At 42.3% G+C, this 72,089-nt stretch overlaps 3 protein-coding genes across 3 annotated transcripts in view; all 3 read left to right on the top strand.

Annotated features, from left to right (window-relative positions):
• Positions 1-18,743: 18,743 nt before the first annotated feature.
• On the top strand, positions 18,744-22,158 carry LOC306739101 (claudin-18-like; the record flags this gene model as incomplete). Its single annotated transcript, XM_079221053.1, has 5 exons — positions 18,744-18,963; positions 21,039-21,203; positions 21,286-21,436; positions 21,512-21,625; positions 22,017-22,158. 5 exons carry the CDS (start codon positions 18,744-18,746, stop codon positions 22,156-22,158), a joined length of 792 nt encoding a protein of 263 aa, XP_079077179.1.
• Positions 22,159-27,156: 4,998 nt separating this feature from the next.
• LOC306738793 (heparan sulfate 2-O-sulfotransferase 1-like) lies at positions 27,157-38,393 on the top strand (the record flags this gene model as incomplete). The annotated part of the gene is made up of 7 exons (XM_079220711.1): positions 27,157-27,280; positions 28,990-29,228; positions 33,596-33,681; positions 34,086-34,224; positions 34,314-34,411; positions 35,205-35,362; positions 35,840-38,393. The coding sequence occupies 7 exons, from the start codon at positions 27,157-27,159 to the stop codon at positions 36,064-36,066; spliced, it is 1,071 nt and encodes a 356-aa protein (XP_079076837.1). The 3' UTR covers positions 36,067-38,393.
• A 32,146-nt stretch (positions 38,394-70,539) lies between these two features.
• lmo4b (LIM domain only 4b) overlaps positions 70,540-72,089 on the top strand; it is a 10,643-nt gene continuing 9,093 nt past the window's right edge. Inside the window, exon 1 of the mRNA XM_079221407.1 lies at positions 70,540-70,631. The gene's annotated coding sequence lies outside the window, so the exon portion shown is untranslated. The remainder of the gene's footprint in view (positions 70,632-72,089) is intronic.

Here is a 72,089-nt window from a genome sequence, read left to right as displayed (position 1 = left end):
CCACTCGGGAATCGTCGGGAGCCGCCGACCGTGTAGAGAAAAAAAGACCTTAGCCTCGTGTTCCACATTGTATCTCACAGACCATCGGCCTGGCGCACAATGCGACTCGAGACCCCTACGAGTGACATCTTAGTACGAGCAGAGCGGGAGAATTGCGGGCGAAATACCTCCTTTTTGCAAAAGCCAACCTGAGCTACAAGCAAATCCTTTTAATCCAGTACAGTATACTTAAGGACTGACCATTGGTAAACCCCAGAGAAGAGAGAAGTATTAATAAGCTGTCACAAGGCTTACTCATTCTATGATTTCCACAGACACTTAACTGCCATGGTGAGAGGCAGGGGAGGGCTCGGGGATGAGTGCTCACCCCTGATCTTTACCCCTCTTAAAGCAGTAGGGAGAAAATGGAGGCAGGCAGGGGATTATGGAGTGCAGTAATTGTGGAGAGGTGTTGGAGTCAGGATGCAGCGTTTCTGCTGGATTAAGACAAGAAGACAGGCTAATCTTGGATTGGGAGAGGAGACACAAGGGTCGGAGTTGTTCTGGAGCCCCGAGGCCGTTTGGAAAGCTTAAGTGGCAAAAAAAGAAAAGAAAAAAAGAAAAGGAAAAAGGGGACTGTTTATCCACACCTCTCTTGTGCTGCAAGACAGCCCTCTTCAAAGAAATTAAAAAATAAATGAAATCATCTTTTCGCATATTAAACGCTCCCCATGTGTTGTCGTTTTTAGAGCGATAGAAGCAGGACGTGCGACGGGAAGTCTAATTTCTTTCACCCTCGTCGCTCGTGATGCTAACGCGGAGGAAGAGGAGGAGATCTCGGAGAACGGTCACTTTCTTCTACTTGCGCTTTTTTTTTTTACTCCACCGCTGACATTCAGCAGCCCTTGATGCTTATTAGCAATAATAACAAATGATGGAAAACGCTGGCAAATTGCATTTTTTCCCCGACTTTATTCTTTATTCCCCCCACCACCACCCAACCCATTTGCCTTCCTCTCGGTTGCCTTTGTGCCGGCACAGTCCCCGGTGCTTCCTCACTCCAGTTTTGTTGTTGTGCCTCCATTGTCTCCCTGAGGGGAGGTGACCCCGTGTCTGTTGGTTGTATCAGCAGCCCTGCATTGTACTCAGGGGGGGATTTAGACTCTCAAAGCATCTTCCCGCTGCAGCTTTCCCAGCAAACACCCAAAGTGGTATCTCGCCTTTTCTCTCGCTCAGACATTAATCTTGCTCTACCCTTCTACATCAAAAATGCTTGTATTGTCGGGGAGCGCTAATGTTTGCCTCCTATTCACTATATATACACATATATGTATTTTTGTGTCTGAGGGAATCAGTCGAATGCATTGTTCCCAAATCATTGTAATATCTATTTAGAGTGGCAACAGCACTGGCTGCCGATGCTCAGTATTCATGGAGCATAAACCAGACTTAAGACTTAGAAAAGCTGAAAGGGCTTATCCCTATATTCTTAAACTCCCCTCTTTTATGTTGGTCTTAGGCATTAAGGATAGGATTGTGAATAGCAATTGTTCAACTGCTGCACTGAGAGTGAGTGTGTATACGTGGGTGGGGGTGTTTTATTCCGTGGCAAAATCCTTTTTCCCTTTCTCCCTTCTTCTTTTTTTTTCTCTCCCAACTGTAAATATTAACTGTGTTCTTAACTCTTAACGGTGTATGGGACAGAGTAATGTGCTTTTAAGGATATATTATGTGAAAGATTTTCCACTGCATACACTGCTGCTTGAAATAAGAAAAGGCTATTTTATGGAGCCTGAAAACAAATTTGCCACGGCAGAAGAAAAAGAAGGGGGAATAAATAGATAGAACTTTGCAGTATCAAGTCGTCAGCAAACAATGACGAAGAGATCTCAAGGGGGCTGGGCAAATCTTTAAAAGAAAAAATATTGCATCCTGCTCTTATTTATTTATTTTCCTTCTCTTTTCTTTTTTATGTGTGTGTCCCTTCGCTATGTATAAAGCCGTGCTTGGTCTTTCTTCAGAAAGTGTGTAGTGCTAATGCATTTCAAAAGCCCCTTTTTCAAAGCACAATAGAATATCGCCATAGAAGTTTAGTGGTTCCGCTAAAGAAAGTAGCTCAGTCATTGAGAGCTGTACTCCATTGTGCCCGAGCCTAAAACATTCTCGCTGCGAAGTCGCCATCATTCCTCAGTTTTCAAAGCTGTGGCTGGAGTTTAAAAGGTTGTCGGGAGGGGGGGGGAGGCTAATGTGCGGCAGAATAAGGTCTGTTGTGGGAAGAAGAATAGCAGATCTTCCGGTTAAGTTCCGCACAAGGCTGAATCAGTGTCCCGGAGGTCGAGTTCTTTTTTTGGGGCCTTAATCTCTGTGTGGCCTCTATAATAAACATCTGTTTCATTTATGTGTTAGAGAAGGATTGAGGATACCATTACTTGTACTGTAAAGTGCAGTCAGCTGTGTATAATCAAAATGGAGAGTGGCTCTTAGGGGATTGTGACAGCTGCAGCCGCTCCTGTTGATATCAAACAAGACCTTCTGAAACCTTAAGGATGAGTTAGCACGAAACAAATTGCTCCTAATTGTCGGGAGGATAAATTGTGACTGCGAGCGTTTGTAATTCTGTCAGCCACCATTCACCCCCTCATCTCCATTCATCTGGGCCCGGGCGCTTTAATTGAGAGGGCCTGGACTGGCTGAGTGAATTGGTAATAGAAATAAGGACCCAGTGTGGATATTTTAATCAGCAGTGACTTGTGTAACCGGGGCAGAAATGAGCCAGCGTGCCATGGAGTGGCAGGCCATCCATCTCCGGAGCCTCAGGTGGAGATGGAGGAGTGGCTTCTCCATTGGATGTGACAGACACTCAGGGGGGCTAATGGCTCAGCGCTCGCCGCTGATGGTTATTGGGATTTATGCTCCCCATCAAAAACAATAAAGTTATACCTCTCTAATTCGGCACGGTCAGCCCTCGGAGAGGTTCTCACGGTGAGAAGCAAGAGGTTACTGTTGGGCTAATGCTACCCAGTGGTGCAATGTCAAGTACTGTATTTAAAAAAAAAAAAACGATTTGAGATACTTGCGTTTTATGAAATGTTTCCTTTTTCTGCCGTTTGATGGAAATACTTTTTACCTCTCTCAATGTATGTAACAACTGTAGTTCCTTTAGATTGTGGTTTTACAGACAAACCATCATGAAATATGATGCATGTTTACAGATTAAACTCGACAGTATTTGAAGTCAGCTAGATTAATGAATGCATCATTAATACAATTCCAATGATATGATATATGATAATAATATTCTTAAAAAGGACCATTCTGGCCCTGCAATAAACTAGCGACTGGCCATTGTGAACCCTGCCTTCGCCCATCGTCAGCTGGGATCGGCTCCAGCGCCCCCGCGACCCATGAATAGGATAAGCGGTTCGGATTAATGGAATGGGACCATTCTGCTGCATGATAAAGTAATTTTACTTTTGATACTTTGTGACATTTTACTGATACAACTGATGTATGTTTTCATGAAGTATAGCGATTTTTGGGAAATAGAGTTAGATGAGAAGATTAGGACCACTCTCATGTCTGATGGACGTCTGTATTCAAAATATGAAGCTACAGCCAGAATGTTAGCTAAGCTTAGCTGAGCGTAGCATGAAGCCTGAAAAAAGGGAAACTGCTAGCCTAGCTCTATCCAAAAGTAAATAAACAAGCAAACAAAAAAAACCTTCTGGCACCTCTAAAGCTCACAAAGTAAAACATGAAATCTTACAAAAAGTGTAAAAACAAAGTGGTTGATTTCGACAAGACTCCAGGAAGTCATTGCACCGAGCCAAAAACAATATTAATATAAGCCCCATGAAGATACGACGTGTCATTCTTTCTACGGATTAAAGAAATGCCACACAACGTGTTAAAATAGTTTTAGAGGTGCTGGTAGCTCTCTGGACAGTTTCCTGCTTCCTGCCTGAGGCTACGCTAAGCTAATATATCCTGGCTGTAGTTTCATAACCCTTTACAAGTAAATGTATATTTCCTAAATTACAACTTTTGCTATAAAGCAGCACTTATTAGAGTGTGGTGTGACTACTTGCCCTCAAAGCGTAGGATCCGAGTACCTCTTCCACCACTGTCGCTAGCTCAGTTTAGCGGCGACCAACGACTGGATGAGAGGAGGCTAATCATTCACTTCACGTCTGCATCATTATTACACACGACAGCTGAAGCCCCTTGTCCATTTAAAAAAAAAAACATTCCAGAAGTTCATAAACAGGCCGACAAGACTATTTATAAAATTAGACAACAGGGGAACAGATCAGAATGCGTGTCTATTTATTTAGCTCCAGGATATTTGGTGTGGCCCCCCAGCGCACGCTAACTTCTACATATTCTAATTTGTCCTTGTCATGTTTATCATTAATCTTTGGCCCTGGTTTGCTTGAGACATGGTGATTTGTTGAGATGGTCCCCCGGGAGAACTAAAAACATTCTCCAATATGATAATGGCATTATGCTCGCCTCAGTGAAAATGTGTCATATAAATTATACATTATCAGTGACTACATGCATCATATGTTGATGTGACAGACTACGGCGAAACACTCGGACGTGTCGCTTATAATGCATTTCTGCAACGCCGGGGCCCCAGTTAGGCCACCAATCGACACTCAAGTGTGGCCTCTGGTGATAAAACGTACACGGAGATCATATTTATTCATTTAAGTGTTTTGGACCCTTTTACGGTAACAATGCCGAAGACGTGAAATAATACATGTCGAGAACGCCATTGACACGGTCGGATCTTATCACCAGGGCTAAGTATCCAGGATTTATCTTGTGTCGCACAATCAGAATTGTTCCCGTTTTGTTACGCGGACACATCCCAGGCATGAAGTTTTGGAGGTTGTTGGAGAAATATGAACATAATCCTGTTCCAGGTGATATTAGCTTCCCTTTCATTAATCATTCATTTGACAGATGCATAAACTGTTTGAGGCTGTCGCTTGACAAAACTCATCAATCAAGCGATACAGTGCAAGCGCACTTGATATTATTGGGCCTTATTCACCATTGTCCCTCAGTGGGTATACACTTTTTGAACATCATATATCAATCACATGCATTGTTAACTATTGATTATTTCAACCAGGCGGAATCACAAGATTAAGACGGAATGATTAATCATTTTCCAGTTGTTGTTTCTACAGTCGGATGCAGATTTTTTTTTCTTCTTGTTGTGGTTAATGTTACCTTTAGGCTAAGACGCTGATGACTGGAGGAATCAGTGGGCTTATGGGCCTCATTTCAGTGTGGGTCGGGAAGAAAGGGAAAGTGGAGACATGCTGCTGGCAGAGATGAATTAGAGCCGTGGAAAAAGCACTCTGATACTAGCAGGTGACATTTCTTCGCCCTGCCTCTCTGTTCGCCTTCTCTCTTCTATTTTCTCTCCAGCAGGAGAAAAAAAAGAAAAAGGGAACAGAGGGTAAAAAGGGTTGCATTGTGCAAAATGGGACAAAGTATAAAACATGTTCAAAGAAAGTATGAAATTCCCCAACTTCAGAAAAGCCATTTAGATCATCCGTCCGACTGACGTAAGGGAAAATAATATACTTGACCCTTTTTGTCTGTGCACTTTGAGAAGTTTGTTATAATGGCAAGCCCTGTAATAATTCACTGTACCTCATGTATATTAAGTAGAAATTTGCTGGCTTTTATGATAAATTGCCAGGGTAACGCCAGGACACCTCTTTTGCATTTCAATGCGAGAGAGTGTCAGATTCTTATTTCATTACCAGGCGACACATTAGCTGATGGATTTTAATTTTCTTTTTTTTTCCTTCTTCTTCTTTTCCTCACGCAGGAATCCTCAGAGACCGGGTCGAAACAGAAAGGGCTTGAATAAGTGGATATACAAAAAAATGAAATAAATAAATACAAACCAGTGTCAGGAACCTTTATTGTAATTTTGAGGCCATCACCAAAAAAAAAAAAAGTCAGTTTATATTCCTTTGCATACCTTTGCGAATTGCCTGTCCACAGTGTGAAATGATGTATCCCCAGCATCACTGGCGGAGCTCTCTTGCTGAGTGGACAGAAAATCAAGGTTTAATTCGTGGTTGTGATAAAAATCTGGACGTGGTTGAATCTGAGACATGCTGAGCAGGGGCAATGTGGAGCAGACGTGGGAGCGTAGCCCCCTTTTTCCCGGCGTCACACAGCAGGGCGCTGAGCTGCTCCTCAGCCCTTCTCTGCCTTTTGCCCGTAAAGCTAAAAAAAAAAAAAAAACTCCTGCTCAGGGATCCTTTCTGCTCGGCTACAGGGAGAGGAGCACAAAACGCAGGTGCCAAAAGCAATTATCAAATTACCTAAGCCTTTCTTGCTCCTGTTTAATCTGTTTGTAGCAAATCCTGCTATTAGGGCATTAAACATGGCCCTCTATAGAGGTAATTATTACAGTGGCTTCAGTTGCCATGTGAAAGGAAAAGAAAGACACAAAACTAGGTCAGTGTGAGAACACAACTTCTCTTTCAGGTCTTTGGCCTCTCTGGTGTTTGGTGGAACTTTGCTGGCGGAGGAAAGTAAATGAGAAGTTTTTTCACAACTTTGTCGGCGTAAATGGGCCTTTAAGCAAGGCTCATGACCTTCAATAAGTTTGTTTTGCACGACAGAAAATAGAAATACTCCAGACCTCGTGGAGTAACTACCCCTGCTGTTATCTGTCCACACAAGACGAGCTACGATATGTACACATATAGTATGACTATTTATATTTATCATGCATCATAACAAGGTGTCCTTCCTTTTCTAAATTATGGCGTTAAGTCTCACCCGCACATGAGACATGGTAGAAAAATGTTTCACCTCCACTTTGCTGACCAGGAGCTTTTGATCATGCAACCATGGTCTTTATGAGTAGACCCACAGTTGTCATGGAATTTTAGATGTTTAACTTTCCCTTTGTGTGTTTCCGAGCACTATAAGGACTTCTCGCCGGAAGTCGAGAAGAAAAACGATTCGTTTATAGTCAGATACATCGATAGAAAGGAAGGGAAATTGAAAGAAGAAATAATGCAAGCGCAAGTCAGCTAAACAAATGTCTTCGCTTTACCCAGCTTCATGAGATTTTTTAGCAAACCAATCCTGCTCATATGACCCTGATCCGGATTGGGTTGCACCAACTGCTCGTGAATCTATCACAAAGCTTGTGAGTTAACGCTCTTTGGCCATTTGAACTAACGCCACTGCCGTGATATCAATTAAATGTTTTAACCGAGTCTCAGACATTGAACATGTATGTTAATTAAAACTAATCTGGGCAGCTAGCAGCTGGCTACACGGCCACAGCCACGATATGCAACTGGATGTGTTCAGTTAAATATATCCAGGGCCGCGGACCATCATCAACTCTGTGTATTTAGCTGTTGGTGTCCGGCCCAAACCAGTTATGTTTGTTGAATATGCCCATATTCGCTGAGAGGACTGCAGACCCTCCGCCTCCCACATCTGACTTTATTCCCGCTCAACGGCGGCGAGAACATCCCTTCGCCTCACACTCAGTCCTCCATCTGCGGAGCGCGCTCCCACCATCCATTGTCACCGCATTAACCGTAGGCTAGCATAAAAGTAATTGGAAACTGATGCAAGCCAAAGCTTCAATTAATGCACCACCAAAGTCCCCGTTCTGTGTAATCGGCAATAATGGTTTCATGTTTGGGAGGGCGTTTGGTCACTCGCATTCAGCACTCACCTCCTGACAGAGACTGTTAAACCCTGCTCAAAATCCCCACTCCACAGTAATCTTCATTTCAGTCATTTTCCTCCTTTTTCCATCTCTGATGACAGCTCCAGTGTCTTCGCATTGCTCGCAGTCAGATCGTGCGCCCGAGCGAACGGGAGGTGTAATTGACTACTGACAACTCGGCGACGGGATTCTTAATTATTACTCTAGGGTATGGTGGCTGGCTGGCCTGGGTTCAGCACTCTTACCGCGTATGCTAACAGAGTCATTTTCCTCCTCTCTGTGAACATTGAAATGCAGTTTTGTTCGGCGCGTCTCCGTGCCAGACCCGGAGACTTTGAATTCGTGGGGGGGGATGATTGCAAATGAAATACATGTGCCGTTGGTTTTTAACGCTGCACAGATTTGCACTGCGGGCTACAGAAGTGGGTCTTCGGCACTACAGCCGCATCGGTTACGGCCCCTATCAGTGCTGCTGCAACCCAGTGTATTAACAAGATATTACACTTGGCCTTTGTGAGAACCCATCATCTGATATACATTGTTTGATTCCTGATTATTACTTTAAAATAAATCATATTCGGCGCCAAACTTGAGACTGTACATGGGGCCTTTTGTTTCCTTCGCCTTTGTGTGTCAATTCTTCATCTGCCCTCACAGTGATAAGACGTTGCACTGAGGCTTCCGCTGCTACTAGCACTACACAAGAGCATAATTCCTCTGGTCCTTGCCTGTTTGTGCGGCGCTGGGGCCTGCTCAGTGTGATAGAGCAGAGTAAAGAGGGTGAGCATCGCTTTGTGCTGCAGTCTGTATCTTTTGTGCGGGTGGATATGGAAGAGGGCGTGAAACAATTGGACAAAATGGCCCTAATGTGCTTAAAGAATCTTCTGTCTTTAATCAAAGCTCACACACATGCACCACAAAAGGCAGACAGAGCAAACCCAATTCTCCGCTGCCTCTGCCGAGTGACTCTTCCTCTCCCGGCTTCAGTGCCTCTTTCTCTCCATGCTGGAAATCAGGATCAGGTTGGCTTTGTGGGGTTTCTTCTTTTTTTTAAATTTTTTTTTACGGCTGTCATTCGCACATAGAGTCATTGCCTCATCTCTCAAGGAAGGGACAACGAGGATTTGGCTTTAAGACCAGACTGCAAAGTGCAACTTTGCATGCGTGTTGTCATCATTATATCCCATCTATAGATCATTTGATACACTCATAATTAACCCATTTAACTTATTCAAAGTAGCTGGGTTGAAAAGGAAGTACAATCGTTATCATAACTACGCTGGTTTAGCAATTGTAACTTAGCGCAAAAGGTCTGTCAAGCTTAAGATTTCTCCTGAAGTAAGAGCTCCTAAGCAATTTAGGAGTTTGAAGGGTAGTGTATTTTATTTCAGCATTTCCCAAACAACACAAAAAAACAGCAAGAGCAAAGGTGTAAGAAAGGTATTAAACACTGTCTGCTCTAATCATTAGCATGTACGGCTAACTAGTTTACGATCTACAGTAGCCTCGCAATCAAGCGCTGCCACCCAAGCCAAGGACCACCTCGTCAACGAAGTTACATTAGTTTGTAATATTAAAGGTAACCATTCAAAAAAGGTTCGAAGCTAAGCACCTCAGGGATTATCGCTTTCATTATACGGCATAAAGTCAAAGTGTATGAAGCGGTTTATCGTGCCATTTGACGCCGAATCATCAACCAGTCATTGTGTGTTTTACCGATGCGCTCTGATAAGCACTGATGAAAAACAATGTTCATCACACAAATTAAGTGGCAACGAGCTGTGTGTTTAGGGGTATTTGTACAAGAGGACTCTGCCATGTGTTGTACATGTTGATTTGTTTATGCTCTGTGAATCCATGACATGCAAATTAATTTTTTCGCGGTAGCCCGTCTACCGTATGCCATCGTCATCCATTTATTGGCCCGGAGCGGTGGGAAATAAATCAATGACACACCTGATGCTAATCAGCAGCTCGTTCTGTTCCAGGGCTTGAGAGCAACAGCTGGTTCAGGTGAGTCAGAGCAGAGAGAAGTGGAGAATTGGGCAGGTATTGGAGGCTATCATAGTTATCAAACCAAGCAAGCTCCTTTTATAAAAATATTATATCTTACCTGTTTGTTGTAACTTGTTTGTTTTTTACTTCATGAATATTGAAACTTTCGGATGATTCTTTAGATCTACAGGACGTGGTCAAGCATTGCCAGAAGAATTAAATATTCAGATGATTGCCGTGATATGTGTGAATATCAAAATAATTCACTATATCCAGTTTTGTGGGCTTTATCTATTGCAATAATAATGGTCCAAAATAACGTCTTGCAAACCTATAGAGGTACTATTCATATTTACTACCAGTATTGCTGACACAGAGTAAATTAAGTATAGATGCATTTTCGTGCTTATTTAATGACAAACTGCTGGATGTGTCACAGCAGTTTGCACTCCATGGAGTCTGTCCATGTTTTGCTAATCCCCACCCCTTCAAGTTTGTATGCTATACGAAACGCTTGTCATCCAAGCCGTATGACGTGACAGGCTTGACCAATGTTCCCTCTAATTTTTTTCAGCACTGAGCAACATTTTTTTTTTTCTGAGCGCACATTTCAGCACTGTGAGCAATTCGCAACCACGCGACCTGCCGAAAATGACCACAAGCCTGCGTTAGCCATAGAGGATTCAAAGAGATGACAGCAAATGCATCAATATGTATACAAGTTTGATATTTATTCAATATCCTTTATAATGGCTGGACTTTCCCTAAATGGCCTTCCCTCTGCGTCAATCTTTCTCTTCTTGGACATTTTGGGATTATTTGTCGATCATTTTCATGTTAGTTAAACGCTGATATGGAAACACTGCTTTCTCGCGGTGGGATGCCGTTCATTAGCGGGTCACGAAATCAATATGCATTGTGGGAGATGTAGTCTATGATGACTGTACACTGTAAAGCAGCATAGCCTTTAATTTTAAGACGATCATATGCTTTTCAAGCTGTCATGGCCACATAAAATGACGTGGCGGGCCAGATTCGGCCCATCGGGCCTTGAGTTTGACACCTATGTTTTAAAGTGACTCAGCGGGGAACATCAAATGCTGGCTAGTAATAGCAGGATCGAGAAGCCTGCCTTTGCCTCCCTCTTTCTGAAATCTAGGGTCCATTGTTTCGAAAAGGGATCAAGAAAAGTAATGTACCATCACTGCCGACTGCGTGAATGCTGTGCAAGACCAGAACGAAGAAGAAGAAGACAGGTTTAGCCAAAGGGTTAGAGACTTAGCGAACGGTCAATTGTAACTTGTAAAGTGCATTCAGGCTTTGTTTGTGATCAGTGGGCACAGTTCATGTGGGTTGTAGCGATTACCAGATGGCCCAATGACATCAAACTTCTTTATTCCTGGCACTGCCTATCTGGCACAGTTAAGAGATCAAGAGTGTGATCAGAGATGGCAGCTCATCTCATCTGTAATTTGATGATGGAATGGATGAGAGTGAAAAGGGAGAAAAAAGGGGAGCGTATACCTGGGAGCGCAAAAAGCACGATGGCTGCTTCATGACCGCTCCTCTTGCCCTCAGTGTAACATTCAGGGGGAAGAGGGTCCCATTGTTATCGCCCCCCCTCCCCACTACCCACCACCCCCCTCTCCCTGGCAATTATCACAAACTCCACTTCCCCTGCCCTCCGGAGCCCAGAGAACTGAGCGGTCCGGAGTGGGAGAATAGCTACATTTATAATTTTTTTTCTTCTCTTTCCATAGATTAATTTTCTAGGAAGCCCTGTCACTGCCTGTACAGGGAAGCGGAGAGAGAGGAATAGAGTGTAAAAAGGGGGGGGGGGGTGGGGGACGGAGAGATTGCGGCTACAGTGCACGAGCCTTCTCGCTTTTACGTTTCCCTTTTTTTTTCCTTGACAGATCATTTTCCATGCAGGGGTATCAGGGGGTCTGGCCGATAATTGGCATGCAGATTGCAGCTGATGGCGTCCCGCAACAGAAGAAAAGAGCTGGCTAGTTAGAATAATGAGCCAGCCTGCCTGATGGATGGGCGAGGGAGGAGGTCATGCAAAATGTTTTAGACACAATTCCTAAACCCCCACCCCCCACTCCCTCCCCGCCCACCACCACCCTGTCCTCCTCCCGACCGCACTCCTACTCTCCTATACCTGCACCCCTCTACCCCCACTTTTATTTTTCTATTTTTCACAAAGCCCTGATATTCCATTATTTCCTCCTCTCTCTACTCTTCTAGGGCAATGAAAGCGTCCCATCTTCCTCTTTCTTCCACTCTCCTCTTATTTATTTATAATTTTTTCCCCTTCTTTCTCGGCCCCAGCTGTGCATGAGTGCTGGCTTGCAGGGGCCGCCTGTGTAAAAGGTATAGCGCACAGTGACAGCACAGTTGTGGGTACATGGAGAAAAAGAAATGTCACAACTCATTAGGATCCTGACACCCTTAAGAGACTCTTGTGTTTTAATCACAGCAAAGGAGTTAATTACTGGCCTCTTAATGGAGTTCTGTTTCTCACCCTCTGCTACGCTATGACAGCCCAAATCAAACACAGGAAGTAGGCCTGAACGTGACGGGGAAAAAAATACGAACAGATGTCGGCAAACTTTTAATAGGATGTTGGGTTCATATCCTTTTTGTATTTGATATTCTCATAGATGAATATCAGTTTAATGTGTTAGTCATAATAGATGCTTAGACCTGTAAAGTCACATTGAACTGAATATGATATATTATATGTAGAGAAAACAACACAAACACAGATTCCAGGTTGACTTTTTAACATTCTCTCCTTTTGTCTCTTGTCAGGGGGCAGGTCCTGGGCCTTCCCCCTGAGAGAGCGCGTTTCACCTCTCCGACACCCTCGCGGTTGCATTTTATTGTGGATTCTTATAATCCTCCGCTGCTTTATAGATAATTAACCCGGACTGTCATTTTACCCCGCACATCACAGTGCTTTTGATCTACCTTCCAGGTCAGGTAGACTGGGTAAACAGAGGAATTATAATAGGCTGTAAGTGCTATTAAGTACCTCGTTGTGCATGAGAGGATCAGGCACTTTGTTTTTTTGGGGGCTTGTTTTGTTTGTTTCACTGGTGCGCTTTGCTTTGTTTTTGCTGATTGGGCGCATCACCCAAGAGTATGGACAAAAGAAACCTGTTTCAGTGGTGGAAAGTGAATGAGTACTTTTACTCCATTTGAAGGCGGATGGAAGGGGCGGTGCCATCCCCCTTGTTAGCTAAATGACCAAAATGCATGTCCCTTGTTAACCTGCCATCCATTTTCTAGTGGCAGAGAGGATGCAGGGGGGCAGAAGGGGTTGTTGAGATGAAAGTCTGCCTGACTCATTGGTCCCTTTCTCTGAATAAGGTTTGTGCAAGTTAGAATCTGTGGCGCCGACCGCGGCTCTGAAATATCAGTAGTAGTAACTGTGTTTTGATGAATCCACGGTGCTGTCCAGGGTGCTGAAGTAGCCGACAGGATGTGTAATTCCTTTACTTTTGTCTTTGACGTCTTGATGAACCAAAAGAGTCGTTCATGGGATGCGGTTCACTCGTTGCGGGTGAACGAAACGAACCCCCTCCTGTTAAAATTACAACAAATTGGTTTTATTCAATTACTGGACTTTTTTTATGTTTTTAATACTTCTACTCCACTACATTTGAAAATGTTGTACCTTTAAATATGTTGTATACAAAAACCTCAACAGAAGAGTTGATGCAATTCGTACACCGATGGATGTCAATTCAAATCAATTCAGTACAATTTTATTCATCCCTGCCGGGGCAATTTTATGCAGCAGCATGCCACCCAGGTCAACACACACACACACACACACACACACACACACACACACACACACACACACACACACACACACACACACACACACACACACACACACACACACACACACACACAGCAGGCAATCACAAGCTTACGTTTTTGTTTTGAATTGGCAATACATACATTTATAAATAAGCATATACATCTCACATTACATGCATATATTTGAAAATGAATTTAAAATAAAGAAAAGAATCAAGCTTCAAGTTACAAAAGGGAAAAGTTATATTTTGATTCTTTGAAATTGAAAATTGTGACAAAATGAGTTGATCATCTTAGAAATGCACCAAAAAATTATCAGATATTAGAATAATGAACATACTATCTTATGGCAAGGCAGGTCGCATCAACATTGCTGATGCATTGAACATGTAGTAGTCCAAAAAAAAAGTTTGATGCCGGTATTTGCACACATAAAATGAAGGAAAAAAAAGAAAGAATCTTGTCAATGTTTAACCAACTCCGCTGCGGCAGCTCTACCAGCAGCTCTGCGAGCTTAATCTCACTTGCACCCCCATCAACACAACACAGAAGGGGACAAATTTACTGTTTCATCCTCATTCTTCCAGGCACGCCGAGGAGCTGTATACAGTACACACCAGATCAAAGCCTTAATTGAAAAATAATTATAGGTACTTAATCATAGAAAGCACTAGGCTAATTGAAGTGAAAACAAGGAGGCAAACGCAGACCCCTCAGAATCGTGGCAGAAAGAGGATATTGTAAAAGCTTCTTCTTCAATCCCCATTGTCTCCCAGATTAAGTAGGAGAGGGCTATTAGCAGAGTTAATTGGCTCTCTAATTTAGATCTCGCCCCACTGAAAGCATAACGGATGCGAGCCTGTCGACCAATGATGTGTGCACTCTGTCACGCTGTCCTGCTGGACTGTGATTGGTTAATTGCTCAGGGATTTTTGAAGTTTTCTCCCATTCTTCAAATGTAACGGATGCATGTGTGTGTGTGTGTGTGTGTGTGTGTGTGTGTGTGTGTGTGTGTGTGTGTGTGTGTGTGTGTGTGTGTGTGTTTCGTCTCCCTGGCTGCCCAGGTAGTGTTCATTGTTGGAAGTGGGTGAGAGCTGGAACTCATTTGATGCATTTAGAAAGCAACCGGACCACCAGGTCTGCCTTCTCGCTCACATTCAAACCTCGTTTTGTCTTTTAGAAGCAAATACAAGTAACTGTGTTGATTCCTTTACTGATTTCTGTCTCATACACCCGTATGCACGGAGGGAACTATGTACTGGAATATCTTGATTGTCCTCCTCCTGACCCGCTCATATTCTTTTGCAGCACTTCCCGATGCCCCAACGGAGAAACAGCACATTCACTCCGGGCCATGTTACGTGAAAGGACTTCTTATCACACTCCCAGCAAGTTTGCTCCCTGCTGCGCCATGCAGGCCCAGCCTGCGCTTCTCTGCGCTCACTCTGCCCTCTAGTGTCCACCGGGCGGCAGTGCTATGATTGCGGAATAAAACTCCATTTAGGCACCCAAAAGGTGGAAGAAAGTAAATGGGCCATTTTTCTACAATTTTTTTTTCTTCCTCGAGGCAGCCTTTCATCATTTTTCGAACATCTCTTTCTAGTGTTTTCTTATTGTAGCCCGAGTGGTGATGGAGCTCTTGACTCTGAGTTCAAAATAAAAGAAAGTTGGTGTGTGGACGCTTTCTTCCAAGGTCTGTCACCAGAACTTTTTCTTTGACAAAGTCGGAGAAAATGACAGCAGATTATGCTGCACGCCTCACTATATGACGCTGTTTGTGGGGGCTGCATCCGGGAGGACTCACTATCAAGTTTGAACCCCTTAATACACTGTTTCCACTCAATCAGCTGATAGCTCCCCCGATTATTTTGCCATACTGACCACATGGCTCCAGGTTGGTCAGTTGGTCCGTCCACCAACTTGGTCCTGACCAAAATATGTCACTGAATATGTAACAACTGAATGGATTGCCATGACCTGTTGTTTTGACATTCATGTTCCCACTAACTTAGCCATCCCCTGACTTTTACTCTAGCGCCACCATGAGGTTAGCATTCATCTTTTTTTTTTGTAAAAATGTCGAAACAAATGTTTTAAATTAGCAACACATATTTAGGTCATGGCAATCCATTCAGTTGCTACTGTAATGAGTTGTAATCACTTTGCTGACGTTTCACCAGCCTCACAGAGCCAGTAAGTACGGAAATCACTTCACTAACATCCCATTAAGTAACTTTGGGACACGGAACATCAGTCTCCTGATTGAAAGTCCTGTGCTTGTTTGACCGCATCTACAGCGCTAAAAGATGCATTGTGGCCGTAGTCCGTATCGTCTGACAGTATTGTACATGTGTTCTGTATCAGCATGTTCCAACTTTTCATTGGAGCTTCACTGTGTGATGTACGATGTTTGCACAGAGTGAAATATTCAAATCGAACACTCTTTGATGTTTTTATGGCTGCACCGCTCCATCAAAGGAAATATTCCAGATGTCTCGAGCATCATATTTCTGTAGGTTCTGAGAGTCCGGTAGGTTTAATCAAAGTTTGGGTGAAGAACACGAGTTTGGGGCCTTCTTGTTTTTAGTTGTTTATTTTACAACACTCAGCATTGATTTACTGCTTCTTAGCACTCAAGAAAGCATATTTATTGTATTATTCAACCAACACCTGCACAACGGACACATCTTACGATTGTAGACACATGTGTGAAGTAGCGTCTCTTTTCACGAGCATTTCACAAGGGCAGCCGGCGAAAAGCAAACAGTGGCTCCTGCAGATGCTGGAAAAGTTGTTTGTTTAAGGTTCAGCCTGCTGGGGGGATAAATGGCTTTGCCCAGCAGACAGCAAAGATCATTAGCATGCTACTGTGACTTCTATTGACAGTGAGCAAATCAGGTCGCCTATGTGAGTGTGTGTGTGTGTGTGTGTGTGTGTGTGTGTGTGTGTGTGTGTGTGTGTGTGTGTGTGTGTCTGGTGGGGGGAGAGAGACTGGGTGGGTCATTTGAACAAGACTGCAACAATCCTTTCATTAGTGATTTACTGTGCTTAGGGTTACCTGAGAGGTCAAGTCTGCCTTTAAACATATTTATTTAACCTTACTTGCCACTTGTCTTTGGCTTATGTGGATTTTACTCACAGCACTGAGATTGATTGTTTATTGAATACTTGCACTGACTAAATGCTGAGATTCTGGTAACATTTTACAATGTAAATATGAATTAATGAATTAGCTGTGGTTACTTTTAAGATATATATATAAAAAGTAACCACACACACATATATATATATATATACATATGTATATATATATATATATATATATATATATATATATATATATATATATATACATACATATGTATGTATATATATATATATATATATATATATATATATATATATATATATATATATATATATATATATATATATATATACATACATATGTATATATATATATTCCCCATGTTGTATTATTCTCAAAATATTTATGATAATTTGATAATAAAATATACAAAATAAGGTGGGAATAATATCCAATAACAACATGTTTATACACGTCCTCCATCCGACTGACTCAAGTTAAACAAAGGTACATTTCTGTATGTTTATTAAATATGTAAATACTGTGTCAATACAGGCTGTGTTTCTCTGAACGAGGCCCCAACCCAGTTTCAATAAAGTCCTTGTGACTCAAGTTCTCCTCGACATATCCGCCACATGCAAATTGGTTTCAGTTCACTATTATCAGTATAATCATATCAGTATTTACTTTTGCCTGTGCCACCCCAACAACACAGTCATAGTATCGCTGAAACAGCCTTGCTGAGACGCAGTGGAGGGCAATGTTCAACTTGTAAATGGGCTTCAAAAACAAAACTGGTATAGTTTAAGCTTCACATTTGTAACAGTGAAGATATAATATATCAAGAGGCTTGAATAAACCTAAATACAAGCATTAATTTAGTGTCAGGCTTGTCAATGCCTTATTACAAGGTGTTTCCATACATATTATTATGTAATGAATACACCTAAATATGAGCATTCAATTAGTGTCAGGCTCATGTCAATGCCTTATTACAAGGTGTTTCCATACATATTATTATCTAATGCTCAACCTTGCAATTCTTTGCAATGTAATGGGAGAACATATTTGCATGTTCGAGCATCCTGCCTGTATTGCCACATCCCAGCCCATCCCAACTTTCAGGTTTAACCACAATCAGGAAAAAACATTTAGATATCAAAAGCTATAGTTTTACATTTTGGGAAATATGCTTATTCACTTCCTGGCAGGGAGTTGGATGAGTCACATCTGTAAGAGGTCTTACATTTGTCAGGTAAAAATAAGGCTACAGCTACCAGGTGGTTAGCTTAGCTTAGCACGGTGGCTGAAAACGGAGGGAAACCGCTAGCCAGGTTCTGTACGACATTAACGAATCCTCCTAACGACACGCCTATAGTCCACATGCTTTATAGTTTTATGAGCTTTATAGATGCTGTTTTGAGTAGATACAACTATTCCTTTAAAAGCCTCAAAACACAGCTCTTATTGCTTCATCGGGACTGTGTGGGTGCGGGTACTGCTGAATCCGGATTGGTGCACAAAAGTACATGACGCCTATTTTTTTTCCCAGCTTATCGAAACAATGAACCCAGACGATAAAACAAACACACAACTCTTTCATGTGGAATCACCCAAAATTGTGTGTTCCTGTTCGAACCCCAGCGCTCGTGGGGAGAAGCCAATTGAGAGAATAGGTTTTCAGGGTCTTGACACTTGATGGATTGAATTCATAACAGCTTCTACCAAAGGCATTTTTAATTTAAAGTACTAAGAAGTAAGCAAAGCTGCCGACAAAACCCATAAGCAGCAGCAGTGCAGGTTTTCAACAAACACCGTTAGCATCAACAAACATTGAAGTGACTTCATGAAATGAAATCACCACACCATGTTCACCTTTTACTGACTATGGAATAACAAGCAACACTAATCTTTTTTTTACTAATACGCTCCACCCAACTGCTTCAGTACATGACGGCTGTGTGCAAACAAGCGGGGTCACTGGTGAAGTATTTCTTGACTTCACGCCTGTCGATATCATATTCAAACACACAGCCGCAGCGCAGAGAGGCTTTAGGATCCAGAGTGGGCTTTTTCTTTCTTTCTCAGCATCCGACTAAAGACAGCACCATGGCGGCCACTATCTGTCAGGTGATGGGCTTCTTTCTCAGTGTGTTAGGGGTGGCGGGGATAATTGCGGCGACAGGGATGGACCAGTGGTCGACGGAAGACCTCTTCGACAACCCCGTGACGGCCGTGTTCTCGTACTGGGGCCTGTGGAACTCGTGCGTCCGGCAGACCTCCGGCTTCACAGAGTGCCGACCGTACTTCACCATTTTGGGACTGCCAGGTATGCCTTTATTTTGTCATGAGCAACACAGACGCAACATGGATGGAAAGACTTCAGGGAAGAAAATAAATCAAGAAATATATAAAATGTTGATGTTTTGTTGGTTGACAGCAGAAAATCCTCAAATTTGACTTGGGGGTTGGGAATTAAATAAGCCGTTGTATCATCAAGTTGACATTTACAGGGAAAAAATAATATATCGAACCATTTCCTGAGAGTGATGAGAAAATGATGATGATTGCTCGAACCGCGCCCTTTGTTAATAAGAGGGGTTGGGGGAATTGTCATCACCAGAGTTTACCCGAAACCTGGACAAAGACTTGCGGAAACTGTGGTAAACATCAGATAAGACCTGTTCCTGCTGTGAAGCACACATACAGATAAGCAGGAGCTCAGACGCTGCCATTTCACGACTGCACGACATTGGCGGTAACTTCGTTTGAGCGGGACTTCTAAGATGGCGGCCTCGATCATTCAGTTAATGGGCTTCATGTTGTCCGCGTTGGGGCTTTTCTTGATTTCCGCTGCAACAGCAATGGACATGTGGAGCTTGCAGGATCGATCTTTCACAGTTGTGACAAATATTTACACCTATTCTGGGTTGTGGAACTCGTGTGTAGGGACAGCGTACGGTACAACGCAGTGTAGGCCGTATTTCACCATCCTGGGACTGCCAGGTAAGAGAATTACACTCAGAGAGAAGAAGACATTTATCAAACGTTTCTCCACATGGTGGGATTAAGGAGAACATTTTCCAAAAGGACCCCGGAAGGTACTTTAGAATATTCGGGAGGTTTTAGGGCAGATTTTCTCCATTTCCCACCTGCATAAAAATGCAGCGGGCTGCAGAAAAGATGGTGTCTCTCCGGAATCAAATGGAAATTTGATGAGACATCCAAAGCTTAGCTGAGCAAGCACAAGCTTTACCGGAGTGTCACACAATGTAAAGTACATTTCCACAATCTGTACTTAACAGCGGAATGTAGTGTCGAGCATATTGTACATAAGGTCTTAAAGGCTTAAGTCTGGAATAATACAGGTACAATATCTCAGGCCATTGAAAGATGGCATTTGGGTCAATATGTTTCACTCGTGGTGCCTTGATTTAGGAGTTTTTAAATCGCTGCTGCTGGAAAAAAGAAATTCTTCTTTCTTAATTCACTTTCTTCTTAAATGTATTTGAATTGTAAATGAATTCCAAGAGTGTTGAGCTCTCTAAACATCATTTAAAGTATATTCTTGATATACATGTGCATTAGTTTGTTCGGGGAAATGCTCATTTCTGGGGTAGAAAGACATTTCGTGAGTTTTTGAACCAACACTTTCAGAAGTTCATAAGGAGCGGACTAAATACTTTTTTGCACCGCCTGAAGTCATGTGCTTGTTCTTTTTTTATGTTTATACGTGTCAGGAGTTCTGTACATATGCCTGTGTAGATGTGTTTGTGTGTGTTTTTAACTTATTGTACATGTATTTGACCTGTATTATACAGTACCCATGCAAGGACTGCCTTTGTATGAAATGTTGCGAGGCAAATACAATTTGAATTTGAGAAATTACAGTAATTACTTTTTCTTTATATTCTATATTAAAGTTAATATATAAGAAAAAATAAGTTTGTTTCCAGGATATCCCTGGTTCCTTGAAAGTCAGACAATATAGTAGAATACTTGAAAATGTTATTTTTAAATAGTATTGTGTTTTGCTATTGTATAGGATCATCATTACGCATGTGTAAGCAGCATTTTGTGTTGTAGCTGGTCGAGATGGTGCTAATTTGAAACAACTTTATATCCTGTTGGGAAGTTTTATAACTACTTTGACTTTATTTATTGATCATTTGCATCTGCGTTGCAAATCCTAACCTCCTAAGTAATTAGTAGAGGTTAAATAAAAATAGCGGAGTAAAGCTATTTTCCATAAAGCAGAGTTGAAGTACCTCCGAATTGTACGGTACTTAAATAAATGTGTACTTGTGTTATTTTTTGCCAATCTATATTGACGGCTTGCAAATCCATTTCATGGGCACATAACGTGATGGGGAATGTTCTGAACGATGTAACTTTGACTTTCAGCTCTCCTGCAGGCCGTGAGGGCCTTGATGATTGTTGGTATTATCCTCGGAGCCATCGGCTGCCTGATCGCCATATTTTCAATGAAGTGCTTAAAAATGGGGAGCATGGACGACAGCATCAAAGCAACAATGACTCTGACAGCTGGGATCATGAATCTTCTTGGAGGTGCAGTCATGTTCAGTGTCTCGTCCCGTTGCTGAAGCGATGCCGTTCTGCGCTCATCCCACCGTTTGCTCTTGATTTGCAGGGATCTGTGGCATTGCTGGGGTGTCAGCCTTTGCGAACTTGGTTGTGCAAAGTTTTCGGTTCACATCGTTCTCCGATGGCGGGTACGGCATGGGAGGAGTTGGTATGAGTGGAGGGGGTATCGGTGGACTCTCAGGATCTCTGACCCCGAGGTAAAGTCGAGTTAAGATGGCGGTTTTATCTGCGACAGCATTTTATGATTTACTAACCCACCGTTTTTTTTCCAGGTACACTTTTGGCCCCGCTCTATTCGTGGGCTGGATCGGCGGCGGCATCCTGTTCATTGGAGGCATCATGATGTGTCTGGCCTGTCGCGGAATGACCCAGGATGGAAAGCAACAGTACGCTGCATTAACTGTGACCTTTTCTGACCTTTATAAGCACTAGGCGGCAACTTTTAATGAACTTTTGTCTTTCTGTGCAGTAAAGTAACGGTGATGAGTAAGCCGCTAGATATACAGGAGAGATTCTGAAAGAAGTGTCTAGTAAACAGATGCTACATGCAAAAGACTAGAGCAGATTGTATGTTCACAGCTGTAAAAAAAAGTCTTGACATACGACAAAGCTGAACAATATCAAGCAGTATATCATGAGTGATGGGATATTCAGATGAGGAGGTAGGGAGCTAGTGTGAGTCTAATTCACTCCAGCAGCTTAAAATACATTAAAAACTACACTCAGTGTTCTTGTCTGTCTTTTATTTAAAGTTGCTTGTGCTCTGCTATTCTTCAGGTACGACGGGATGGCCTACAAAGCCGCCTCTCACAACACTATCTACAAGACCGACCCCAGATCCCGTCCAGCCTACCATGACTCCTACAAGGCCCAGAGTGTGGAGGGAAGGATGTCCAACCAGAGATTCGACTACGTGTAGAATCAGTTCAGTCTTATGGATACGTCTCTTTTATACTCTGCTGCTCTGTGATGATGTTTCTCTTTAGTTTTAGACCCGGCATTCATGGGAAGAGTGGTTATTTTCTTATTTCTCTCTACCTTAAGTTGGCTATTTAACACTTATGGTGTTTTTTTTATATATATTTGTAACAACATCATATAATCCTAGTTATCAAGTGTTGTTTTGTGATTCGTATTGTGATATTTTTGGTGTAATAAAAACAACAACTCTATTGCTATTTTGTATAATTCAAAGATATGAAGAAATTGATAAACTGAACCCGGAACCGGGCACACCAGCTGTTTGTAACCTATTAAAGTTAACCTTGTGTTAACTAAGTGGATTAAACTTAGCCTTGTGTTAACTAAGTGGAGATTGATGCATCACAAACTGCAAAACAAACTATTTATCATTTAGAGATTTGTTGTTGTAACACCCAGTAAATGCCAGGTGCAGCTGTTGTGTAGCTAGGAGTAACAAAAGCAATGTTAGCTTGCTAATATAGCGCCGTTTACACTGGAGAGGAAATGGGATGATATTGTCCTATCTTACCTGACCCTTGATCAAAATGCTGTTTTGTTGCATTGCAAACTTTTGTGAAATTACATTTTGCTAAAATGAACCCAGCGTAGCTCAAATTGTGAAACATTATCTCAATACCATTAGCTTAAATGACCACATAATGTTGATGAGGTTAGCTTAAATGGATACAAGCTGTATGTAAATGAAACAAAGTCACACCTACACTATCAAAAGGATTGTCTGATAATGTTGATACATCTTTTGGCCCCGTACAAGTGTAACATTTTATCAGTTCGGTTCCAGTCTTGACTAGCTAGGGCATTTCTTCAGTTTTAAGTATGCCAATTTACTTAATCACTAATTTGAAAGTAGCTAGAGCTTTACGAATAGCATCTGCAATCCGCTCTTGATATGTGCCTTTGTGTTAAGAATGCGTAATGTGTATTTATGCACAATTAGAATAACATTTCTAAAAGAGAAAAATTATATAACTATGTGAAGACACGCATACACTGACTGTTCCACCATTCAATTAAAGAATTTTATGGAAAAGATGTAACACTGCACGTTTTAAATACGTTGTAAAAGTTTCCCACACAAAAATAAAATTATACCCACTGTTCACCAGAATAAGTCACATTTCATTTGTACGTATCCGGTCATAAAAGAGAGCATCAAAACATCTGAAAAAAACAACCCTTTTGAATATTGTGTTGTTGTTTATCCCATTAGTGTTATCAAAACAAAATGTAGTGGCCATCAGTTTATCCATGGTAGTTATCTCTAGCCCTCCAGCATCATATGATGAATAACATAATTGTTGCATTCTAATTGAATAAAGTAAATGGTTCTCCTCAGATAGGCCGCGCATGGTTGATATAAGCCTTGTTCTCGACTGGTCTTTGATACCAAGGCAACACGCTCTCTGTCACTCCTTTGGGATATGTCTATATTTCCCAGGGAACGGGCAGAAAAGGGTTTTAGATGATTTGCATGAAATCCCATTTCTTGATAATACAATTAATGGAAGTAATAAGTAGGTGGTACCACTTAATTACACTTAAAGCGACTCATTTATTGTTTTTAATTAAATTTAGTAATAGCTCCGCGTTAAGACAATGTGACAAAACCTTTTTTCAAGCGCCTTTTCTACTTAGTCTTTTTCCATGTCAGAGGAGGCGTGGCTTGGCCTGGCACTCTAATATCTCCAGTATGGCTCACGGATGGAGAGCTCGGGTGAGAGACTGGGAATTATTGTAACACTTCTGCAAGGCCTTTAGATATTCAGATTGTTGAAACTCTGACACAAAGTATTTGATTATAACTACATGGACATGCGTTGTTCCACTAGGGATGGGTGCATCAATAAGAACCGGCCTTTTGAAGCCCAGATTTCAAGAGGATTTTAATGGTGAATTACTGATTAATTATCTTCATCAATCATTGGTAAATGTATTTTTATGTGAATGCTTCTCTTAGGTCCCTTGAGGTATTCAGGTAATTTAACTTTGTTTTCTAAAAAAGAAAACCAAAAATAGTGTAATTTCTATTTTAATCGTTTTAAAAAAACTAAAAGACCTGTATGATATGTATTAATTGCAGACACATGTTGCACTGATCTGTTTTAGATTTGGCCCCATGGAGATTCTTTTAAAGTGAGTTTGTAGTTTTACTTCAGATGAAAATTGGTAAAGTTTGACCGTGTGGTCCAACTAATGTGTCTTTATCTTTGAAACTCTGGCACCCCCTACTGGCTGAGACATGCATCACCGTTCTGTGAGTGTTGGTTGAGATGTATCAGAGCCCAGACGGCCCACCTCTTCTTTTTACTAGCCTCTATTCTTATTTTTACTGTCCTCTTTTTCACTTGCTTTGACTTTGTGTGGAGCTTGTGATACTCATAGTTCACAATTAAAAGTGTCTTTAAACAACTGCATTACGGTATTTATTTTTCATTAGCTTACTAAACTTGGCAGCCGGACAATAACCACTTAACACAAATCAGCAGCTACAAATCATTTCGCCACAGATTTCCCTCACATAGACCGTGGAGTTGATGCAATTTGATATGAGATAAGGATAAAACCTGTCAATTACAAAGTGCAAATCAGTTCCAAACGTCTCAGATTTTACTTGCAGTTAAGTCAAAATTAACAGGAAGTTGCTCTGAATTAATAATAATGGTGTATCTCTCCGTTCTTACAGAATCTCCAATAGCAAAGGATCAGGTCTTATAGCAGCAGCAAGGGAGGCAGGATTAGAGTGCAGCTACAGCTATATAGGTGCTGTTGTCAATGGAAAACGACTGGAGCTCAGAACAGACCCCGGAGGTAGGCAGTGAAACAATGGAGCCGTGCAGCTGTGGGTGGAGGCTGGGACACGCCGCATCAGGCTTAGCCACATTAATCTCATCAGTAACAATATACACATTAAAGAGCATGGGACGAGCAGGAAATACAGTGTCATCATAATTCAAAACTTTCTTGGTCCTAGACGAAGCACATTGGTCCGTGCGATAGTCCGTCTTGGACGCCCAAAGCTTTCCCTTCAGTCTGCAGGTTTTTAAGCAGAACAAATCTGACATTCTACACCAGAGAATATTATCATGTTGAATCCCGTTCAACCAGGGACTGAGAGAAGAGTAGGTTTCAAATATAGACAGAAGATCTGTACTGGCTGATAATGATCCAATTTAGTTTTCATGAATCTTCAATGGCAAAGAAGATAAATAAACCTACATCAATCCCAGTATTATAGATATGAAGTGGTTTATGTCCTAACACTAATATACTGACTTGTCCATTCTACTGGCTGCCTTGTTTGTTTTTTGGGCCTACATTTGTATTATTTTGTATTGTTTGTTAATGTGCAATTTACATTCCTAACTGATTTGTAGACTGTAGCCGTGGTCAAGGAATTTTTCAATTGTTTAAGTACGATGGTTGTTGAAAGGTCATCGTGGGAGGCAAATCTATGAGTACATTTTGGAAGGGATCACTTGATGTTGAAAATGGAATTTCCCACATTCTCTATTGGGCCTTAGAGCTCAAAGCATTTGTGGCTATAGAGTGAAATTACTGTTGGAAGTCAACCCAGTTTTACCGCAAATTTCTGCTCTGTCACATCCAACAGCCTCGTGTGCTGGTTGACCTAGTCGTGTTCATGAAGCACGAGGCGATCAAAACCTGAGATCCAGAAAAACAAATAAAAAGAGAATTTATGGTTACAGTGATACATCCCCTATTTTCTGTGGATATCGTTAAGCTCTCTCAACACACTTCCCTCCACACAGTGAATGAGGAAGCAAACGTGTTTAATATAGCATACCTGTCATCAGTGGTGTAGATAGCAGAGCATCACTTCTTCCTGTTACTGGTCTCCGCTGTGATTGGACATTGGAGGTGTGGATCTCATCTATTATGAGACGAAATACCTCACTATGTCACCGGAGTTATGTCAATAAATGTGAGTTCCTCTGACACAGTTCAGAAAGTCACGCGTGACCTGGTTGATTTATGGCACAGACCAATGTAAAAGGCCTGAGTTTTTTTTCCTTTGTAATCTTCTCAAAAAGATTTAGGACCTTGAGGCTGTCATGTAAACATCCAATAACCACACTCGTAATTTATTTCAAGTACATGTCACGTTTAACCACCAGAGCCTGTGCATGATTTACTAACACAAACATCATTATTTAAGGCGTGGGCACGTTTCACACCACATTGTGGTAAGGGACCTTCAAAGCTGTGTCAGTGTTGTCATGCACTGGGGAAGACTGAGAACACGTTCAGCATTTAAATAAAGTACAGAGATGGAGATGTGCGATAAGATTAATGTGTCAGGGGAGGAATGGAGCTTTAAAAAAGACCGCTGAGAGCCAGTGACAGACCAAAGGAAATACACATAACAATAATGAAACCCACAGCTAACACTGCAATAGTTGTGCAGGGAATAAAACATTTTTAAACCTATATTTTCGACGCTGATTGTTATTGTTTTTGCCCATTTTTTGCCGTGGGGCACCACCTCCGGTCCAGTAGGTGGCGGTAAAGCGCACTTAACATTGTTTGTGAGCCTTCAGTGGCGCTGCCTGCTGCAACAAGCACCTGAACCTAACTGGAGGAGTTTGGGAGTTTGGACACTGCGTGCTGTCAGGGGAGTTTAAAGGAAGAAAGCTAATTTAAAATACGGAGTGACGAGCGTCTTTACTTGGCTTAATAACGATAGTTAGCGGAGAAGCTAGCTAACGGGGGGCTAATCCTGTTGGACGGCCGCTGACTATTAAACTAATGACGCTAAACGGATAACGCTAACTAGTTAGCAGCGAAGTAAAACAACTTGGACTAGTTAGCCTAGCTAGTTAGCTGCATAACACAAGTAGCAACTTAGCTTCTTAATGACCTGAGACGCCTCGCTGTGGGATCGAGTCCGTGGAATGATTCACCCGCAGGTTTGATGGCGCTTCTCAGGACCATGTTGCCGGCGAAGTTCCAGCTCGCGGCTGTGCTGGTGTTTGCGCTCGCGATGCTCTTCATCGAGAACCAGATCCAGAAGCTGGAGGAGTCCAGAGCCAGACTCGGTACGTCTAGATCCAAACATGGGGGGCATATGTTATATGTAATTAATGTCTTCGTTAAAAGTGCTGTTTGTGGCAAAAGTTTGCGGTTATATTTAGTGTCAATACTCGAAGCATATACGGTTAATGATAACGTTTTAACCTACCCACATTGAGATAATTGTTTTGAAAAATTAAGTTTGATCAAAGAAAACATATTCATTTGTTTTTAGTAAAATTATTCTCTGCACCTATTGTTGACTAACTACTTAGAAAAGGCAAAATTATACCCTGCCAATGTATTTTGCACGCGAATCATGTTTTCTTCTTTTTACATAATTAAATTTCGCAATCAAACCAGGTAATTAATGATAATGAGGTAATCTTGTAACACAATGGATTTGTAGGACATGCTGCAACGCATTATACAACACACATGTTGGAGAGCAAACGAGTGCTTATGAAGATTTGCAGCATAAAAGAGTGCTTTTATTATTTTTGGACCAAAATAATAGCTCATTGCTGAACATTGAATGCACCGCTCTGCAAAAGTAATTCTAATGTAAAAACGATTCACTCAAAAGTGTTGCTCAGGCTTGAAGAATTTTACAAAATTGGCATATCAAGCACACTGTTTTTGCAGTGAGTTCTTGTAGCAACCAGAAAAAGACATCTGTCTCAACACTTTTAGCTCTCCTTCTTAATTTGCAATCTTAGAAGGCGGGACACCAACCGTATAGCAGGCTGATAGTGTTTAGGAAATGTGTGTCACATATTTATTTACAGGGAATTCTGCTTCTCCCTTTTTAAATTGCTGGATAGACTGCTGGCTGGCTACTTATGAGACATTGTTATCGTGGACTTTTACACTTTGCATTGCAATTGCTGCACAACATGTCTTACTGTGCAGAAGTACTTGTTAGGAGTAGTTGGAAAGAAGTAAATGTTGCACTCCAGTAAAGCTAAACCCACGTTGAGTAGAATGAGACTCTACGGTTACTGCGCAATCTTGTAAGGAGAGAGAAATTACGGGGGCCAAGAGCAAAATCCCTTCATCTTGCCTGTCAATGCATGCAACCAACATCCTGCAGCTATGTGGTCTCTCTCTCTCTCTCTCTCTCTCTCTCTCTCTCTCTCTCTCTCTCTCTCTCTCTCTCCCCCCCCTCATGTTCAGACACTGGAAGCACTGGCTGCATTACATCGAGCGACACACAGCTGATCCAAGAGATACTGTCAAGGCCATTCCAGTAATTGGCTTTAATTAACATTTCAACAGAGCCGAGAAGTGGGAGAAAACACTTTTAATTATGCCTCCCGTCAATATGATCATCAACGGCTTAATTGCTTGTTTCAATGTTGTTGCATTTGAAGGACGTTGTGGCTTTTCCTTAATTAAGCCGAGACTTTGTTTTAAAACTACTTGTTTCATTTTTCAACATATGTGCCTTTTGTTTTTGTTTTCTTCTTAATTGCAGTGTCGGTGGCCTCACACCTACCGTGTGTGCTGCCAAATAACAAGCATCGACTGACTTGTTTTCTCATTAAAATCCAGGAAGCAGAGAATGTCAGCCAGTCCATAATCACATAAATCAAACGTCGCAATGATTATGTTTAGAAACGCTTGCTGCAAACAACCGAAAAATGAAAGTGGGCTGTTTTTAAGAGTCTTTTCAAAAAGCATACAAATGTGATAGTTGATATTAAATATCTATTTATTTGTTGTGCCCGCACAGAACGCACTATTGCCAGACACGAGGTGGCTGAAGTGGAGCAGCGTCACCGTGAAGATGCCGGACGGGAACCGTCGCCGCCGGCGGAGAAAGATGACGCGGTCATCATCTACAACCGAGTGCCCAAGACGGCCAGCACATCCTTCACTAACATCGCCTACGACCTGTGCGGGAAGAATCGCTTCCACGTGCTGCACATCAACACAACCAAAAACAATCCCGTACTGTCTCTACAAGACCAGGTGAGGCCATCCGCCGTTATTGGGTTTTAGATGTAGTGGTAGCGCAAACTAAAACCACACATGTGCACAGATGTCAAAATACATGAAAGGTCGGAGTTTATGACTTCATTTAAAACAATTTTTACTTTAACTGTAAATACAGATTTCCTGCCAATAAAAGCTGCTAGATAGAAACTAAACTCCACCTCTCACATGAGCACATTTCTCTCATAATACTACTAATCCTGTTTTTAATACAACAAAGAGAAGAAGAACAAAGCACAGAGAGAAGGGCCCCTTGTTGGCGTAACAGATGCTCCACATATAACGGGGCTTATGGGCTCTTTGCTCATCGCAACTGAAAATGGGAAACTAAAAATAAGCCATTGTTGTGGCCAAAGTTGTAACATGAAACGTTTTCACACAAATATGCTCTGAAAGATATAATGAGGCTTTGAGCTCCATTAACATGCTGACCTTACATCTGTGTGAACTTTCAGCTGTGGTGTTTGTTGGTTAAGTCTCGGGCTGTAGGTTGTATTTCTGGGAGTTTTTTTAATACTATACGCTTGTCGTTTAGATCTGTAAGTGAGTTTTGTAAAAGAACATGCAGGATAAAAGGACGACCGTTTCATTGGGCTGCAGTTTCTTTTCCTAATTTCGATCAAATGGTGCAATTTCATTAAAGGCTTCATGTTCGGCACACAATCCAATAATATCATCATTCACTGAAGGACAGGTTTTCAGTAGTTGTTTACAGATCGATAAATAGATAGAAAGTGCAGTCGTACTATAGTAGTCACTGCTCCAGCTTTATGGATTTGAAATTGAAAAAAATAACTAAAGGACTTTTAGCTAAACATCCAATGGACAGTGTGGAAACTAGCTTTTTTCCTGCACAGTCACCCAATTACATATATATACATACATACACATACTGACTGACATCAGCAACCCTTGGGTCTGAAAAGTGAGGACAATGCAGAAGCTCCCTAAACTTGCATTCTTCCTGCTGACGAGCAGGAGCGACTCCTCAGGTTGCGTAAAGAAGTCTGATTGTATAGTCTATTAGAAAATGACTCTACTTGATTTATTATCTCGGCAAAAGGCCTTATGATTGACAGGTCGCCACCACGGTGTTGTCCGGTCACCGCTGGGACCTTGCCGGACCTTGCCAGAAAAAAATGTGTATTGGGGATGCGCACCCCACACCGAGCCTACTTTGAATGGCTATTTTCATATCACGAACACATCATGATGATCGGGTCATGAAAATATTATGCTGAGACTTTCTGTAAAATGTTTTTTTTTATGCTTAAAATAGCTCTGTGGCTGAAGGAGACTCGAGCTACTGATTATATTGTTTGTTCTGTCCATGAAAGCTCTAAATGAAGGCAATAGCCCCCCTGAGGGATATTAACCAATAACAAGAGGACTCATCTAAATCTATCTATATATAATATCTATGTTATGCTTTATATACAATGCGTACATTTACCTACATTCCACAACAGAAATTCAGGGTTTATGTTGTTAAAAGTTTGTGATCAATAACTTTTAATAACTGAATGGTGGCAAACAATATTGATGTTCTAGCAACTGCTGTAGGTCTGAGAAGGACACCGTTGCCTAAACAAAGAAACACGGTGCTTCAGTGTGCCTTGGTCGGATTTTGTGAAGAAAGCCCATCTCGTGGTGAAACCCTGCATTTGAATGAATACATGTATGTGAAGTGGAATCGAGACACAACCTGTCAGGAAATGGTAGGAGGGGGCGGCGGCAAGAAGTTGGCTGGAAAGACATGTTATTTAAGGTATCCTCGGTTTGCCAAATTTTCAACAAGGTTTAAATTGTAACACTTTTTTTTAGACATCCATTCACTATCTTTCACCGCTTATCCTGTTCAGGGTCACAAGGGGGCGCTGATGCAGGGTACACCCTGGACAGGTCGCCAGACTATCGCAGGGCCGACACACAGACAGACAGTCATTCACGCTCACATCCACACCAATACGGGAAACTTAGAGTAATTTACTTAAGCTTTATGTCTCTGGACTTTGTGAGGAAGCCTGCTACGGGGAGAACATGCAAACGCCTCACAGAAGGGAATTGAACCCCAGGCCCATCTTGCTGTGAGGGAGCAACAAAGGACCAGATTGTTGCTGTCAAGGGTATTATAAAAAAAAAACGCTTTTATTGAGGGTTTTGAATGAAGCTTTGCATGTCCGTCAGTACAGTGCAGCTCAACACATGTTACAGCCTGTTACACTGGGTGCATTCATTTCGCTGTAAGTGCAGCTTAGGACACGTCGTGTAAAGGCCTCAGAGCTATTGCTGGTGTTATTTTTGGCTTGCTAGTGCCAAGGTATTATCCCGTCTGCCATCTCCCGTCTGCTGCCCCCCCCCCATCTCACAACCAGTCTGTTTCCTCTGCACATGATAAAACGGAGACGAAGGGGAAAGAATCAGTCTGCTGGCGCATCGAGGCCCAACTCATTTTACTCCAGGAACATTCAAACATTTGTATCCAACAATAGCATTTAGCTCAGCCAAAAAACTGGTCAATGTGCTTGACTTTGTCATATTTCTGCTCTCTCAAACTGCAGAGTGTGTGTCAAAGATAACAGTAATAAATGGAGGTGGTTGTAGGATAGCTGCTCAGAATCCAACGGAAATTGGTGTCGTTTGATGTGAACCGATGGAATTGGTGCTCTTGTTATATTTATGTAAGACATCATGAAGCTTGTTTTGATGGTACACCATTATAACATATTATAAATGAATGTAGTGTAATTTTGGTTTAATGCTAGTGACCACGAGTGTAATTTCCACTGTAGACGATGGGGTCGTGCCTCCCTCATTTTTCAATAAATAAGACAAGTTTTTTTTTTAGCTTCAGTGTTTCTTACTAAAATGTCCCTGAACATTTTCCTCTTAATCTCCTGCCACCATAATGTAGATAAAAGATGCTCTCAGTCGGAAAGAATGTTGATTTATTCATCCGAGTTGCCTTCTTTCAATTGCCGCCGTGCACTCTCAGCGATAAGGTTACCGGCAGCAGTGAATTACGTTATGTTTCAGTCCGTCCCACCTTATTGATGGACTTTGTTGTATGCAGCTTGAGATGAAGACTGCAGGCACTACTCGGAGCTAAGAAAGGACCTCACTGTGTCTGCATGTTAATCGATAGTTTTACGAAGGAAAGCTAATGTTCTCTTAAATAAACAAAAGCAAGAATGCAACATCCAATATAAGGCAGTGAAGTACTCTGCTCTTTGTAGTAGAGATGCACATGCAGCGATATCCAAGTTAAACATAAACTATATATTAGAAGCAGACATTGGTTTGTGAACTAAAGTTTTGGAGCCTTGAGTTTCTGCATTTTGGCCGTCGCCATCTTGTTTATTTTGCAACCAGAAGGACAACCAAACTCTGAACAAAACAATTTTAGGCAACCAAAATGTTACAATTTACGTTCATGAACAGAAAACCCAAAGTGAAAGGATTAAAGTGCTAAGATGCCATGGTAGCAACCGGTCAATCACAAGGTAGCCCCGCCCTAAATCAAATCCTGCTTTCGGGCCTATTTGACTCGAAATTACCATAATTTGCTGAATGAACATCATGTGTTATTGATGAAGACTTGGAACTAGAGATGGAGACCATAAACTCATGTTTACGATGTTTACTGAGGTGATGAATCAAGAGTCGAGTCTTTCTCACCGACTTCTTTTTGCAGCCAGAGGAGTCGCCCCCCGATGGCCGTTAGAAAGAATGCATGTTTACCTTTTGCATCGGCTTAGCTTTTCAGAACCGGAGGTTGCAGGCTGATCCCCCAGAAATATCAGCAGCAGTCGAGCATCGGTTTAAAATGTCAAACTAACGCTGCTGAACTAAACTCGCCACATTGCACAGTTGCATCAGCTCTACTTTTGCTGAAGCCTAACTTCAGTCAACCGCAAGTGTTTTTCCTGCAGAAAGTAACATTTCATCTACTACCTACATTTAGGTACGACTAATGAAAGTGAGACGCCTAACTACACATCGCCTGTTGCTACATTTTTTTAACACATTAGCTTCCTTTTGAGATCATCTACTGAACACAACTGCCTCTTATTGTGAGCCAATGTGATTTCCATTTAATCAATTCTCACAAAAAAAAAACATCTTACACTACAAAGACTCACTCCATCCTTTTGAAATGTGTGAAAATGAGTCCATGTCCTTTTTGAGCAGGAATACAAATGTATTAGTCTTCACCAAAGCAAGCCATTTCCACTTCTCTGTCCCAGTGTTTCTTTTTCTGTTTGCTGCTGTGTTTTTTTTTTCTCCATTTGCTGGAGTTTCCCTGCTGCTCCGTGATTAGTTTCCATTATCTTTGGCTACAGGTGCGCTTTGTCAGGAATGTCACCTCGTGGAGAGAGATGAAGCCCGGCTTCTACCACGGCCATGTAGCTTATCTGGACTTCTCAAAGTAAAGCCCTTCATTTCCTGTAATACCATTAATATCCAGATGCGTTGCAGACAGTTTGCAGAGCAGATAAAGCGAGGTCATGTATTGATTGCTAACGTGTGCTTGAGCGTTGATTAATTGCATTGTTGTCCTTATCTCCCCCTGACACTATCATTTCAGTGATCACAGGTAATTATCCTAATGGCGTAAGTGTTCTTCAGTGAGAGAGCGCCTGTTAACTTACAGTCTCAGTCCCCCCCATGCTGCCCCCCTTTCACTGATGGAAAAGCTGTTTCTTTAGTGCAATAAACACTGTTAATTAGACAGCGGCTTCGTGTTCTGATGTTTGTTGGACTTTAAACTAATCCTCAAGTGTCTGTTCAATGCAAATTAAATGTGTCAACTCCTTTCTTTTTTTAATTCAGATATGGTGCAAAGGTTAAGCCCATGTATATAAATGTGGTGCGGGACCCCGTAGAGCGCCTGGTGTCGTACTACTACTTCCTGCGTTTTGGAGACGACTACAGACCCAGTCTACGACGAAGGAAACAAGGAGACAAAAAGGTCTTTTATTTATTTAAACAAACCCTTTTGTTCGATGCCCATTGTTCGGCCGTACGGAAATGCGCGACGGTGCCTCTGTTGTCTTGCAGACCTTTGATGAGTGTGTGTCGTCAGGCGGGTCCGACTGTGCCCCGGAGAAGCTCTGGCTTCAGATCCCCTTCTTCTGCGGCCACCATTCGGAGTGCTGGTGAGTGCTGCAGCTGCCACATCAGACACTAAAACACAGCCTATGTGAATGAGGGCAGGACGCCCGTTGGGTTTTTGGTTTCGGAGGTTATTGCCACTCTGTAAAGAGCTGTAAATACAGACATCTGCCAGAAAGATCCCTAAATCGACAGCGTCGGAGCAGTTTAGATGTAGAAAATGTCGTGTGAACTGCCGATTAATTACACAGTTTAACCATCATAGTGTGCCGGAAAACAAGTTTTACTGCAAGAAAAACGCAAAGAAAAGCAATCTGTAGATCGGCATTGTCCAGGTTGAAATCGCCATTTAGGAGGGCTAGTGTCGTCGACGGCAACAGCTGTTATAACGACACGTGCAAACTTATAAAAAGTGGTTTTGGTGAAAAACTTGAATAAATACAGCGCATCAAAACCATCTTATTTTTTCGATTAATATGAAAATGAATATTTTTGTTATTAGATATAGGCTTGTGTTAATAACTGTAAAACCGTGATATTTCCTCTGACAATAATCGTAATATTTATGTCATATTGTGACATCCCTAGCTGCGGGCTGTATCCACAAAGCAACTGCCTTATACGATTTCTGTGAATGTAGAATCACAGAAACAGAACATACTAATAGAAACAGAACATAATAATTGCCATAGGAACATGTCCCTGAAATATTGTATTTAGAGATTTTCCCCCTATAGTTCAGCCACATAGCACGTAGTGAAGCTTATCACAGAGCATTTCACTTCCGAAGTGATCATTGACCTTTTTGGGCCGTAATTGATGGCGTTCTGTGTGCAGGACTGCGGGCAGCAGATGGGCTCTGGAGCAGGCCAAGTCCAACCTGCTGAACCAGTACCTGCTGGTTGGAGTCACGGAGGAGCTGGAGGATTTCATCATGATCCTGGAGGCAGCGCTGCCCCGCTTCTTCAAGGGAGCCACGGAGCTCTACAGAACGGGTACGGACTCGTACGGACTCGAGGTCGGGCACTGGAGGAGGGAGGGGGCGGGGGGGGGGGGGGGGGGGGGCACTCAGTGTGCTCAATTTACACGAGTGGCATTTAATGATGAAACAGGCCCTGCAGCACATGGGATCCGGAGCAGTCATATGCCACGGATCAGCGCATCGGCCATTGTAATTAAATAGAACTTATTCCAATGATGATCTTCATTATGTTCAGTCCCAGATTAATATTTTTATTTACACTTCATCTAGTTTGTACAGTAAATTATTGTTCAGGGTTATTGTCCTCTTATTTCTGCTCCAAACTGTGGTTATTATAACATTTGGGTTGAAAGTTGTTTTTCTGTTTGTGGCGCCCACTAGTGAGCTCTCTCGGTAGTGAAATCATCATCCAGCGTAACGCCGATGTTACTGAGCTGTTTCTGCTCCAAAGTGAGACTGACATCAGGACCTCCCTCTGTTCTTCCCCCAGGAAAGAAGTCCCACCTGAGAAAGACCACGGACAAAAAGACCCCCACCAAAGAGACAATAGCCAAGCTGCAGCAGTCTGACATCTGGAAAATTGAAAATGAGTTTTACGAGTTTGCACTCGAACAGTTTCAGTTTGTGCGCACCCACGCTGTCCGGGAAAAAGATGGGGAACTCTACGTCCTGGCTCAGAGCTTCTTCTACGAAAAGATCTACCCCAAAGTGAACTAACAAAAGGTAGCTGGGACAGAGAGACGATTTAAAAGTAATTTACACTGGGAGCCAGTTCATCAAGTGATGCTGGTGAATGCTTTTCTCACCTCGTTTCAGTGCAGAAATATTCCTTTCAGACTCCACAGTGGCCTCTCTGTGAGGAATGTGTCTAATTATTGTTTTTTTATGGCGGGAGCAGCTGTTGAGAGAACTTAACATGGATGTAAACAGTGAGTCTGAACGGTGAGAAAGAATTCAAACCCAGATCGGGGTGTGATGCATCTAAAAATACCAAAACATCTTGGAGCATCAAGATAAAAGCGTCAAACCTCAACTAGTTTAAAACGGTAGTTAAATCTCTGACGGGTTGACAGAAGCCTCTCAGCTACATGTTACACGTGCACACTCCATTTTAGGTGCACAAATTCTTGTTTAAAATGTTAAAACTGTAACAAAAAAATCCTAGCTGCATTTGTACATACTGTATTAATGGGTTTTTGGACCAATTGGAAGCAAAAGAAACAAAGACTGGACCATTGCATCCTTTGGTGCATGACAAGTCTTTTTATTTTGTATCCTTCTGAGATATTCTCAATTTTTAGTGCTTATTATCTTTGATATAACTGCTGTTGTAGCGCTGACATGACCACAGCTTGAGCAGGAGAAGAGTACTAATGAAAAACACATGTAGTGTTTTGAGTCCAGGGTTACAGGTGGAGGTAGAGCTGAAAGTGCCTTTATTACAAAGTTATGAACTTTTTTTTGGGTGAGCTCACAATCACGTTTTCTCTTTGTTTGTGTGTGTTCCTCTGAATTGCAGTTAGTGTTCCTTTTCTGCTTCACACCCCATTAACAATCCAAACATGAATACATGAGTGAGTGCATAACTTTCCTGGCTCCTTTGATCCTCACTGTATTCCTTTCTAAGAGAAGCTGTCTGTCTGCTACTTGTGTCATGATGGTGATATCATTCCATAGCATCTTTTTTTTCCACATTTATTTAGTAGGGACAAAGAACATTAAACATTGCACAACAATTATCCAAGGCTGTCTATTACAGCATTTTTAGCTATACTGCTAATTTCCTGTGGCCATCCCATAGAAGGGCCTTTTTAAAATACCAAATATAAGACTATTTTGTTTATTTTGTTGTCCCGTTAGGAACAACAGCACAACTTGTGGACATACTCGTAAATACACATACAGACAGGTATGCTTACCAGGCGTATCTATCAGCGCCAAGCTTATTAAATATTATCTAGCAGATCTAATATGTTATCCATCTAAATGTTAGCATGTTGCCCTGCTAACATTTGCCTCACGCAAACTACAGCTGAGGCCTGACGTATTTAGTCTTTAACCAATAAAGTATTGGGACACATTGGAATATTGATGCGCAAGAGGAAATGTAATGGGACAACAGGAATTGCAACTCATGATGTGTGAAGGCAATGTCATGGCAACCAATCTGACCGTGAAACATTTTGCTAAAACAAGAAATGTCACGGCGGGTCACCGGAGGAAAAAGTCGCTAAGGTTCATACTCTGGTGACCATGAATGTCTGTATTCAATCATTCATTCATTCAGTTTCATGCACCAACTGCTGGATGGACTGTTTGATGGGAGATTGCTATCTCAGTCTTGTCGAGCCAAACAGCCTGAATTTAGTCGTTTTAATGTTTCTTTTCTACAGAATGTCTCAAGGTTCCACTCCCATAAGTGCGGTCGTGCTTGTCTTTGGGGCCTCTTGCAGTGACCTCCGTGAACCCCGCAGCTCTTCCTCGTCTTTTGGCTCCATAATTACAGAATAATGGCCTCGCTGCACATCTTACTCAACATGCAGCACTTGAATGTACGAGACTGGGGACGGGATGGTCGGCTGTAGTCCTGCCGCCCCTCTGGTGGGCACTTTGAGGGAGGAGGGAGGGTGTCTGCGGGGAGAGACGGCGCGCTCCACCGGTCCACAGCCTGTTCTTGTGTCGGCACGGAGACGAGCACAAACGGGCCCCCCAACCCATATTTGACGCTTTGTGGCCGTGGACACAAGGAGAGGCTGCCGGTCTCAGAAAATAGAACTCAATTAACAGTTTAGCCGCAGGCATATTGGAACATTGTTTCATTAACGAGATGAATACAGTCTGATAATTACTTCATCTCAATTAGAAGAAAAAAAGGGCCACACTTTATATATTGATTGCGGCTGATGAGCTTGGAGGTTAATTAGGAACAGAATAATTCAAAAGTCTGTTCTGCTTTGCTGTTCTTTGACAGTTGTGGGATCTGTTTTTTTTTTTATTATGATTTTTTGGATTTCTTTTAAGGACTCTGCAGGTATTCCTGTCACAATAAGACAACTTGATTTTATCTGTATATAAAAAATAAAGAAGGAAAAAAAAGGGGGGAGGTTCTTTTTGTTTCAGCGAACCAGCTGCTTCTCCCCTGACCTTGACTCCAGGTAGAGAACAGGCTGTTCCGACTCTGAGCCACCAGAGGGAGCCGTGGTCCTTCCTAAAAATATCCTCTGCGGAGCAGCGCAAGCAGCTCGGGGTCGACTGAAGCGGTTCGCCGAGCCCCCATTAACTGCACCTGTGCAAAGCCAAATGGAACAAACTGATAGTGCATTACCATTAACAATACAAATTACGCCATTAGGCACACTTGGCTCTCAGGCCTTGGGATGACTATAAATAGTTTCACTTGGTCTTGGACAATTTGTGCTGTACTTGCATAATGATAGCACTCGAATGAATTTCGGGGCGTGCGAATGGAGGACCCAAATTGCTGCGCGTTGTGAAAGGGGACATTTTGGGCTTTTTTTTCTTCTTTTTATTTAATGATGTGCCTCTTCCTGTACAACCACCTCTGCCAGAAAGATTGATCAGCGGAGACCAGCAGCCCTAACGCGAGCAAAATGCCTCCATTACAACCCGTCCAGAGCGCTTGATCCGGTTATTGCTGAAGCTGTGCATGGAGCAATGACCTCTTTTTGTCAATGAAAGTTGGCTGAATCTCTCGAAATGGCCCTCTGGATCGGTTTTGGACCCGTTTCCGGCGGACCGTGGGCGACCCAGCACAGTTTTTCGCAGCGAGTTGACCCCAAAGTAGTTTCACTTCTGCTCCATAAAACAAACAGAGCAGAGCAGAGGCAGCATGACTGCCCCCTCGCTGGGACCGTCGACAGGACCTCGAAGCGCTTGGCCGAAGGGAACCATTATGTGGACTACTTTTCGCTCTGTGTTTTATGTAAATGCACCACGCTAAAGTGGAAGGTAAAATCAAGCCTGCATGTCAAGAGGCACTCAGACGTTTGATTTGATGGCTTGAAAAGGATAGTTAACCAAGAATAAAGGTCTACGCCCGCGCTGGAAGCTCGACGAGGCTTTTCTTAAACACAGCGTTGCCCCAGTTTGTGTCTCTACATTAAAGTCACGGAGCTAAGCCTTTATTTCTCTAACTGCTATCTGCTGATGTTTGGAAATGTACTGACTTATTGCTATTCTGAAAGTACCTCTGGGTTCCTCAAAGACTCCCCAAACCGTCTAAATGAACAAATATTCTGTCCAGTGCATGATTAAAAAGAAAACTCCTAATCCAAACAAGTTCACGGCAATCCATTCAACGGTCGTGGAGACGTTCCTCACAAAAAAAGACAATGATGGTACCCTCAGGGAGGGCCATATAGAGGAGCATCAAGGTCACTGCAGTTCATCCTCTGGGGACCATGCATTTCCCTTCAAATGTTCACGGCAATCCATCAGATAGTTGCCGCAACACTTCGTGTGGGACGGGTCGACCACACAAAGCCTCAGACACCGCTCGGTAATCCATTCATACATGCTTGTCAAACAGCTGCAACTCTTTTTAATAGATCCACTCTGATCAATTAAAAAAGAATACGGACGGACAGGGGAAGGGGGGGGTCACAGCAGCATCGCATCCATCATGTACACGTAGGAGTACATGATGTCATACATAATGGACATTATGAGCCTGTGAGCACAACAGGGAGGATGACCCTGTACAGGAAACTCTCCGATACTCTTAATTAGATTGCTGTATTGTAGTTTGACCTTGGTGGGAGACACTCTACACTACTCTCCCTCTCCCACCCCCCTCCTCTCTCTCTCTCCCACCCCCCTCCTCTCTCTCTCTCTCTCTCTCTCTCTCTCTCTCTGTGTCTTTCTCTTGCTCTTGGTTGTGCTGGCAGGCTGAAAGCACATAGTGGAGTATGGGCATTTTTTTCCTCCTGGAGGGTAGGAGAGAAATGCAATCAGCAATTCAATCGTGGCCATTGTGTAGCAGTGCTGATGAGCTTTGCAGAGTAGATAATGGATTAAATTATTTATCCCCTCCCCCCCACTCTCCTCCTCAGTGCTTATTGTTGCCCCCTCTTTGTGCTGCTACAGCGGTACACAGACGTAGGTTGAAGGCCTAGATCACTTGCTGCCTTTCATAGATCTAATTTTTCCAATTAGCGCCTCAATGCAGAACCCCCCCCCCTCCCCTTTACCCCCTGCCTCCACCGCAGCGTTCATTGTCGGGTGCGTTCCACGAGGTGAACATTTGAACCTCTCTGCGTCCAATCCGGCGACGGAGGATGCCACTGTTCCGCCACATCGCTGTCACTCCTCCCTCGTGCTTCTGCCGCCGAAGACGCTAAATGGTCGTGATAATAACGTAATCAAGGACACTTTCTTCAAATGAACGCCATTAAGACGGCTGCAGCTGTGCTTCAGGACACAGCTGATCCGGGATCAGGAGCACGCGGACCAAAATGTCACTCCTCTTAAGTGTTTTTCAATTATGTGGTGACCACAGTGAGGGAAGAGGAACGCTGCTGGGTCCAGATTATTTTCAAATTGGAACGTGGGAAATGCATACATGATGATGATTATGGAGGCCATCAATGGTCAGTAAACGGTATGACTGAGATTCATTCATGTCGCTGCAGCCGGCGTCAGCATCATTATCGGTGGATTCAATCAGTAGTTCTTTATCGTATTGTCCAGGTGATCGTCTCAGGTTCAGGATGGGATACACTTTATCAACCTCACAAAGGGAATGGCAGCAAAGAGGACGTAGAGAACCCACGTGGTTCAGAGACATTATTCAAATTATGAGCATATGTACTATATTATATGAACGGTAAAAAGAAAACAAAATTAGAAATACTTGAGTGAACCTGCCCTGTAAATACATCAGTGCATTGTTTAATTGAAAATGAGGCAGCCAAGTAGCTGAAACAAGTGATACATTTCAGTTGGTACAATCGAAAAAGCCCAACTTCAAAATTCAACACCTTTTTCAAAGTTGAGTCAACAAATATCTTTAAAGAAAAGTTGGAAAACCCCAAAATGTCAAGTTTTCTAATAAGTAGTGCAATCCACTGAAAATCGAGAAAACCTTGGATACTGGTTACTGAGGTAACTATGGCTGCACTGATATATATGTATACATACATATATATTCTGTTGTGTTTTTCAGTATAGGGGCTGTAACATGTACTGTAGTTTGATAATTTAATTTCCCTTATATTTAGTAGCTTTGTGGTTAAAATCTGTGACAGTGTTTACGTCTTCACAGGAGAAGTTTGTGATGACCGAGCCACAGTGGATCAGGAAAGTTGAAAACAGAATTAAGTGGATTTGTCTTTTGAAAAAAAAATGTTGAAACGATTAGACCCTACCTTTTTCTATTTATCTTTTGTAAGATTTCTCTTTCACAATATGGTTTTCATTATTTTATTTATTATCAAATCCAATGGAAACAGGAACTTTCTGATTTCTCGTGTTCCTGGCACTCACACACATGTTTATCTAAAAAGCTGGCCACTGTAGTTTTTAGCAAACATTTCTCATACATAGCTCAATAGTGCGTTTGTTGGGACTATTTTCAGCTGCGGATGAACACACATTTAGTGAGAAAATTTACAGCCGGAGGACAGTGTGTGTGTCATTGATTCAAAATAAGCCACAGTGTGTGTTTTCATAGTAATTAAGTAACATGCGCAACAGTGTGGCTCATTCATGTGTTTTTAATCGTTTTTGGAGCTTTGTGGCAAAGAGGAATATATCAGGTGTTGGAGGAGGATCACTTCATTGCTTGTTTTGGTCTTTTCATGTTGACAATAGGGGAAAAAATACAACACCACCACGCTTAAGATATAATATATATATACATACATATTTGAATACATAGTTGTGAATATTCTCTGCAGTTTGAAAACCTGGAAGACACAAAGGCATTTCTCCGAAGAGTCTTGCAATATAATTGAATCAAACTAATTGATGTTTGGGTAAGTTTAAGATATGAAACCTGTGTGGCAGAACTCCTTCCCCTCTCCTAACGGCTAATACGCCATTATAATACACCATGTCAGCACCATTTTAGAGCGCTGACAGTTGAAGCAACTGTTGCGGTCACGTCTGAAAAAAGCTTGTCAACAGCGTCTCGCGTGCGGACCTGAGTGTTTTAGCCTGTGTGTCTCCAAACCAGTGTTCCCGCTGTGGTCGGTGGAGGCTTGCATGTACTGTACGTTCCAGAGCACCGTGGCCTGCTTGTGTTACATACTTTTGTGGGCCGCCTCCCTAACAACTGGCAACAAAGGACCCATTGAGTGGAGGCAGCGACGAGGGGCTTTGATGGGTAATCTGCATGCGTTTGTAGAGGGAAACTGGAGCTGGGTTAAAGGAAACAGGTGCAAATAATTTCAATATCCCCAGTCCTCTTCCCTCTGGATTTCCTCCTGCCTTCTCTCCTCATTTCTTTTTCCTTATCATCCTTGTTTTCCTTATTGCAAACTCTCCTGCAGAGGTAAAATCACCACACACACACACACACGGCAATGACCCAGAGCGTGCAGCTTCACTCTCTTCCTCACAGGTCAAACATTCAAAGTGGCGATGTAAAACTCTACTCGGGGAACAGGAAGACGTTTTAGTTTGATGCTAAACGCCGCGTTGTGCCACGGCTTCAGTCGCTTTGCAGCAGAGGGCAGGATGACACACTTTTCAGTACACTGTGGTATCTTTTTGTCAAAGTGCACTTATTCTGTGTGAACAGCCGTGTGCTTGCAGGCACAGTCTCCAGTGCAACATAATGGGTATGTGGGCGCTTTCTAAAGCACCTGGCACTAAGTATTACCTCAACAGTAGATGTGATTTCCAATTTTTTTTACGTCATGCTCTATTTCTGAGTCGGGCCCAGCGCTCTAATACATGAGATCATTATGTGTGGACACACAGGATATAAATATAAAAACATGATCCGTGGTCAGACCTTTTCCTCCATTTTCCTCAGAGCTTGATTTGAGCAGAGGCGATTGGCCAAATCCAAACAGATAAATCATAAAAAAATAAGCTGCTCAATACACATTACGGGTTTGGCACCGTCTGTGGTATTTTAAAAATCATAAGCAGATTTTTTTTTTAAGGGAGTTATGGGATGATCTTGATTTTGGCAGCATGTACAGCAGAAGGGATTTCCATATTGATAGTTTAGCCCGATAGGAAACTCACATCAACTGACTATTTGCTAGCTAGCTTAGAAACTGTAATTAGACAAGGGAGGTCTGCCATATGTCAGAATCTCTGAAGGCCGAAGTGGTGTGAATCGGTGTATACAAACATCACAATATAGTTGTATCGTCTTAAAACTGCAGTGTAGTATATTGAAAAAAGTCATACAAAGTTTTAGTGCCGTATGTTGCAAAAAGTCATGGTATAGTATTTTTTTTAAAGGCACATTATACTATGGCAACAATGTATTATAACGTACGTATGTTGAAAAAGGTCCTTTTAAGTTGTCAAAAAAAGTCATAAAAACATCCTTGTATAGTATGTCAAATAAAGTTAAAGTATGCTGTATCAAAAAAAGCCATGGTTTATGTTGAAAGTCATAGTATAGTTAGTATGTCCAAAAAGTCATAAAAGTCATGCTGTAACATATCAAGGAAGTCATAAAAAGCCATAGTACAGTATGTCAAAAAGCACTCGTGTGGTATGTAGAAAAAAGAATAATGCGTCATAGAATAGCATTACATTGCTTTACATTCGGCGCCAGGCACTGATTTGCGGGGGGGCCTTGCATTGCTTTGGGGGGGGCTTTTTTTTTTTTTACAGCCTATGGTAGCATAGTAGTTCAACTTTTCACCTAGAATCGAACTCCGGCACAAAAAGGTGACAGACGGTATTATTTAGAATCTCACAAGCTAATAAATAGGCCAGCTGAGCAGGTAGCCTACATGAAGGCCTATGGCAATCAATCAACACAGCAATCAAGCAACACATAAGTCCCACAATATATTGTATTGAAAGATCAGCAGATAGCAGATTCAGCCACAACAAGACATTTAAAAAAAAATAGGCCTAAAATGGTCTAAAATGATTAGGCTAACACATCCAGCAACAACATTAACAACAACAATAACGATAACAACACACTCAACAACAACACACTGTCCGGTGTTTGTTCGAAACAGAGCGGAGCGCAGCAACGACGAAAAGGGCCTACCAACAGCTAGCCTACAACAGAAATGAAGAAGACATTGCTTTGCATTACATGTTTGTTTGTTTGTTTTTCCAAGAAAGAACAAACACATAGGCCTACAACCAATCATGTAGCCTAGTCCATAGGGCCAGCAGGCTGGATGAAACCAGATAACTCACCATTAGTAGAGCGGGAGACGACGGTTGGCCGCCAAGTGAAATCTGCGTAGGACAGTGTCCCTCCATTCACTCCTGAACTTCTTTGTTAAGTCCTTCTCGAAAGCATAATCAGGTTGGCCTTTCACTTGTGGAGCATCGACTGTCTGTGATCAAAATGGTTTTGCTCCTTTTTTCAGGAGAAATGTAAAAATCAGGCAAGTATTTATCATTATTTTATGTTATAAAGACTTAAAACATTGTGTAAAAGGTTAAGAAATGTATTTGTATCGTATTTCTCTACTAAACAATTGAAAATTAACATGACGAAAGCTTTTGAGATTACAGAAATTAAATGTAACCTATTTTACATCTTCTCAAACAGTTTTGTTTGCATAGAGCATTCAATGTCCATGTTATAGGCTTTTATATGTGTCCATGTCCAGGCGTTTTAGAGATTTGTTCATCTCCCTAAAGCAGTTCCGGTCCAGCTGAAGACAGAACCCATTATTGCCCTCCTCACACATCCAGACAGGCTTTTAGAGGCAGCTAGTACACTGTTTCCCCCCCAAAATGACTTTCTGCCTGTCCTTTTCCCACTGTCCTTCTTTGTGTTTGTGTGGACAGAAAAGTGGCCTTTAGTGGGGAGTTTAGTTGGCCAGCAAGTGGCAGAACTCTCAGAAACTATACTAATACTATTGTTTACAACCACAACATATTATTTCCAAAGAAAACACCACTGAAAAGGCAGTGAAAAGCCAGTCAAACTCTCTTCCCTGCTCTCTGCTGCCGCTCTGCCCTGCTCTCTTCCACCCCTCCCCCACAGACAAGCTCACCGCCGTTTTTCTATATCATAACCGTAATGTAAAGCTACGCTTCTTAGCGTTCAGAATCCGTTGAAATTACGTAGATGGCGTAAATATATTCGAGGAGTTACGGTAATCTTAGTTTTGCATCCTGTTTGCATATTGCTTCCTGTGACAGCTCCTGTCGCCGGCGACAAAGAGTTGCGCTCTTTTTTTTACGTGTGATAAGTGACTGACAGGCTTGTCCGTCCAGGGCGGGCCCGGCCGATTCCGAGGGCGGGCCCGGCCCCCCAACGCCCGCCCATAGCGCCGGGTCTGAGTGGCTGGCACTGACACCTCAGATTAAGAGGGGCCCGGTTGTGAACCCGGGCTGGACGGCCCTTCTGTGTGGAGTTTGCATGTTCTCTCCGTGGCAGCGTGGGTTCTCTCCCTGTTCTCCGTCTTCCCCCGCGGTCCTAAGACATGCAGCTCAGGTTAATTGGTGACCCCAAGTTGGCCGTAGGTGTAGTGTGAGCGTGAGTGGTTGTCTGTCTCTGTGTGTCAGCCCTGCGATGGTCTGGCGCCTGTCCAGGGTGTGAACCCTGCCTTCGCCCAGTGTCAGCTGGGATCGGCTCCAGTCCCCCCTCCCTGTGAGATTGTCCAAGTTGTAAAAACCATGACATAATATATAAACATAGAATATGTACTTTTAATCCAAAAGGAATTTCTGCAGATTGACAGTATTATTTAGTATTTTTGGAGAATTGTAATGCCGTGTACCACAAAAGCTAAAGTTCTGAACTTTGATCTTTGATCCATGAGGGCATAACAATAATGTACCCACCCAGCAAAATGTAGGAAAACAATAAGAAAACCTGGCTTTGTCTAGTTTGGGTTTGGTTAAAAGTGAAAAGATGTTTGTTTTTTTCCTGTGTACAGACATACCCCGGCGCTAGAACATGTCTGCTCCGTGTGGCAGAGTGCCAGGTCGCGGGACCCACTAAGGGGGCGTGGGTTGGCCTCTTTAGAAATGTGTCTCTTCTCTTCCTCCTCTGTGGTGCTGACAAGGTCCTCTGTTCTTATTTCAATTGTCATGTTAGCGAAATAGTTCCAGCGAACAAAAATAAATGCAAAAAAAGTTTCTTCTGAAAATGAAGTGGGGAAAAAAGGGATGTGGTTGTGTATGTATATATATATTACCAGTGTTGCTAGTGCTGCTGTTCTGTCAGATGAGTCGCCATCAATCAGAGGATCGGTGGTTCGATCCCCGGCTCCGCTAGCCCATGTTGATGTCTCCTTCGGCAAGACACTTAACCCCAAAATTGCTTCCGTAGCTGTGCCCAATATGTGTGAATGTTAGTCAGTCCTGATGGGCCGGTGGCTCCTCCCATCAGTGTATGAATGGGTGTGAATGGCTGAATGATGTCATGGAGTGTTAAAGTGCTTTGAGTGGTCGGAAGACTAGAAAAGCGCGATATATATATATATATATATATATAAAGTACAGGTCCATTTACCATCAGGGTCACCCGGTGTCTCTTCGAGGTCCTGTTCCATCTGCTGGGCCTCTCTTGTGCATTCAATAGATGGATAGTCACATTGATCGACAATGGAAGATGAGTAAAATAACCATTAAAGCCAGGTCCCACTTGTCGGCCCTTCCTCTCGCCTAATCCACACTGCCACTTTCATCTTTGATCTTGTGTTCAAGGCCGTGCCCTCCACTAAGAGCGTAGTAAAGTAGTAGTCAGGTCTCTGAGTATGCCGAATGTGAACAAATAAGAAATCTAAAGGGTTATGCCATTATGCGTTTGGAAAGGAAAAGCTGGCCTCGTCATGCAGTCTTGTCATAAAAGGCCAGCTCAAAAGCCCCACAAAACTTCACACAATCAATTATTTTGGATAAAATGTGCCCGTTTTTTTATCTACCTCATTGTGTTTCTTCACCACAGCCCGGCATCTGTGGGTAGCGATGTTGACTTAGCTTGATATGCTAGCTTAGTAGCTTGACAGAGTTATCCATGCGTGTTCTCATGTTTTCTTAATTTTTCCGACAATTGCTTCATGTCCCTTACTCCCGTAACTGTCCATGCTGGATCGGTCCACGTTGATTTTAAAAAGCAAACATGGAAAATAAAATACGGCGTTAGCACAACTGCATCCACCAGCTAGCTTAGCCAAACTGTCCTGGTGTAGCTTAGCCGTCTGCACAGAAGCTCAAGCTGCTTATGGTGAGGTCCGGTTGATCTGGGACCAGGTGTTTTAACTGTAGTTTCTCCGCCAAAGTTCTTCTCTTAAACGGGTGTTGGAGGAGAGATCCCAGATAGCAGTCGACTCCAGGGCGGATCCGCCTTCAGGTCGGCAGATCCGCCCTGCTGTCAGACTCAGTTTGGCCATGTGCACCGGATACGCCCCGCCTCCGGATCGCGCACCTTCAGACCAGCCGGATGCCGCCTCTCACTTAAGTACAAGCAGAATAGCTGCAGGTGTATTTATATTGCACAAGTCTGTGTAATATATATATATATATATATATATATATATATATATATATATATATATATATATATATATATATATATAATTTATAAGCAAACAAACTATTTTATTTTTTATTTAAATATATATTCATAAAAGGAGAAAGGATAGATGACAACTCAAACAACCAATCATGATCATGAAGTATGTCTACGCCCTACTTCCAACTGACGTTCACGTCTCATTTCACACCTGTCTTTTCTAATCTGACGCCAGCTGCACCACACGTTTTTATAACGTTTTAGGTAAGTGTTTGATATTATATTGGTTGCTACTGTCGAATTTTGTTGGACTATTTGTGGTTATTGTAGATGCGCCGGAGAGGGGGCGTGGCTAGTGCTATTTCTGTTGTGGAAGTCCCACAAACGTAACATCAAACACCCTGGATCTGGGTTTATAATATCCGTAGCCCGCTCAGCCTCTCCGTGACATGAGCTGCGTCTGATGCAGCTGCTTTCAATCGGCAGGACGTCAGTGATGACGATTCAGCGTCACGTTGCACAAGCTTTAATTGTCTAAGTGTCTAAGCTTTTTGACCAGCTGTAGAGGATGAAGCAGGACACTGTGTCGAGTCTTGACTAATCAGCGTTAAGATGTCTACAGCGTCTTAATTTCCCTAAAACTTGTTTTGAATGGAAGCTAGTCAGCTTGCTATCACGTTAGCTAACGTGTTTGGGTTGTGTATTGTCGTTAACGTTCCGTTACAGTTCAGTCTTGCTTGTAAACAACCGTAACGTGATGAAACATGCCGTAACCCCCGGTCTGGTTCAGTTCACGCTGTCACTCATTAACGTTAAACCGGCTCACCGGAGGATCTGGCTGCAGGTTGTTGTTGTTTTTTACTCAAAGTAGAATCAAATCACGGAGTTGGGCTTAGCCAACAACGTGAGTCGTGGTCATAAGAGGCCCAGATATTGATCAGATAATGTGAATGAAATTAATGCTTTTTTGATTTTTCGATCCGATTCATTGATTAATCGAAAATAATTGTTAGTTGCAGCCCTAGATTTAATGTTAGTTGTTAGTTGACCTAAAAATGTTGGTGCTTATATTTTTCAGGTTGCTGTAGTTTTTTTTTTTTTTTTGTACAAAGAAGTGCAGTAGACATATTCTGAGAATAGTATATTTTAACACTGTATCTGTCAATAGCTCAAATGAACTAAATTGTTTTTTTACCTTTTTAATAAAAAAATTAAAAATACATGTGTCATTTAGTGTTAGTATGACGAATGAGTATTTTTCTAACCCCCTTTATAGCCATTTCTATGGGGACTCGGATGACGATAGTGAGGAAAATCCTCAAAAAAAAAGATCCAGAGGTCAAACGACGAGCAGCACAGTTGCCCCTCCTCTTCCACAGACACCATCACCATACGGGCCGGATCTTTGACCCATAGCCGTTCCGGATCTGTGCCGGATCTGGTCCGGATCTTCGACGTGCATCCGTTCCGGATCCGTCCCGCTGTGCATCTAGCCTCCGATCCGGACTCGTTTTGCGGATCCGTTCCGGAGCCTACGATACCTCCTGGGCGGATCCGGAACGGAGTCAGTTTGCTATCTGGGATTATACCGAGTTAGCGTTTGGTCTCTCCTTATGAAGAGCAGTGCTCACACTCACCACTGTCATGTTGTTATAATGGCGCCTCGAGAGACGAGCCCTGATGAGCACGAGAGACGGGAACGCGCACCCTGGGGCCAACTGAGAATGGCCCCACGGTGAGTCTTTTTTAGGGCACTGATTGGATAAATTGTACGTCACTCATTTATATCTTTAATCAGTGATTGGCTAAACTGCTTATTAGACCTGTCTTTCTTGGGCAAAATGTACCTGGCCCCAGCATGTGCACGGCGTAGCAGAGACGTGCACTGGAGCAGCTGAAGGAAAAGCAGATATTTTGAGCAGATATTCTATTTTACAAATATTACTAGGTATATTCCATAGCTTCTTTTTTTGGTGGATGGGGCCAGGCCCCGTGGTCCTCTATTGGCCGGCCGCCACGGCGTACATAAAAGTACAGGTAGCAATTTTCAGTTTCTATGGTCATATTTGTAATTTATGATGCTGTTAGATTGCTGGTGGACCACCCGCTTAATACAGATACGTAGAGCATGCAGAAGACCAAACTTATTTTTTGACCTCAGCGAAAATAGTGTTTTTTAGTGGCGTATTTCGTTAGATGAAATCTCGTTGTGAATTTTGTCTATCTTTTTACAATACATTTTAACTTTTTATTTTATTTACAACGCTCTGGAGTTGAAAGTCGTACTTATACATCTCAGCAACATATTCCTTTAACAGAATACAAACAGGTAACCATAGTGAGATCTATTGTGCTATATATGGGGCAGTGATATTATGAGCCTATTTTTTTTTCTCACATTCACAAAGCCAGGAATTTATTGCCAGCTGCCCTTATTGCATTAGGCAATTTAAACTGTGTTGCTTTTAGCCTGGATTTAGACTTTAACTTCTATATATTTGTCATTACTTTGTTAAGATCCTAGCTTTGATTGGCCAGAACTTTTTCACAAGTAGATCTCAAACAGAACCTGCACTGTAGCAACATTTTAACTCTATAAAAATACAATAAATAGCCATTAAAAACCCAGTAATGTTATCTTTAGTTAAACTTTTAAACTATTGCAAATACCTGTAAATCTACAGAGATTGTGTTTTTGTATGGAACAAAATTAAATGACCTGTAAAATTACATTAATGACAGTGTATATGTGCACTGAACATAATATAACTGACCTCTATGCTATGATGTAGTTAATATGATTTCAATACTGCTTAAAAATTAGGATTTCTTTTTACGCCGTAGTCTCTTGGACATGAAAGCCCAATCAAGCTTTTGATTACTGCCCTCAGATCTCCGTCTTTTGTTCTTCCATAACTTGTATATCTGGTCCTTGAGCTCTCCTTTGTATCACTGCACAATCAAAACAGGGAGTCATTCATTTGCAGCTCTGTGTCATGTGGTTTTAATTTGCCACAAATGCTGTCAAAGACATTCAATTAAACAGGGTGCTGAACATCTGCGGTTTTCTCTTGTGTTGGTTGGAGAGTTCGTATGTGGATTCTTCTCCCCTTTAAAATAAGTCATTATAATCTTGGCGGATACTGAAAGGTGACTCCGAGGGAAAACAAAAATCTGTTATTTAATGATACAGATCCACTGGATTCGAGATGAGCGTATCACATTGGGACAACTGAAAGCCTGCTATCTTGCAACAACACATTCCAAAGTATGTTTCTGGTATGGTGCAATATCTTCTCCTGCATTGCCACACCTCCAGCACAGATTATCTCCATCTAAATGTGTGCAAGGGGGAGGAAAGGAAAACAGTCTTGCACTAACAAAACCATTATTAGTTCATTATGAATTAGAGAGCCACATCTGCAACTAATAGAAGGCCAGGTGGGATTTGTAAAGAGAGTACAGTGTAGAGTTTGTTCCACTAATATATTATAAGCACTGCGAATACATGAGGCCTTTGAGGTTATAGTTACACTGAATATGGAGCTTGATGTTTCTCGAATATAATGTTTCTCACATGGCTCAACATTTTTCAATAAAACAATCCGGGATAGAACGAGGCGGTGCGCTTGTTTTTGCTCGCGGGCGTCTTTTATTTCAGCGCTTTCGTCTCACTGTGTCCACCTTTCAGGCGATTTCAGGTCCTGAATCTTCTCCTTTTCTGTGCGCTTTTTGTGTTGCTGACTTTGTCTTTTGTCTTCGTTTGTGTGACTGAATAGTGCATGAATCAAATCCAGTGATAAAGGCCGAAGAAATGGCCACAGCCAAAAGACTTCGGATGACTTTCTTTTTCATCTGGCCAAATAGACGAAATGGAGCAATCAGGAGCCTAATCATCGCAACTAGAATTAAGCCACAAGCAGTTTATTTAGTCTCAACATTCATCTAAATTCAATTTAGCTCTTACTTGTCCTCTCAACTCTGTGACAAGGAACGTGGGTAAAAAAGACATTTTCCCAGGCTGCTCAACCAGATTTGGGCTTGAAAGAGAAGCACCGCAATGAGAGAAAAGGGACATCAAAATTGGCCTCTTGTCATCAGGCTCCAGTATGATCCCCATTTGCCTTTCTCCGGGCGATCCGTCAGCAAGCCTTGATCAAAAAGGGATACGTCTTCCAGCATCCCCCACCCCCGCCTGCACTCCCTTTCCAAGAGATGAGTGTCCCTCACTGTCCCACTGCAATCACTTCCTGTGAGCCAGGAAGACCCAAACAAAGGCCTGCCTCTTTCGCCCTACCAGCACGAGTGCAGAAAAAGAAATACAACACATATTTATGAGATTATCTGGCATCTCATGTTTCATTTTAATGAAAGAAAGAATTGTTTCAGCCCCTCACAGAGTTGAAACATGTGACACCAGGAAATGGTTTAGTGCTTGTCTTGTCTGTGAGAAGCAGTGTTTTTGTTCTCCTTTGGGAAGAGCGGTACATGATGATGCTATTCAGAAACCGGTTGGACTGTATGGACTCTGCAGGGGAGAAAGGCAACACGCTGTTTGGAGAACTTACTGAAGATACAATATAGATTTTAAACCGTATATATAGAGCAGTAAAGCTATTACCTTAACACACAAAGTATATTTTGGAGGAGTTAAGTTAATTCTTACCAAGGCAGCAGTAGCCTGAATGTGAGAGGAGTAAGTTTGTATCTGTTGGACTCCCTTCACCAGCTGGGAAAATCTTGGTGCTGAGAAGGAATGAGTAATGTGTTCGCCTCCAAAAACAACCGCTTTTTGCTCCCATTTCGTTCTGCTAATGCTGCTCCAAGGCCAAAATCTGGATGTCTGCGGTTGCAAGAGAGAAAATGCACGCTTAGCAAAACCTTTCCCATGATAAATAAAGGTGAAGCATCCACCGCCGCAGGGACAGCAGCCCTGCCTCTGTTTGCTCTGGGTGCCCGAGAGACACGGGGGTCTGTTTCAGTGGGTTCATCTGAGGCAAAAAGCCAGCGGTATACAGGGGAAATTAAATGGCATGGAAATGTCCTTATTTCGACTTTGCTCTAAAGTTCACGCTTGAAGACGAACAATGTGAGCACTCACCAGGCCGCTGGAGACGTTTGATTCAGACCCCGGAAATGGGTTTTCCAGACAAGTCCCTCACAACCTGCTCCAAGGACAGCAACAACAACCGCCTAATTCTTTCTCAGGAAAGGAGCTCCTTCATCATCCAACCCTTCCATCTTTTCTTTTTTTTCACCCCAGCCGTCAAATTGTATTGGGCCAAACTTATATGGAACTAAATAATCAGGCCTATCAAATGAATCAAAGAGCACTTGACAAAAGATTTGAAAACCATGGATCAAAATCAAGAAAAAATGACTGTGCAATCCCCTCTGTTATACCTGGTGTGTGGAAGAGATGCACAGAATGCATATATGCACCCTGTTATCATTGTTTGCACTCACCATGTAGAGAGCAATGCTCTCAATTTTGCATTTAAAACCTTTACTTCAAGTTAAAAATGATAGGCTAGAACCCATCAAATTAGGTGTTTTTAACGTGTGATCACACCAAACGAGAAGCAAACTTTTGGCGTGGCGTGATTACATTTAAAGTCAACGCAAATAAGCAGAGAGATGCAACTCTGCTCCAAATACGCAACGTTTGCTTGAGTTGAAACTCGATCAGGGAATTTACGGGACACTGTCACGAAAGCCTTTCGCCGTTACGGTTTTCCTCCTGTCGTCACAGACGTCCTGATGCTGTTGAATCAGAAATGGAGGAAAGGTTATTTGCTTGTCATCTTGCTGACAGACCTAACAAAGCATTAATTAAGACTTTTTACAAAGCTGCACCATTCTGTAGTTATCATTTCTGCACCTTTTTTATACATTTCTTGCAATTAATTCACAGCAAATGTGTTTATTTTTGTGTTCATACAGCTGTAGTAAACCGGCAGACGTGTGGATGTTCTGGATGTTCACAACAGACAGTTCTAGCTATTTGGGGCTAATTCTATTGTGCCCTCTTACCCTGTCAAATAGAACCAATAGCTGCAACTATGAAATCTGAGTTGTGATGAACCAACCTCTAGTTTTTGTGGTCACATAGTATGTGTCTTGAGTCGGAGATGGTTTTCCTTTGACTTCTTGACCCAAGTTGGGGCAACACAAGTGTTTCCATTTCAGCACTCCATCTACCAGAAGGTCAGATAGTCAGGTTTATAGATCTTAACAAGGGCTCTATGAGTGGAAACCGCATATCCAAAACCATTTCAACAAGATTATTTGAATTTTGGTTTTCAATCAGTGGCCAATACGTCATACCAGGTGTTTTCTTTTTATTTCCATGAAATATGTCGACCTTAGTAGAGGGTTAACTGTGACATTGGAAGTATAACTGCAGCTTTACCTAATTTTACATTCGGTCCTTTGGGGGGAGAACTGGTTTGACCAATGGGGTGGCTCCATTTGGTGTGTTGAGGTAAGATGTTTATTTTTTCTATAATCAAAAACGTTCACTCAGTGCTATTCATTAAACGTCTCATAGTGGAATTCATTTTGTGACTGTGATGTGGCAGACATAAGGTCTCCTTATGTCCCTTGAACACATGTAGAGGGGGTTATTCAACTCAGAGAAAATAAACTTGACATACTTAAGATTTACAGTATACAGTGCTGTTTTAAAGGGCACAGAGTTCAGAATGAAACTGGAATTATAGCACTGAGAAGATACAAGCAAATCTCTCTGCAGCTCCACTCAGAGAAGGGGGTTATGGGTAACCAATTACATTTACCCAGTTTCAGTCCTAATTTTAGACAATTTTTTGTTACACACTAAACTATTTCTCATTTATAGCGAATTTATATATACTCATTATATATAGTACTTTTTACTCTCCTATTCGACAGCGATTTTGACAATCAGACTAGCTGCCTCCCCGGTATGACAGTTGTATGCTAGCTTAATATTTACTGTGCAGATATGAGTAGGGATGGGTATCGTTTGGGTTTTTTCCGATACCGGTGCTAAACCGATACTTTTAAAACAATACCGGTGCCTAAACCAATACTTTTTTATTGCCAAGGCAATTTTTTTTCTTCAAATTGAACAATATTATTAACTGTTTAAAGTATACTATAGATATAAATAAATAAGTACATACAAAACACACTTCAAACTACAGCTTCAAACCTTTTAACTTCAAACTATAAAAATATATATTTAAAAAAAGAACAGACACAAGCATCAGGTGGCCTGATAGGACCGTGTGCAACAGAACTCAGACACTGTTGGATCCTAAAACTGCTGCTTTACTGGACTACACGTCATCAATAATATCAACTGGAGAGATTTGTTCCATCAAGCCAAGGACGGACGTTCAAAAGCTCGTGCTCGTGTCTCCAGCGATCTCTGTGTGCGCGCACTGTGTGTGTGAGCGCTGGAAGCTCCGCCCCCTCGAGCCCCGCTCTGCATGCAGGCGGACAGAGAGCATAGCAGCGAGTGCGCTCTGATCCGCGCTATTTTAATAATCGTTTTTTGCGTGCGGGCACCGCGCTACCTTTTTAGTATCTATATACCGTGCAACTTTACAGAGTAGTGTAAAAAAAAAAGGATTTAAATCGGCTCAGGCACCGGAAGGAAGCACCGAAATCTGCGTTGCTTTTCGGTCCCGTAGGTACCGGACGTGTTGGTTCTTGGTACCCAACCCTAGATATGAGAGTGGTGTCGTTCTTCTCATCTAACTCTTGACAAGAACGTGAGTGAGGATAATTCCCAAAATGTCAAACTATTACTTTAACATATACAAAACATATAATTATCTTATAAAATATGTATTTGTATCAATCAAACTTGCGTAGAACAGGAGATGAGGACGGGAAAGTTAGCTCCACCTCAACCAGCGACAACATTAAAATGTTCCTTGTACGTTAACTCAATTCACTAATCTAGTTGTACAATATGTATAAACATAACAATCTGAAAGGGGCCTTTCGTCATAGTGAGGACTCTTACCTTTGACACACAAGTACAATTTGATTATAACACGACATAGTATAACCCGCAATATACAACATAATTCTTCCCAATTTAAAGTGTCATTTTTTTGTAGGTCATACTGCACCTTTTAATATAAGAATAGGTTAGTTGGAAAATACCTTTATATTAAATTATTATTTTAGTTACCAGATAGATGAATTGATTCGCAAGTCGTTCATTACTTTTGGCCGTGTTTAATCATACAAGTCTGTCTGTTCCTCCATGTAGAGGGAGGGTTGTTGTTTTCTTGCTTTACATCAGAGAGAGAGAGGGAGAGAGGGAGAGAGAAAGAGAGAGGGGGAGAGAGAAGGGGAGAGAGAGAGACAGACAGACAGACAGACAGACAGACAGACAGACAAGTGCCAACATCTTGGATACAAATTTACCACACAAAAGATGTTTTCCCTTCCACTCATTGATTTTTCTTAGAAGCATTAATCTTGCTCACTTATCCCCATCAGAAATCACACATAAAATAGAATCCTCTGTCAGTGACTAATTGCATTTTCTGACACAACGTCTGATTTACCTACAAATCTGCCGGGGCATTAATTTTTTGACGTGACACGACGGATAATAGTCCAAGGGCCACCCCAGAGGATGTTTTCCCTCCATCAGAGGAAAGAGGTAGGGTGAATGTACACTGTTATCTGCTTTTCATCGGCAGCTATAAATGAGGTAGGGCACTAGAGCTTTGCGATGGTAAATAGGGTGTCTGATTGAAAGATTGGCCCACCTGGCCGTGACTGTCAGGAGGCCTCATCCAAAACGCAGGCAACCACAAAGCTCAGCCAGCGTCCTCCAGCACCCACTTCCCACTCTGTGTCGCCCAAATAGCCCGGGACGGGAGATTGCTTTCGGAGCGCTGTGACTGGACCCCCGATAGAAGAACACTTATCTCTGGGTAATTACCCTCTGTGCACAATGAATAAAATGAGGGACAGCTCCATAATCTAAGGTCTGGCAAGCTCGGAGATTACACAGCCACTCATATTATTCGCCAAGACTAATATGCAAAAGATGATAAACAAGTGAGTTTTTTTTGTGGCTTGTCTTGATACAGAGTGGGAGATTTATTTTGTACTGAAATGCATTTTGTGTTAATTAGCAGGGCACACTAAGCGCTCTATTACTGGATCTGTTGTGTTCCCTTGGAAACATTAAAATGTGGGAATTGAACCTGCATGGTTGTTCTACGTCTAAAACAATGGCACGCTTGATTTCACTTCAGAGGAAGGTGAGAGTGTGTTTTCTCAAAGTCACTCCATGCCTTTGGATATTTTAAGATCTCCATAGTCCGTCGTCTTTGTGCAGGGTATAAGACTCCTTCACTCTATTGTTGAGCTTTGTAATTGGCTGTGTGTTCATGACAAAAGAGGCTCATGGAGGGACCCTGATGAGAAACTGCCCCAATCCGGCCCCTCTGTTTCTGGATGGGCTTAATTAGAATTGCTGCAAAGACCCTAAGGGCCATAGAGGGAGAGAGAGCGAGAGAGACTATTTCATTTTCCTGTTGTCTTTTGTCATCCACACATCGTCTTTCCTAATTATTTCAGAGCCAAGGAAATGTGCTCGAAGGATTGGGTAAGTGTGTGAAGAGGTCAGCCTGTTAGTTTACCCCAAAAAAAACCTACCATGATAACCGGGAGAGAAGGGAAGGTTTTAGGAGGAATAAAACTCACAAAATTCCAACAAGGAATAGCATATATGTCCATCTGTCATGTATAATCCTAAAACATGTGTATGGCTCTATCTATACCTCACAATCCACTCAAAAGAATCTATAGCCAAATATATTCATGTTATACAAGACTCCTGGTAAAAGGAATAGTTTGTCATTTTTGGGAAATATGCTTATTCGCTTTCTTGTCGGGAGTTTGCTGAAAAGAGCGATACCCGTTTCATGTCTGTACAGGGAATATAAAACTACAGCCAGCTGCTCGCTAGCTTAGTTTAGCATATACATACAGCTAGTCTGGTGTCAAAATCCAGCAAAGACTTATGCTGCGTTCACACCAAACGCGGCGCGAATTTGACGCGCGACCAGATTACATGCAGAGTCAATGCACAGACGCGATAGGTTGCAAAAAGGCATTTTTTTCGCGGGGTGGCGGGATAGACGTGTTTGAGGCGGCGCAAATAGCGCGTTTGATTCGGGGCGAACAGAGCGAAGGACGCAGCGCGAAGGACATGACGCGAATTCGTGCATGTTGAAATATCGGAGAAATCACGTGACGCAAAGTTGCGTCAGCCAGTCAGAGTTGAGAATCAGCGTTGAGAATCAGCATTGAGAAGCTCCGCCCGTCACCCCCACCGTCCTGCCGTTGCTGAATCAAACTGTTGCTGCTCCGCCTGAAGTAGCGCTGGTAGCGGCTTCATTCAGACACTGTTGTGGGACTACGGATAATATTATGAAGCCAGACACGATGGAGTTTGATGTTCCGACATATGTGGAATTTACACACCAAGTATAAAGCAGAACTAGTGGTTATGTCCATGGTGGATGGCGGAAACGGTATCCGTTTTACGGAGATAAGCCAGACGCAGTTCCTGGAGGAGTCGGTGAAATTCACCGAGCTGTGTGCGGCTACGGATGATGTTATGAACCCAAACACGAGGGCGTTTGACGTTCCGACAGTTTTGGGACTTCCACAACAAATATAAAGCAGAACTAGTGGTTATTTATTCCACAGTCTATAGCGGAAATGAAAGCAACGGAGAGAAGCCACGCCCCCTTTGACGTTTGGTGTGAACGCAGCATTATCAATGAACTTGTTTTATCCCAAAAAGCATGATTGCTTTTTAATTGGAGGTGCTATAGATGTTTCAGAGCAACCAATGTACACATTTCTAGTATTACTTACTAAGATATTTTGTTTATCTTTAATAATGCAACCTAATTTAAACAGTAACCACAAGCTAGCTAGTAATCACTAGATTCCACAGTTACAGAGCTTGTTCGGTAAAACTGTATAGAAGAAGACAGACAGCAGTCAGCACAAATCTAGTCACATATGCTACATCTGCACACCAGGGGTGAGAACGCATGCTGGTCTAAATAAGCTCTGACTGTGCAATTTGGATCATACAATTTCACATAAAATGAAAGGTGGAAAAGAGGCCGCATTGCCATTACTGTACAATAAGGCTCGTTCAGGGAGACTGTTAGTTGGTGCGGTTAATCACTTGACATAAATAGCCTTAAGAGTAACAATTCACCTGTCGAATTGTACATGTAAAGTCAATCACTCCTGAACATACTGCCTGTACTGTAAGCTGTTTGGCGGGGATGTTGCGCTGTATGAGGGTGATAGGAGTAATCAACGAGGGGAGGGGGCTTCTCCATAGGAAGTTCCTGCAAACAGAGTGCACCCACTTTTTAAACCCCATTTGTCTTGTTAATGCTCCCCTCTGATTACCTGATTGCACTGGATGACTGTGGAGAAATCTGATTGCGTAAAATTATATAGAGCAAACTTTTGATTGGGGAGGGATCTGGCGAGCTTTGCTGCCACCATTGACAGGCTTTGTGAAATTTGGCCTCGCTGATTTGAAATCAGCTAAGTGTCACGTCCCGTAATTGTAATCAGAACTTAATTTTTTATCCTTGTTCCCTTTCACGGCACAACTTTTCTCACGCAAACTTTTGAAGCTCGAACAATACTGCAGCTATGTTCTACATACAATAACCATAAAATAGAGTCAACCATTATCAAAGTGACCCCTGAATGGGTCAATGACAATGGTCACTCATTATGTTCAGTGTGTGCATAGCTCCTTAAACATAGCACACAATGAATTCATTATCTCCTTAAACATAGCACACAATGGATTAATTAGCTCCTTGCCCGCTCTTTAAACATATAGCTTTAATCATTAATACTGTAGGTGTTCCTTGCTATTCTCACTTCACTTTGCATTTTAAACCATTCATCAAAGTCTGAACTTCTTCTTGGCCCTTCTGTCATCTGGATCAAAGCTGTTCAAATGTTAAAAGATGAAAATGTTTGCTCAATAATTGAAATACCATCTTTAGTGCATAGCAGTTGAATCATATCTTTGTAAATTAATATATTTCCTACAAAATTAAGTACATTTTTTTCTAGTCATGTTACGACATCACTAATTTGTTCCTTTCTTCAGTCAAGTCAGTCGAAAAGTATATATATATATATATATATATATATATATATATATATATATATATATATATATATATATATATATATATATATATGTATATATATATGTATATATATATATATTTTGCTGAAGGCAAAACTAAATATTTTCCTTTATTAGATTATAAATTGGAGGTCGGTTTATTTTTTTCAGATGTAATGCTGGTGACATTTCCATGATTGGAACACAATCATAAGCATTCGGAAATCCATACTTCACACCATTGCATACTCCTCATTAATTAACTTCCTATTGATCGCTGACCTCGAGTACCAGAAAGTGGTGAGGGAAAGTGGAAGTGAATTTAATGTCATTATGTTCAGAATAATGAAAGTTTAGTCTTATCTCCCATTTGGAGATTTCAAATTCCCTTTTTCATTAAAACTGTTGTTGATAATGGATTTTTCTGAAATTTAAAGTGCAGGCTTTAGACTTGAGCTCAAGGACCCACCCAGCAGCAGGCTCAAGAGGCTGGAGGACGTTATGAATTCTTTGCAGGGCTGACACTGTTTATACACTCATGATCAGAGCTTGATTTTAAAGCTAAAGTTCTATTAAAGCAGAAATTGGAGAAATAGAGGTTATGCTACATATATTAGAAATCTCACACTACGGTTTTCACTTAAACATAAGCTATGATAGTGTGTGATGAAACAGTGTGGAACTCTCCTCTTTCCTTGTAAAACCACAAGCCATAGTTGACGTATTTGTTACGTAACTTTTTCGTCAAACTTAATCAAGCAGTTGTGTAGCCCAAAGACGGCAGGGGCCAACGCATAACTTTTCATAAGATATCATGCAAACTACACAAATATTGACTTGTGCAGCTTACTATTGAACCGTAGTCTTGGAAGTGTATGCAAAGACAACTCAATAAAGTGCTAGTATAACATTTCTATTACATTTTAAATTGAGCGCAGCTTGCAGATGTTTTGTAGAAATTCTTGGAATGCCAAAATGATGATAAAGCTGCTTGCTGTGAGTCCCCAAACTATACTGTGGACACTTTGGCAGCATGTGCAATTTCCTGTATTTAGGATGGAGTTAGCTAGGGCTTACATAAAGTCGTAGCCTCAGAGCCCTTAATCTGGATTTGTTCACACCTTAAAGTAAAACATCTTTGTTGAGTAGATTGCAGCATAGTGGGAGGCAAATGTAGGAACACAAAAAAAATAGTTTTGTCCAGTGTGCCTTTTTCAGCTATTGATAATATGTTAGTTGAGCGTGTCGTAGGTATAGTGGGTCATACTACACAGAGGAAACACCACTAAGAACTCAACAACTCAACATTTTGGACCATCTCCATGCAGCATTCTTTTTGGCTCCTGAGCCTCCAGCCACCTGCATGACTTGTAATAAAACTGTCACAAATGAATGAAAGTGGGGGGTGGGGGGGTTAACACAGATGTCCAAATAAAGTGTGAATGATTCATTTTGCCAAGATTAGTGGCATTCTCCAGCAGAAACTTTCCCATGGCAAGGGAACTCTGCTGCTTTCATTACTGCCCCGTGGATTGTCATCATAAATTGATTTTCTCTCTGAAAGACAAATTAAATTGCATATGAAATACAACAGAAAGAACAAGAAAGTGTCTGTTTCTCCATTTTCTTCCACCGCTCCCCTTCCCTCCCTTGTCTTTGTTGTCCCCTTTTTGTCAATTTCCCATGTCTCTCACATCTAAGTGATCCAGAGTGTTCAAACTTAAATTAAGATCTCTGGCAAGATAAACAGTTAAAACCAGTTCCCATAGTTACGGCTCACACAGCGTGGTGATTGCATTATAATCCGACAGCAATCAACTCTAAATGAAACAGGGATGATAAGGGTGCTATTTTCTGGGTGTGTGAGTGTGTGTGTGCGTGCGTGCTTGAATGTAGCTTATTTCTTTCCTTTGTTCGACTTAGATTTGTATTACCTTCCAATCAGGTCAGCTCCAAAGCAAGGCTTTTTGGACAAACATGGCCATGATGTGGGCAGAATGAGATTAAGACACTAAAGCAAGGCCTCAGTGAAGGGCCTTCTGCTGCAGTGGTACATTCAGTGTCCCTGATAACTCAGAAAAATGCTTTGAATGACAGATATGAGATTGAGTTTATACATACATATACCATGACTAGCTCCAAATCCACAACACCAGCCTTAATATATATAATAAAAAAAACTGAAACAATTACATCAGAGTCTAACTGTTTATAAGCATACCACCTCAGGCCCCAGTTATCTTGAAATTGTGCAAACACAAATGCAAGCCAAGTTTGAAGCCAAAATGTCTCTAAAAGATGCACTGTGCCACCTGGTCTACATAAACGCAACTTCAACTGCTCACTCCACCCACCTTGGGTCAAACAGGCATGTGTGAAACCATGGAAAGGGCAAGCAAGAAAAAAATAGCAAAAAATAGCCAACTGCCTGGCAAAGGTTGCATTGCGAACATGTATTTGCTAGTTTAGTCTTAGGATGTGTTTTGCACTTGGTCTTTCTAAGGTAAATACAAGTTGTTCTTTCGGCATTTGTATAATCAATCAATAATGTAAGAATAGAGCCCATTACCTCGTTCACAAACTAAGACTTCTCGAAAGTTATATAAAAAACATTATCCAAAAAAACTAAAATAGCAGCAATACTTAGCTGAATTTTCTGAAATGTTCATGCATGCTGCAGAGACAGAAGCTATTTCTTGCAAAAATAATAGTGTAGAAATGAGTACAACCGTTTGTCTGCTACCAGTTTGCATTTCTTTTTGGTGCGTAATCTTCACAAATCCTGAAGCTCAACCAACTCCCGAACCACCGCGAGTGCCACTCTGCGCCATCACTTTCTCATGGCCTCGGCACTAAACAGAGAGGCTTTCCTGTTCATTCTTCCGTGTCTGAGACTTTGTGTCTCTGTGGGAAGAATGCTGCTCATCTGAGATGTCTGCAGGTTGTCAGAGGGAGAGGACCGAGGGTAAGGCGAACCCCGAGGCAGCCCCGAGACAAACAAGAGAGGCATCTGTGAGTGGAAGCCATCATCAGTCATCCTAAAGAAATTATCCCCTCCGCCGTATGCCACTGATCAACAAGGAGCTGCGTGCTCAGACCATGGCCTCCTCTCAAAAAGACAAAACCCTCTTTCATCATTGGCTTGTAATTGACATTAAAGGGAGCAGATATCATTGCGTACCACCACTTCTTTCATTTGAAGTTCTAGATGAATCAATAAAGATGGACCAGGTTGATTTGGCACAGTGCCTCGCTGAAAGGAAAATTAGCAAATTCTGAGACGGCGGAGTTGAAGGTATGCCATTTCTGAAACACACAAACTGAAAGACATCATCTCCCACACTGTATCGCATTGTTTCACAGCGACTGCATGCACAGTATAAAGCACGTAGCTGTAAATAAAAAAAAAGGAAAAGAGCAGTCATTCAGTAAAGTGGGGTTAGAGCTAAATGAAATATGCTCCCAATTATGGCGATGTGTGTAAGGAGCTAATAAAGTGAATGTCCCTACAAGACACTGAACCCTAATGGATCCCAACTAATTTGCTTTGACTGATGAATTTCCCTCTCCAGTTGTGTGGGGTTGAATAATTATGAAATTTATCACAAGACATCGGGACTCATTAAGGATTCATGACATTTCATTAAAGCAATGTTGTTAGAGGCAGCACATGGTGTTCTGTTTGTGTTTGTACGTGTGCGCATGCAGAGAGTCTGAGATAGTGTGTAGAAGTAATTATCCGACGATTAAAGCACTTAAAGGAAGGGCTGTTTTTTGCTGCTCTGTCATTTAATTTCTGAATTCCATCACTCCACATTTTTTTCTTCTTTTTTCCATCGCTGAGATGTTTTCTGGCTCTGTTGTGCACATTCATTACTGTGAAGGGCTTCTGCTGTGTTTGAGAATGTGCCCCCTGATCCATCAAAAACCTAAAAAAAATCCATTACATTTATATGAAACTGTCACAACCGACTAGATGGGTTCATTATACAGGCCTAGTTTTGTCGGAAAAGTTTGCCCCTGGAGCCTAAATCCTGTGCAGACAGGAGTGTGACTAGTTAACTATGGGAACAAACGTCCCTTGTTTCGAATGGTAGCAAATGACAAATGCTTTGTGCATTTTTTCACCCTTTTCGAATGTTATGAGCCGATTGACTGGGCGTTAAATCCGTGGTTAACATGACCATTCTAATGCTTCAGAGGGACCAAACTGCACTGACCACTTTGTAAAACTGAAGGTGAACTGAAACAACTTTAGGTTCAGGCAACACAACTGCTCTGTTAGGTTTAGGAAAAGATTGTGTCCTTGGTTTGCTACATACCTTACGTAAGTTGCCGTGAGAAAAGTACAGAAAAATAAGTCAGTGATACATTTTGGTTCACTCAGGAGACGAGCAGTGGTCTCCTGGGTGAAAGTCCTGGGTTTTGACCCCTCCATTGCCCCCAACCACCACACCCTGTGGCCTCATCACTTTTTATACAACATCACCTGACTTCCACTCTTGCTTCCGTTATAATTACTACGGTAGAAGTCGTCTTCTCGTATTCGTGGTGACGACCAACCATGTGAATAGATGATAACGGCCTTCTAAACCTACTAGTCGGTGTAACAGGCCCCTTTTAACCCAAATCTATCAGGCTGGTAATATGCTGATAATGCCAATTCAATCGGCTGATAAGATTTGAAGCGGGTGTAATATGACAAACTAAATCTAGAAATGCCACCACATATAGATTAAATACACATGGAGACAGCAGTACTCTGATGATTACCGCACGTGAGAGTTACAATGACCAGTCTTGTCGAAAGCCTTTTTCACTATAGATATTTGCGTTGTTCTTGCCACAGTAAAGCCTTTCAGTTCAGTCCTGTTTCCACCAATGGATGCGTCCGAAAATCAGCCCCAAATGCGATGCCATGACATTATGGGAAAAATATGTGAACGATGGAAATATTACTTTGAAGTGCTGTAACACTGGAAGATAATATTAGCAGGCAACTTCAGGAGACTTTGTTCTAAAAGGAATAGTTCAACAAACAGTTTACACGTCCAGCAGACACACACAAATATTAGCATTCATTTGATATAGTGTCAGTGTCCATTTAATGTAAGTCCAATATTCACTAAATGCTCTACCTTTGGTGCTGGGCAGGAAGTGTACAGTAGATTTTTTCTTCTTTTTTTTGCCTGCTGTGGCAAAGAACTGAACCGAAACGCACGGTGGGTCCAAAAACCGAAACAATGAGCTGAAAGATGAAATGCTCCGTATAGCTGAAGAGAACTTCAGTGACTGGTAATAATTATTGAGGTGTTTATCACTATGAGTGACAGCTTTCACTTTACACTTCCTTATTTATTCATTTTAATAAAAATACATTGATTATAGCACTTTTTTTGTCGACAGACGACAAGTTTTGTCGTCTGGGAGTTTTCCGTGTTTGGTCCCATTGTGCTTGTCTACATTCATACCTGTTGTTTGTTAAGAAATATCTCCAGCTTGTAAGTCTCCTTAATAATCACAAATCATAATGTGTAGGTTAAACAACTGAAATACAATGGTGAAATATGACAGCTTTAGAGTTGTTTTTAGGTGTATTGTTGAATTTACAAACACAGCAAGGCTAGCTGTTTTGCCATGTTTCCAGTCTTTATGCTAAGCTGATGTTAACGCACAGAAATAAGCTTCATATGAATCTTCTCATCTCAGAAAGAAAGCACACTAGAGTATTTCCCTAAATGTTGATCAATGCCTTTTAGGCCAAGAATGACTCCAAATATACTTGCTCTCTGCTAACTAATTTGTACTGTGTGCATGTGACTTGTGTCTCAAACACAGGCCGGTCTGGAATCAAACATCCCTTTATCTCTTGATCTCCAGACACTCTATTGACCCTGACATATTTTTCAGAGTTGTTGCACTGCCCGGAGCTTGTGAAATCATCCGCACAGGCTTTGAAGAAAGTCGTGGCCATACAGGGGTGGTTTATCGAGTTGTTGATTACTATTTACTTAAACTCACTTGGTCTCTGTTTAATTACAAAACAATAAATGAACAAGATCAATACCGCCAAGTAAATGAAGTGAGACATATTTTGAGAGGGTGAATATTGAGCGAAACACTTCTGGCCGCTTCATTGTTTTCGTGACTCAAGTGGAGCTAGAGCCACATGGGAAAGTGGCAGGAGTACAGAGAACATACCACAAGAGAAAGCAACACCGCCATGAACTCAGATTGAAGGGTTTGATTACACTAATTTAGTCATTCTGAATGTGCTTATTTCCATGCCATCTCAACTACACATCACATCTCACTGGAATGTATTGATTTGCCATGTGATCAAATGAACGTGGTCTTGTAGCGTCTCACAAATGCACCCGAAATGTTCTTCTCTGGTTGCTTTTTAAAATGTACCACCAGACTTATATATAAAAAGTACGTATACGTTTTCTTGCCTCGTTACTAAGAGCTAGATGAGAAGATCGATACCACTCTCATGTCAGCACATTAGGTTTTCAAGCTACTCCAAGCTAGCTTAGCTTAGCACAAAGACTAGAAACAGGATGAAATCAGTCAGTCTGTCTCTTTCCAGAGGTAACAAAATATGCCTTCCAACAAATCTAAATCCTCTAATTAGCACATTGTTTGTTTAATCCGTGCAAAAACCTGGACTATTACCAGACGACTACCTCCGGATCTGAAAAGAGCCAAAGCACAAACACAAGTGCCATAAACTTGCATTCTTTCTATGGCCATCAGAGAACGACTCCTCTGGTTACAAAAATAAGTCAGATTGTATAAAAGTCTATGAAAATGACCCTACTTTTCACTTGATTTATTTATGGTCTCAATCTCTAGTTTCAAGTCTTCTTCAATGCAGTATGATGTTCATTTAGTAAATGAGACGCAGGATATTGTTTCAGTCGGGACTACCTTGCATTTGACAGGTCACTACCACTACGTTGTCCGGTCTAGGAGTTGTCTGTGTTTTTTTTCATCTTTTAACTTCAATACTTTCACAGTGTGTTTTTAAGTCATGAAAGTTAATTGTAACATTTTGGTTGCCTAAACATGTCTTGTTACGCATTTGGTTGCACTTAGTTCCACCCTCTTGTGTCACTTCTGGTTGCAAAAACCAAGATGGCCACAGCCATAAAGCCTTACTCGAGGCTTCAAACTGGCAGTCCACAAACCGATGGGGGATGACAGTGACTACGTCCACTTTGGATCAGGCCAGGCTGATGCTAAGCTACACTAACCATGTCCTGATTTCAGCTCGCATCTCAACACACAGACAGGCATGTGTTTCCAACCTACCCTGGTTGCCACACTTTATGGAAAGCCACACTAACTCAGTTGTGTTTACATATTTTGCCTAGGCTACACACATAAGAGTGCTGTTGACCTTCTCATCTCAACTCTCGCCAAGCGAGCAAGTAAGTGTATTTTCCAAAATGTCAAACTATTCCTAATGTGTTTTCAGGTAAGTAGCCAGTTACTCATTTAAAAGATTTCATTTGGAGATCTTTCTGCCGAGTCCGCCATCCTCCGTTCAGTCATGGAGTGGGTCCTCTCTATCTGTAGATAATCTGAACTCTAATCTTCCCTCATCAGTTGGCTCAGCTAACTGAATACCGCTCTCTCGAAAAGACAGCGCGTGCACACACACACACACACACACACACACACACACACACACACACACACACACACACACACACACACACACACACACACACACACAAACACACACACACATCCAGTAGATGTGGTGCTATTTCACAAACAGGAGACAAGGCCACACTTTGCTGTGGTAAACAGCACAACGTGATCTCGCGAAATGAGTGTGAGAGAAAGGGACCTGCGCGTTGTTTAGTTTGAAGATTGCCCGTGGTGTGTAAACTTGCCGGACTGAAAGCGGGCCTCTCTGCACTCTCAGTGTCATGTTAATAGAATATATAGAGTGTATAGAGTGAAACCCAATCTGAAGTTAACCACCACGTTGAATGTGACTCTCTCTTGCTTTTTCCCACAGGGCAAGCAGCTTCATTATGAGGCACCGCGGTCTCCTTTTCATCTCGGTGAGATCACCCCTGTGGGGAGTATCAACACAGCGAGCCGCGCCTGACGCTTTCTTGTCCCTGTTTAAACATTGAAATAGTGTTGCGCCACAATTGTTGTGTGTGTGTGTGTGTTTTTCTTCTTTCTTTTCTGGTTTGCTTCATAATACGGCTGCTTGGAAACTGCCACAGGACTGAAAGATCTCAGCGGAGAAAGGAGATGATCAATTTCTTAGGGAACACCCCCCCCTTACAATTCTCTCCCCATCCCCAAACCCTGCTCCCCCATGCATGCAGCTCCCTGACCCCTCCACCCCTCTTACTCCCTTCAGCTAGCCATAATTATTTCGCAAAAGAGCTCCAGAAGAAGAACACGCAGAGTCATTTCTCTTGCCCACTTATGAAAAGCTCATTAAAATAGGCCTGGAACAAACAAAGCTTTTCCTAAGAGGCCCCTTTTCAAATTCATTTCCTAATTTCCCTCTGTTTTAATCATTTATATCAATTAATCATTCCTTGGTGGGAAACGATATTCTTCGCCATCTTCTGTGCTTTTTTTGTTCTCGCAAGTGAGAGGCTTGATGAGGACGTCAGGAGAATGCGGCTCAAACCGAGGTGGAGTCACATCGGCTTTGCCAAAGGGGAAATCAGCTTGATGCAGCACAGTCTCCTTTTGAGCTGCAGGAATAATTAAACAATTAAAGTCAAGAAAAAGATAATCTTTATACATCTGATGTCTTCCTAATGAAGCCAGGGGCATCTTTTAATGAAGCTGTTTTGTCATGTAAAATCGGTCAACCCGGTGGATCTCTATTAAGTTTTCTCTGAGGCAACTTTTCTCCAATAGCAACACTTTTTTTGTTTAACCCAAAGACGTCACTTGTTTTTCACTTGCTTCACTGCAGCTTTTTTTCTTGTTGTTGTTTTTCTTGTAAAAGCTGAATATACAAGAGCAAGGATCTTCTTTCTCTGTCAACACCATGTTCAGCAACATGTCAGCACCACATTATTTCTATGAGGAGGGTTGCAATCACTTGCAGTCTTTGAAGTCTCACGTGATGGTGGAAACTTAAAACTGCAAGACTCAGTGAATCTGAGGCATCTCAGCCAAATCGAGGTCTTGCAGATTAGCCTTAATAGGTGTTGAAACCAATGACCCAGGGCTTAATGAGGTTGGACACGACAGCAGGCCTTGCGATTACTTTCGGTGACAGACGATGGCGCCACTACGCAGCTATTAGGCCTCGATATTTCCCAGAGGTTGGAGTCACCCTCGGTAAACTAAGTAGTTATTGAATGTCAACTAATTAAACTCAGACGTGAGGTGAATGCAGCCCACTGGATGCTGCCTATGCGGCTCGTATTTAGAAAAAAATGAAATAAATGTTCAGTCTGCCCTTGTATGACAACGAAAGGAGATCCATCCGTTTTTATTAGGATACTATTATTCAGCTATCACGGCCAATCATTCCCTTTGCGAATAGTGTGTGCGCAATACAAGAAGATAGACAAATTAATTACACAATTTATATTCTTGCAACTAATTCCACGCGGCACACCCTAAGAATGGCGTGTTTATGAAGCTCCCTTGCGGGTCTCGCCTCTCCCCCGACAGTGTTTTTACAAGTGTGTACATTTTGGACACTCGTCTTTTTACGCCGCTTCTTTCGCACCTCTCCGGCCCCCGTATCCCTTCCATCCCTCTCTGCGTGTCCACAAGTCAATCGCGCCCCCCCCTCATCCCCTCTCTTCGTCTCTGATTGGCTGGATTTGTTATTCCTGCTAAATGGACCGAGCGCCGATTGGCTGCGGCGGCGCCTTCGTCACGCGGCTAAAAGGGTTTTTTACTGGAGGTTTCTTCCTGTCAGCGACACATGTCGAACAAGCAGCTAACGGGACCCAGCGAGCAGACCGGGAGGACAGTCGATCACAGCCCGTGTGTGCCAGCGCCAGCCTCGTTGTTGCTTCTCCCCTTCTCCTTTCCGCCAAGACGCACGCGCTTCTCGCTCTGATGACAGCGCGGCACGCGTAGACCTGTCACTACATCTGGCAATGGACTGCTTTGGCTCGAGCGAGAGAAAAGAAAGACCGAAGCAGCAGCGCCAGTAAAACGGGAACCGTCCAGTGGAAATACTATCTGATAACTCCATTTGCTCGGCGAACGTCCGAGCTCGAGTCCTCGTCCGAGGCTCGCGGAGCCGGAGGCCGACCGTGCGCGCGATAGTGTACCCGCTTTCTACCTGTACTTTTTTTTTTTTTTTTTTTCTGTGTGTGGAGGGGCTGGTGGTGGGACCGTGTAGCCTACCTGTTTACGCTGCTACCCTGCAAGTCATTAACTTTACAGCCATTACTCTCAAGAGAGACAGCCGAGGTAGGTGTCCGCTTGCGCCGCCGCTGTGTTGCATGGGGTTGAACAAGAGAAATAAGCTTTCATCAGTTTGTAGTTTTAGCTAGGTTAGTTCACGCCGTGAAACTAGCCTCTCGTGTCTTTTAAGAATGCTAGCGGTGATATTTGATAGCCTGTGTTATTCTTGCGACATTGCACCCCCCCCCCCCCCCCCCCCAACCCCCTTTTTCCTCCCTCCCTTCTTATCCGCTATGCACGCGCTCGCCCCGCAATAACGCCAACGTTGAGGTTGCATTTCTTTTATTTTCTACTAAAGCGCAGCAGCCAGCGGACAAGACCTTTTTAGCGCATGGCTGCCTGCTATGTTTTTTTCTTTTCCTTCTCTCCCCTCTCTCTCTCTTTCTATTTCCATGACTTGGTCTCTGCGCCCAAATTGCCTGCCCGTGTAATTACTCGAGTTAGCCCATTTAAGTTAAAAGCCTCCCTCCCTCCCTCCTCATCCCCTTCCCCTCCTGTCCCCTTCCATATCTCAGCGGAAAAAAAAGCGAAAAGAAAAAGAAACTCCTCTCTGAATGAAACTTGACGATGGTCCGTCTTGTTTATCCAGGGAGTCACTTTCAGGTCGGCTTTTTGATTCATCTCCCTTTAGATTTAATCAGCGCTAAGGTAGGCTGTGGTTTGTTCCTAAGAGCCATCGCTAATGGGCTTACTGAATGCTTTTCTGTGTGCACCCCACCCTCCCTCCTCTTCCACCCCCAACTCTAATTAGCCTACCTGCCTTTCAACAAAGATTTGGCTTCATCCAGGCATGTAGTCTGCACGACCAAATTGGGAAGGGATTACATTTGAAAGACTGCACATTATTTTCTGCGGGTGAAACAAATGCCTGCGTTGGTTGCAGTAGATTAGAACACCTAGGCATCATTACAGGAGGTGGTAGGTCTGGGCTGTGGAAGATCAGTTATGTGTGTCCTAGTAAAGGCATTGTGTTGCAAGTTCATCGATTGGGGGTCAAAGGCCCGCGAGCATCAAGTTGTTGGTAAACACAGAGCCGGGGGCACCAAGCGGTCTCGCATGTCAGTTGGAAGGCAATTTCTGTTCCAGCCAGTTCACACAGTGCTCCTTTTGTGTTTTTAGCCCGTAACCATCACCTCCTCCCTTCAGCCACTTGGGCTGCGATGGGGCGAGGACTTGTGTGCTGAAGTATTGTGCCGTTTAGGATTTCTTAGGACCGCTCGACAAAAGCCCACGCGGCATAATTGTTCCTTTTGGCTCCCCGGGGGGGTTTAGCAGGCAGCAGGCATTTCGTCACAAGAGAGGTCCAACCGAAGCAACCGCACAGGGACGAAGATCAAGGGCAGATTAGTTCACCAAAAGGACTCGTGGCAGAGCAGGACTCCGGACTTGTGTTTTGTTGAGATTGGTGGCCTGCAAGATGTTCAAGGGGATGGAGTTTTTCCAAATTGACAATTCGTAGATTCC

Source organism: Taurulus bubalis (assembly GCF_910589615.1).
Source record: "Taurulus bubalis genome assembly, chromosome: 7".
Taxonomy (NCBI): Eukaryota; Metazoa; Chordata; class Actinopteri; order Perciformes; family Cottidae; genus Taurulus; species Taurulus bubalis.
Note: the sequence above shows the minus strand (reverse complement) of the source record. Positions and strands in the feature narration are given on the sequence as shown.